Below are 72,089 nucleotides of genomic sequence, written 5' to 3'. Positions count from 1 at the left end.
GACATCGTGCATCATCCGACCGCCTGTACACTTGCAGCAGAGGCCACGGGGAGGGGGGCATGACGCGCCCACCGGCCAGATGATGGTTGTTCAGTGTGTATGAACAACCATCATCTGCACATCTGCAGATCACTCGATATATCACTCATTATATATCTGTTAAGTGTGTACCTAGCTTTGGTTTATACTCTGTGAGGTATTATTAAGTTCTTTTAATTTTGAAGTTCAGTGAATTGTGATTACACAAAGTGTGCACAAACATTTATGTGCAACTCTGTGTAAAAGAGAGTGAGGTACTACAGCCATGCATAATTATTTCATTGGTAATTTAACCTGGTGAGTAATTTGAATTATTTTTTAGTTTTGTAATCATTGAATCACTAATTAAATAATATTTAGTATAATATAGTTTTCGGCATGCCATTGATCAGGAAATATTGACCTTAAGATGACAGTTACCTGATAATTAAAAAAAAAAGCAATACAACATTCAAATGAAAAGTATGTTTATTTAACACACATACACACTCTCTCTCAGGGGCGTATTTATAATGAGTGCAGTGTGTGCGGTGCACACGGGCCCCAGAGTCAAAGGGGGGCCCGCACCACACACCTTGCACCCATATTATACTTACCTCTCCTGAGTGCCACATCAGAGCTGTAAAAACGTCTGTAAAATGGCCACGGCGGCCACTTTCCTCTAGTCTTGCGCATGTGCAGTACAGGGAAAATGGCCACCGCTGCCATTTTCCCGGTGACCTGCGCATGCGCTATAGACTCTGGGCACACTCTAGTGCCAAGTCTATCAGTGCGGCGTTGAGAGCGCTGCCGGCCACCGCCCTGAGAGGAGGGAGCCCGTGACGGAGACTGCACACGGGCCCCCTCCTCTCTAGAAACGCCCCTGCTATCTCTCTCTCTCTCCCTCTCTTTCTCTCTCCTCAAGAAAAATATGGGTAAAAACCAGCTAGACCTTTATGGAGAAATTGTAAGCTGGGTGGCTTTCTTATAATAGAAAGTTCTTTATTTAAATTGAAAGATGAACTCTGACTGGTGTGCCTTGAAGACAAGGTGAAATATACAAAGTCATCGCTAATTGCCAGTGGATTGTGCAGATCTTACATGAAGTAGTAACAATCCATTTTGTAGCAGCTTGCCTGCTATTTGATCAGAACACCACACACCTAGAGTATTTTTTATCTGTTAGTTAAATGTTACATTGCAGTTTTGGGGGGATTTAGGACTCAAATGTTTTTCTTCATTTTAAAGCATGGATGCAGAGCATACAGAGCATGGAACAATATTAGCCCCACTGGTTAAAAGATGTAGTGCAGTAACCACATTATAAAACATATAAACACTTTACTGGCTTTGGCAGTTAGCAGTTACATATGGGTAGGTCACTGATTGGTTATGAGCACTACACAGTTTGAATACACGTGTACACCATACAGGATAAAGGCCTAATTACAGCAGAAACAAGTGAGGGGTACTGATAGTAAATAGTTATGGCGGATGGAACATCACATTTCAATTAATGTAATTAAAGTTGGGGCTAAATCAGGTATAAATCATACACAGAGTTCTATAGTTTCAGGACATGAGCGTTAAGTTTGGCTGCCTGGCAACATCTACAATAAATGCATTATCACAAACTTTACATGAGTTTCGCAAGTAGGATCCCCAAACCTCTGCTTTAGAGAACAGTTTGAGACACTTTAGTTTTTAGCATTTTTGTATCCCAGTAAGTGAAGTTATAATACTACAAAACATTATTTTGTATGTTAAAAGCAATTACAATATTTTTCTATCCTAACATCTTAACACAGTGGAGCAATCACTCAAATGCATTGACAGAAAGCACATAGACAAGTTTAATGTATTAGTGAACTTGTTCTTCATTATGTGTCTTCATGTGCATTAAAAGGCCCCAGCCATCATTTAATATTTCTGGGCAGTCTGTGCAGACAAAAGACTTATCTTCCATGTGAACCTTACTGTGCCTTACAACAGTAGATTTGTGTTTAAATGTTTTCCCACACTCAGCACAGGAATAAGGTCTCTCCCCTGAGTGAACACGTTGATGTCTAACCAGTGCTGAGTTTCCACTGAAACTTTTTCCACACTCCGAACATGTAAATAATTTCTCATCTGTGTGGATTTTCTGGTGTCTCCCGAGGCTGACTTCATCTGTGTAACATTTACCACACTCGGGGCATACACAAGGTCTTTCTTTGGCATGCGTTTTAAGATGCTGTATAAGTGCAGAGCTTTGGGTAAACCGTTTGCTGCACTCTGTGCAGGCATACGGCCTCTCTCCTGTATGAACTCTTTGATGAGTAACCAAGTTTGAGCTGCTGCTAAAGCTTTTTCCACACATACTGCACATATATGGCTTCTCTTTTGTATGTACTCTAAAATGCGCTCGAAGCTGGGTGCTGCACGAAAAACTCCTCCAGCACACAGTGCAATGCCACGATTTTTCACCTGTGTGAACTTTCTGGTGCTTTACCAGGTTTGAACTGCTGCTAAAACACTTGCCACATTCTCTACAGAGGTAGGGCTTTTCACTTGTGTGAATCCTCATATGAGTGATTAGATGTGCATTCTGTGTAAATGTTTTTTCACATTCTGAGCAAGTGTAGGGTTTTACTTCTGCGTGAACTCTCAGGTGCCTAAAAAGACTGGAGCTCTGTGTAAAGCATTTTCCGCATTCACTACATATGTAAGGCCTTTCCCCAGTGTGGGTTCTCTGATGCACTATGTAATTTGGCTTTCTGTGAAATTGTTTCCCGCAATGCTCACAAGAAAACTTTGCCTGATCCTTAGTACAGGTATTTGTGGTGTCGGAATTCTCATTCACAGCCTTTTCTATGTGAGAGGGCTTCTTGTGCAGTAACTCATTAGGTGAATAGTCTTCGGTCTTTCTGCATTGTCTCCTTGGTTTGGACATTACTGTATTGACTACTTGATCATTCTCATTTTCTTCACTGCTGGAATTTTCCATGGTTAAATTGGGAAGCTAGACATGTGAGAGGTTGTGTACCATTCATTGGGTGATCTGTTGAAAATGTAATGACAGGTTAGCTTAGGAGAAATTGTATATATTATTCATATCTGGATTAATATTGTCTTACTAGTTTGCACTCTATACAGGCTCATATAAGATAGAACAGTTCTAATGCAGTAGTAGTAGTAAAATATACCAATGGGACTCTCCTACCTTTTTACCAGGCTAAAATAATAGTATTCCTCAGAAGACATGTAAGAGTTTAATACTTTATTTGTTTTAATTCTAGATGTCATACTCACAGTGCTGCTTACCCTCAGACAGCTCCCCTCAAGTATAGAGGTAGAACATGCCACTGCCCCTAACCTATTGTAACACCTCCTGTGACAGTAGGCAGAGCAATACAGTGCTCAGTGTGTGATCTGTTAGTGAAGAGAGGAGCAAAGTGAAACAGCTCTGTGTGATTTGTCGTGTCAGAGAACCAGGGGCGGAGTGAGATACAGCGCTGTGGCAGGGATGGCCATCAATGGTTACAGTCAATGATGCCATCAGTGCTTAAACCATCAACCAGGGGGAACATCACTGACTAAAAGTCAAACCATTGATTGCAAATTCTAAGCTGTTGATTTCTGTGAGAACAGATGGGGCTGCCTCAGCCTGGTCCCCAAAGAGGAGTCCTTGTGAGCCCTTGTGCCCTAAGTTGTAAGAGAGGGAAAGTCACCTTCAATGATTTTGTGAGGGGAAATACCACACAAAGCAGGGGCAAAGAGTACATAAATGAAAAGGGGAGAAACGCACATAAAAATGGGGCATAGAACCAGTTATGGAGAGGATTAATAGTCCCACATTATGACTAAAGAGGGGTTAGAGTCCCCACATATAAAAGCCCTTAGCAGCCAGTAAAGGGAGGAGCCACTGTACAGGCAGAGTGGCTAACCTAATGGAAAGTTGGAAGCCCCAGAATAGAGGAAAAGAGGGTGTAAGGAGTCTGACCTAAGTGAGGGAGGACTGAGGCAGCAAAAGAGCTCCAAAATCTGAGTGGAAGTGCTGCAGATGTTTGATGGCTGAGTGAGAGGAGTGATAAGATCTGCAAAGTTGTGATAGAGATGCAGAGCCGCTATAAAGAGAAACAGAGCTGTGTTAAAGAGATGCAGAGTTGTTATAAAGAGATACAGAACTTTGATAAAGAACTCACTAATTACCCACACCAATAAGCTAGCCATGATAGAGGAATGTAGAGGCAAGTAGAGGTGAGCTGTCTGCTCATGGAGCTCATGCCAGCTATCTAATGATTAGCGGTTACACTATTATTAGCAATTATTAGACACTACAAAGGGTCCACAATGGGCCAGATTCAGAGTTGTATGCTATGCTGATGTTTACGCAAATGGAGTGATTTTTTGCCACTGCGACTATATTCATGTCTACATGCACAATGCCCACTGTTGTTCTGTCCAGTCTCAGCTGCCATCATTAGTATCAGCACTTACATCTTCCACATGATGGGGACAAGAGATCTGTGTGAAATAGACGTACCCTTACGACAGAATAAAAAGGAACTCTAGCTACATGCCCAAGACACTCACCTGAGACTATACTTATGGCCTATAATTCGTCCGACTGCAAAGACAGCTGTGTGCGACTCAGAATTCGCCCCATAGTGAAGATGAAGATGTCAGCAATATATGCTGTAGCTTGTTTGAGAGACAATACACTTGCAATACGATTTTTCTTTGTGCAGAGACAAACTTCTACGCATGTGAAGGATACGAGAAGGCCTTTGGTGAGCATTACATATGGAACATGCTATGAAAATATAGAATAGTAAGATGGAATTGGCAGCACACCAACAAGTGGCCATTCAATAGCATAATTAATAGGTCTAATTTATGAGAGCAGCCTGGGTTTTAGTTCAACTTATACACTTAGAGAAAAATTATTTGTGCCTATATTATGCATGAATGCACCCAATGTTAGGCAGCATGCTTCAAAGTTACACATCAAAGTAATGGTGTTAGCAGGGGTGCAAAGTTTTGAACTTTGCAATGAAAAAAAGTTGGATTGTGGCATTCATGAGTAAATGTGGGTTACAGTAGCCACAATTGTTCACCTCCATAATTACATGTAGTTTAGAGAAATAAGGTTCAATTGGTAGAGAAGACATATTTATTGCTTTTATTAATTTGGTTTTCTTTTATAAGTTACATTCCTTCTTTTCAAATTTTGATTATGGGGCAAATTATTTTCTTTAAAAAAATACTGTTTTATCATGGTAACAGCTGTTAGGCCTAGGGGGTTATTTAAATAGTTTCCAAGATTATGGAAACAGTGGATTTCATTGATTTTGCTATTACATTTAAAGCAGCAATTAGACAAAAGGCTGATTTAGCAGCGTACTCGCTGAAATCCATCCGGTTCCATAATCTCAGAATCTATTACATAATTCCCCCAGTTTTGGATATAAACCGTATAAGGAATGTTTGTATTGTTTTTGTTGGAAAACACAATTTTATTGTTTGTTTACATTTTTTGGAGGGAGTAACTATTTACTGTTGAATTTTTCAAGAACATCTCTCATTTTATGGAGCTTATATTTTTTATATATTTTAGTTTTACAAGATATATTAGATATAGTAAAATAGTTGATGTCCTATTTGCATGTAGTCCACAATGTTACTAGCAACAGAACCTGCTAAGGAATAGTTTCAAAAATGTGGATGCGTTTATTGTTTATTAAGCCAATTTAAAGTAGTGATATTATATGTTATATAACATACCTTCCATTCAGCGGGACAGTCCTGTTTTTCTGGGACTGTCCCGTTGTCCCACCCGTGGGCCGCAGTGTCCAGCAGTTGGGGTAGTAGTTGGGGGGAGCACACACTGATGCTCTGTTGTAAGGCCACGCCCCTTTACTAACAGGCCACTCCCCATTTCCGGACGTGCTCGCGCCTCCGGTGAACGGAAGTCCCAAATCAGCAGGGAGAAATGTTGGGAGGTATAATATAATAGTGCTAGTTTTCACGGATGGTTACATATTTTGATGAAAGAGCTATTTTGAATCTCTTATGTCAGCAGTTCTCAATATGGTGAACACCATGACGTTCAAGGGTATGTGAAAAAATTTCAGTAATGGTGGGATGGGCTTTGGCAGTCATTCAATGGATGTGCTTTATGCTTCATGAGCAAAAGTTGACTTTACCCACAAACCTAGCTTGTATAAGCTGAGATGGTCACTTCTTCCTCCAAATTCTGTAGGCTCAGCCCTTTGCCACTTTGGAGTTGCAGACTGTCAACGTGACCCGGCCAGCCTGCATGGCTGTGCTGTTAATCAAAAAAGTAATAATTACCGATCTAATGGTAATGCCTTTTCCATTTCATGCAGGGGTTGCCACTATCATATACTGATTCAGATCAGCACGCAATGCCGAAATTCACGTAGTTGAGTGTTTTTTTTGCCACTGCGTCTGCATAAAAAAACATAAAAACTCCTACAACGCATGCGTTAGATTGTACGCACAAAGTTGAGGTTGCGATTAAGATGCACGTTACCAGAATGGTTTTGAAAAAGTGAAGGGCATTCCTGTGCGGTGACTGGGAGGTGGTTAAACAGATACACGGAGATGTTCTGTCATATGGGTGTGTTAAAGTAGTGTTGTGGTTATGTTTTGAAATGCGCACACAGACGCTCAATCGTTCACTTTGGAGGCCATACTCAGATGGAAAATCTGCACCTGCCATATGCCTTTTGCAAGTTTCAATTGTGCGTCCGATTGTTGTGGCACCAGGCAGAATTACAGTGTCTACAGATGCTCAAAGTGGATGTCTCAGTCCTTGTCCATTCGTACACCAGGGACGGGCTTTTTAGCAGCATTTGCATAAAGTCAAAGATGAGCGACCGCCAATAGATCCACCTTTGAATCAATGTGTACACCACAGGAAGAAACACTGTCCTGGCAGCAGTTCTAATTTGCCCATGCACACAATTGTACTATTGATGATTCAAACCATCAAATGCTTCAGGAACGATGCTCACATACAATTGAAAGTCATTATCTGATGGCAGAAACACTTTGATTATTCGATTATCCCCTTCCGAAGACTATCCCTAACTTGTCGCTCGTCATGTGATTGGATTGGACTTCTTTAGTTACTCCCAGCCATCTAGATCTATTTACATTTAGCTGCACACAGCTCTCACTGAAACCCAAAAGCTTTGATTTCTTCATTATAAATTTTATAACTTGACAATTATAGCCTTTATGTTAACTTACTTGAAGCTACTGTACACAAAAAGGAGAAGAAATTCTGCACAGAACCTATTGGATTCATCAGTTTAGACCAACCATCGATTATTAGTATACAAATTATATAATCAAAAATTGTTGGTGGTGCTCCCAAAGCCCAGTGAACTGTATACCAAAAGGATAAAAGTAGGGCTAGTTGCTGGGGCACTCTTTATTAACATATGTAGTTAAAATTTAACTTTTAATGTGCATCAATAAAATTATGCGTTACCATATGCCTACACGGGGTTACTCGAAATTATATAACCATTGTCTGTTGAAAATAAGGCCTTGAGGAAATCCTCCGGCAAAATATTTATAAAATCTCCATTTCAATGGGTATGAATGGGTTTTAGTTGGAAGTGATTTAACAGTGAACAAATATAATGAACAAGGACATGATTATGGTGCTCTGCCAGTGCATGCTAAATCCCAATTATCCTCTTTTCACCTACAACACCTGGTATTCCCTAGAGGTCTCCCATCCAGGTACTGACCAGGCCTATCACCGTTTAGCTTCCAAGATCAAACGAGATTGGGCAATCTAGTGATGTATGGCTGTAGGGGTAATTAAGTAGGGAAAGGTTAATCACAATGGCACAGGTCAGAGCAAGGACATAACTATAAATGTAGGACTATCACCATGAATAGTCCATTTTATTATTAAAATAAGGTGTTCCAAAAAAGTGGCGCATGAGCACACCTTGATTGTGACACGTAATTGTTTTAGTGCTTAATTAGTGTACAAATATGTGCATATGATACAAACTCATGAAGCGTGTAACAAAAGATGGAGGAATATTAAATAGCAGGATATCATCCAATTATTCATAGAATTGGTATTATATACCCAAGTATAAATCCTCACCAAAAGATTAAATCACAGTATGCTCATATAAGCTGTTTGCATCACAGAATGTTCATAGTATTTTACATGGCTTATTAATTGCAAATAATGTTCAATATCGAACAAACACGATTCAAATGGTAATGTATCCACTATTTCCCAAAAATTCTGTATTCAGTGGTTAGATATCATTAATGGTATAACATGCACAGAGAACATAGCATGTTTTCCATTGTTAGAGTGCATGAGATAATGGCATAATCACATTCACAGTTTTCAATTAATCACATCCACGTGGCTAGTTATTGTCACAGTTGTGTGATTTTGAGGCTGTGTTCCCGGGCTGGGCCTTGAACCTGTATTACTCAACTCAGATGCTCTCTGGAGGAGACTTGGTTTTATGAAGTTTCTCCGCATGAGAGGGTGCAGAAGACTGGTGCAGTTTGGTTCAACACGGAAGCTACTTGATGCGGCTGGGCAGCCGTTAGGTGAAAAGTGGCAGTACGGACTGCTTGGAGCGGCTGAGAAGCTGTGAGGTGAATGGTGGTAGCGTGGAAGCTACTTGGTGCGGCTAGGGAGCCGTAGGAGAACGGTGGTAGCGGAAGCTACTTGGACTGGCTGAGAAGCCGTATGGAGATGGTGGTAGCGTGAAAGCTACTTGGAGCGGCTGAGAAGCCGTATAGTGATGGTGGTAGCGTGGAAGCTACTTGGAATGGCTGAGAAGCCATATGGAGATGGTGGTAGCGTGGAAGCTACTTGGAGCGGCTGAGAAGCCGAATGGAGATGCTGGTAGCGTGGAAGCTACTTTGAGCGCTGAGAAGCCATATGGAGATGGTGGTGGCACGGAAGCTACTTGGGAGCGGCTGAGAAGCCGTATGGAGATGGTGGTAGCGTGGAAGCTACTTGGAGTGGCTGAGAAGCCGAATGGAGATGGTGGTAGGGTGGAAGCTACTTGGAGCGCTGAGAAGTCGTATGGAGATGGTGGTAGCACGGAAGCTACTTGGAGCGGCTGAGAAGCCATATGGAGATGGTGGTAACACCTATGGAACGCAGTGGGGAGGCTCAATTAGTTAGACTAAGGGACTTGTTGCACTGGCAACTTGTGTCAGAAGTAGGGATCCTTTTATAGGGAACGCAGGGTGCTGGTAGGCTGAGAGAGAAGGAGAAGCATCCTCATTGGTGGTAGTGGAGTCACATGGGCAAATCCAAGCTGGCCGCGCCCATGGACCGGAGGACAGCACTTCCTGGATGTGAGCACCGGGGACAAGGCAGTCAGCAGGAGCCGGCGTGGAGGCGAGAGCAGTGGGACCCATCAGAGAGGACAGCAGCGGGACCCACACCTGAGGGAGAAGGCACCAGCACGGGAGCCGGAAGACACGCGCGTTTCGCCCGGCTGAGGGCTTGCTCACCTCATGCATGAGGTGAACAAGCCCTCAGCCGGGCGAACGCGCGTCCTCAAGAACTTTACATCCTGTTGGAAGAATCAGTCAGTGCACGACTGGACTCCCAGCCCCTACAACAATGGGAATGGTATTGTATGTACACTCCAAAAGTGCAGGACCTCCGTCTCCAGATAGTGAATGAGCTTTACATAGAGCAGGTTTTCATGCCACTATGCCTAGAGGTTACTAGGCTCATTTGATGTCACCAGTGATTTAAAATATTAATGTTATGCCAGTCTGAGGATTTCCTCAAGACCTTATTTTCAACAGACAATGATTATATAATTTCGAGTAACCCCGCTTGGGCATATGGTACCGCATAATTTTACTGATGCACATTAAAAGTTAAATTTTAACTACATATGTTAATAAAGAGTGCCCCAGCAACTAGCCCTACTTTTTTCCGTTTTGTATTGAAGCTACTGTACTCAACAAACTTTTCTTATATGTACAAATGCTAGGAGTACAAATAATGTTAATAGTTTCTGAGTGTACCTATGAGAACCACTGACTTGTGTAAATATATTTTGCAGTTTGTTTGTCTTAAATATACATGCACAAATGGTGTGGATTGGATTGATACTAACTTGATAAAGGCCTAAAGCAATGGTTCCCAAACTTTCATGAATCACGCACACTAGAGCAGCAGCATTTTTTTCACAGCACCCATAGGCCTAGTTTCTTATTGAGAAATTCAGAAAAAAATTATTAAATTAAGTTTGCTTAACTGTCATCCTTAGGATTCACTTACAGTATGTGGTTGTGGACAGGGATGCAATTCTGTTTGTCTACGTATTTCATGATTGGCAGCCACCAGAAATGACTTTGCCTATCACATTGACCATAAATGATTATATTTGGTCTTGTACCACCAACCCTACAAGCACGGCCGTAACTAGGGGTGTGCAAGAGATGGTGCTGCACAGAGCGCAGAACCCTGTGGGCGTCACCACGCTCACTCACAACCTCTCCATCTGGCTAGCAGGGTGCCAGGAACGGCACCCTCCAGCCAGAATCACTGCTGCAGTGCAGCCCGGAGCATCCTGGGGAAGCACCAGACATGCACACTGCAGGTTTTACAGCCCCCTGGAGCATCATGACGATATTCAAGTTAATGCTGTAAATCCAGCGCTACTGGCCATAGTTACCAAGTCTGCTTATAACAAGCGGAATTGGGCTTCTTTTTTTCCCTGAGTTGCTTGTTTTTTTATTTTTATGGCTGCTTGTTTTTGGGCTTGTTTTTTTAAGGTAGCTTGTTTTTGGGCTTGTTTTTTTAAGGTAGCTTGTTTTTGGGCTTGTTTTTTGTGTGTGCATTGCTGAGGCACCCCTGGGAGGTAAATGTGTGTGGTTTTTATTTTTACACCAGTAGTGACTGAGGGAGGGCGGGTGGTTGTGTCTGGGGAATTGAGAGCAGTAGCCAGTGAACAGGGTGAAGTTGGAAGGGGCAGGCAAGAGGGAGAGGTAAAATAGATGACAGAAATGAGGCAGGTACATCTGGGTGAGTTAAAACTACTGAGGCTGTTAAAGAGAGGGGATAATGGCATTAAAAGGTGACAGGAATGGCGATAACGAAGAGGGGTGAGAGGAATGGAGAGTCAGGTAAAGGAAAGTTGGGTACACACTAGATGATAGGTCCCCTGATCCTGCTGATCGGGCTGACATATCGACCTCATCGGCCAGTGTGTACCCACTATGCACGACCCTGCGCACTCCCACGGGTCGTCCATTGGGGTCGTTCAGTCGGCCTGCATGTAGGGCCGATGGAACGACCCAGATGCAGACGCTGGCATAGTGGATAGAGCCGGTGCCCGACTTATTGGGTGTTCGGTCACCATATTGTGCAGTATGTTTCGACCGCACGATATATATTGCGTGGTCGGGTGTCGCTTCGCTGGGTACACACATCGGCAAGTTTGTACCCAGCTGAAGACTGGCAAGGGAATGAGGTATGAAAAGAGGGAGGAGGTAAAAACATGGAGGCTGGTGTAGAGGGAGAAAAGCAATATAGGCAGATAATAAGGTTGTGCACACACTAAAATATTTAGGTTAGTGAAGGGGGGAATAAAGGAGGGTTAGGCAGGCAGATAGTGAGGACAAAGAGACACCCCCATAAATTGGGCTTTTTATGATTGTTTTGGGCTAGTTCTTTACTTATTGGTTGCTTATTTTTCTTTGTAGAGTTGGCAACACTGCTGCTGGCCCTGCCCCCTCTGCATAACATCATGTGCTGTTTGGAAACAGTTTTGGGGGGGACCAATGGATTAAAGGATAAAATGATGCTGAGCTTGTAAGGAAATAATAATAACAAAGTCATCTTTCATATTGGTAGATCTTGCCGTTCTGCTTTCTTTGTGAATTGTGAGTGATAGACCTTAAATTGCAGCAAGCATCCTTGAATTTGCTAAGTGGCCATGACACGAACTGCTGGTAGGTGGCACCAGAACTGCATACGAGCATGCAGCAGAGGTTGCCCACATAAGGAGTGATGAGAGAGGACTTCCACAATAAAACCAGACTCTTTTATAATATAGGGAGAGATGTTAGTACTTTCTGGCTGATTCACATCGATCATCACAATATCTATCCAACAAAGTTTCTAACTACGTCACGTTTAATTTTCCACAGCAAAACCTGCGTCAAGGTATAAAGCTGCTAGCATAGTGCAGTGTCTATATGATGCTATAGTGATATATATATATAATCTGTAGTGTACTATCGTTTCTCGTAGAGCACGCACGATGGATGGAGTCTCCCCGACAGATGTTTTACTACAAGATCCAGCATACCCTGCGACCAAGAGTCTTGCGGAGCATGCTGGGACTAGTTTCACTTCCACAACAGCAGCTTAGCCACCAGGTATCTCCCCGAACCCGGCAGCGCAGTATAAGCAGCCGCCAACCACAGATTACAGCACACAGCGGCAGCACAGAATCCGCTCCTACCTGGCTGGGCGGAAATCCGTCCGGTGAGCGTCTGTGATTTGGCGAATTCATCAGCCTATGAGAGTAATGGGCGCACAGCATTATGGTCTTGGTAGTCAGTTCCTTTTTTTTTTTTTTTTTACTATTTGAGAAGCAGAATGACTACAGCTCCCACAAATCCCAGTGGCTATAAAAGAAAAAGAAAACGTGATAGGTATCATAGCTGTGATTTGTCCATTGAGCTGAGAGCTCTATTAATCATGCAGCATTCATGATAGGTTCGAGACCGGCCCAGGGACAGCAGTCAGATGTAATGGTTGCGGCTAGATCCCTTTCAGCTGCAGGACCCTGACCTAGCTGTAATGCTGACCAGCCACTACTGTAGGCAGATGGTGTCTACTGGGTCTGACTGGGGTTAATGATGTACATTTGTTAATTATCATGTATCAGAAAACTAAATTATGGTTTATTAAAGAACTTAAGACAATTTTATATTTTTATATGATGAACCGTATTTGCCAACATTTATTAGCATCTTGCCATGAAACTTAACGACTTGGGCCCGTGTTCAATTTGAGGCAAAAAGTCAGTATCCGCGTTACTTTTTCGCCGATGACGTCATGCGGAGAAAAGTGCAGAATTGGGGTTTTGGGGTGCAACACTGCGGGAACCCCCGTGCAGCCTTCAGACAGTCCCCCAAAGGTGAAGTGCGTCAACATTTAAAAAAAAAAACACTTATGGACACCCCAAAAAATGACTTTGAATTTGGGGCTGTAAAAAAAAAATGTTGGGGGACAAAGTTAAAAACTAGCGAACTTGACTCTGGGGGGGTCCCCAAGTATGCTCCAAGTGTTTTTTTGATTGCAGGTGCTTGCGGCAAGTGGAGTTTTCATGATTTTTTCAACTTAACTTTAGCAACTTTTAAATATGCTGACCCCCATTGTCAAGTACCCCAAATTTGCTGGGATAACATTTTCAGGAAAAAATCCTCATAAATACTATTCTGCACCAAGTATAGAAAAACGCTATTTAGCAGCTATTGAGCCCATTTAAAAACAACAAATACCTTCAGCAAGCCAAATCGGGGGGTACCATAGCTACCCCCATGTCAGAGCATCTTTTGGGGGGTGTCAGGCTGATTTCCTCAAATCTGACAGTACTTTCCGCCTGTTCAAGTTTCGCCGGGTCCCGTTTTCGCGTACTTTCATATTGAATACGGGGTAAAGCAGGCACACGCGCAATACTTTTCTGCCTACAAAACACGCGATGTAGGCGAAAAGTCTGGGAGGCGGAAAAGTATCGCGGGGTTCGCGCTAATTGAATACGGCTCTGAGTCTCATGATTTTTAAAAAATTTTCTTTATAAAGGTTTTATTATTTTTTTTGCATGTTAGATGCTCATAATTAAGAAATATTAATGTAAAAGTCAGAGAAGACTAAAGGTGCGTACACACTTGCCGATATTCTGGAAGGCTGAATGATAACGATATCGTTCAGTCATTCACTATATCGCCTAATTTGTTTGCAAAAACGATGAATGCTAACGACCAATGACACGCGCTCCCGCAGGTCATTGCTCTTTGTCGTTAATCGCCCGAACATGCAGGCCAACCTGACGATATTGCAAGCAAAAAATATGGTAGTTGCTCAATCAGCTTAATGATATGCTACAGGTGCTTGTAAAGGGCGGGGTTTACACTGAACACAGAAAAAAGAAAATTGCTCTCCAGCACACTGCAGATAAATCAAAAATACTTGAATCCTACATGATAATAGAAATTCAGAGGTATTGGTTTACATACATTTGCAAATATATGAATAAGCGCTGGGCCAACGTCAAGGCTCCTCTATACCAGCGTCCCTAATATTAAGAGGTTCACGTCCGAGAAGCAAGGCACCCCAAAAAATTCCAGCCAAGGACCATCCCCAGGGCATCACACGAAAAAGGTGATAGTGAAGTGTAAAAGGACAGGATGTGTAAAGATAAATCAATAAGTGTTAATGAAAAGTAAAAGAATTAAAATGACATAAATAATATACGATTAAAAAACGAATAGAGAAGTGAAAAAATATTCTATCTGAATTAAGTGGTGATGCCATGAGATAGGTCCAGCCAGAACAACCCCGGGGCCCCACTCCCAAATGCTCACCCCAAAATAATTATTGCTACATTTATGTCATTTTAATTCTTTTACATTTCATTAACACTTATTGATTTATCTTTACACATCCTATCCTTTTACACTTCACTATCACCTTTTTTCCCCATTTCGTGTGATGCCCTGGGGATGGTCCTTGGCTGGAATTTTTTGGGGTGCCTTGCTTCTCGGACGTGAACTCCTTAATGTTAGGGACACTGGTATAGAGGAGCCTTGACGTTGGCCCAGTGCTTATTCATATATTTGCAAATGTATGTAAACCAATACCTCTGAATTTCTATTATCATGTAGGATTCAAGTATTTTTGATTTATCTGCAGTGTGCTGGAGGGCAATTTTCTTTTTTCTGTGTTCAGTGTAAACCCCGCCCTTTGCAAGCACCTGTAGCATATCATTAAGCTGATTGAGCAACTACCATAATTTTTGCTTGCAGTTTGGAGGCATGAAGGGAGTCAGCATTAGGAGGAGGTGCTGATCCTTATAGTGCCATGTGGAGGTTTTTTGGGGTACCTCCAAGGTAAGTTAGCTCTCAGTTCATACATGTACTGTTATCATGCAGTACATCAATTTGTAATTATATGACCCTGAGTGGGTGCTACTATTATGTAGCAATAATTATTTTGGGGTGAGCATTTGAGAGTGGGGCACCCGGGGTTGTTCTGGCTGGACCTTTCTCATGGCATCACCACTTAATTCACATTGAATATTTTTTCACTTCTCTATTCGTTTGTATATTATTTATGTCATTTTAATTCTTTTACATTTCATTAACACTTATTGATTTATCTTTACACATCCTATCCTTTTACACTTCACTATCACCTTTTTTCCCCTTTTCGTGTGATGCCCTGGGGATGGTCCTTGGCTGGAATTTTTTGGGGTGCCTTGCTTCTTGGATGTGAACCCCTTAATGTTAGGTACGCTGGTATAGAGGAGCCTTGTCATTGGCCCAGCGCTTATTCATATATTTGCAAATGTATGTAAACCAATACCTCTGCATTTCTATTATCATGTAGGATTCAAGTAATTTTGATTTATCTGCAGTGTGCTGGAAGGCAATTTTCTTTTTTCTGTGTTCAACCTGACGATATTGTCAGGTTGTTGCATGTTCGGGAATGAGGGAGGGAGCCCAGCACTGAACGATATCGTTCATGATATTGTAACGACACTGAGCACACCCCTGCCGGGGACACACTAGACGATGTCGCTCATGAAGCGAATCGTCTAGTGTGTATTCCCCTTAAGAGTTTTATTCATAGAGCAGTGAAAATCTCTGTTTAGCTGAAAACAGGGCTTTTCACTGCTTTCATCAACTCATACAATGGGGTTACCATGAAGGAGGTTTTTCCTTCTTCGACGGCCCCCCTGCTTTGTGTATGCATTGCAATACCATGCTTTTGTATGGTGAGTGCGATTCATAGAACGGAAAGCTCAGCTTTCCGTTCCTCTGCTGTGTACAAATTCGTCATCTCAGGATGGCGTAATCTGTACTGAGAGACGAAAAGAGCAAGGAAGTTACATACTGCCGGGTGCTGGCCCCACTCCCTGTACACCAACGTCCTTTGCAGCAGGTTTGACGTGATCTGTTGCTCCCAGATGCTGGCGCGTGCGCAGTGGTAAAAATACATATCAGATTTCTTATATGTATGTCTTTGCACTGCTTCCAGGGATCGTGGAGGGGCAGTTTACCAAAGGATGACGTCGGACAGATAAGTGTACACGAATGGCTACAAAACATTACTATATATCGCATCGATGTGATGCGTTATATAGTGATATTTTTTGTTAGACAGTTCATGTTTTACATGAATAGAGCCCTAAGCCTTAAAGAGAAATAAAGTGGGTGGAGAGAAAGTACCAACCAATCAACTCCTAACTGTTAAGAGCTGATTGTTTGGTGCTTTATCTCCATCCATTTTATCTCTCTCCAAGGCTTAGTTTATAGGGGGTGATTCAGCTTAGCTTTGCTATTCCGTCCATGCTAATATGCAAATGTAGCAGGAGGTGTATGACACCCCCAGCTGCAGTTGTGATCCAATCACTGCGATGGGCATCACAGGCTGGGAATACCATCGCGATGGTGGACCGCGCTGGACCACCAACTAGCTGAGTAAGCCTCAGCTTACTCAGGCTGGCCAGCTTGCCAGGAAACGCCCCTTAAATGCCTCTGCCTATCAATCAAGCAGAGGCATAGAAGGGGCTAGGACCGGTTCTGCACATTCTCACAATGGGTTCTGCGCATGCGCAGACTCCCGATAATTGGGAATCTGTGATCAGCATTGCATATACGTGCAATGCTAAATCAGACCCATTGACTCCACTTACACTACCTTCCCACACTATACAACTAACTACACTGCATAACAGAGGGGAAGCTGTTAGTGAACATGATTTTCCACAGACCCAGTAGACACCCACACACACAAAGCTGATCCTGTGGGCCTATTTTCATGGGGGCCTAAAGCTAAAGCTCCACGCACACCATTGTTAATCCGGCCCTACAGAGGTGGAATCTGTAAAGGGGACTAATTCCCTAGATGGGTCACCTAGAATTATGTTGTCCCTTTTTCTGGTTTCCAGTAAAAATAGTAAGATTATGGGCCTGATTCAGAGCCGCTCGTAAGCGGCCGCTCGTTCGCTCCGAGCGATGTTTGCCCAACTGCGCATACGTACGGATCGTAATATGCATGCGCGAACCAGTCAGTGCGGCCGAAAATCGTTTGTTCGCTAAATAGCGAATGCCTGCTATTTTGAGTGACAGAATGAGGCGTATGTGGGTGGTAACAGGGGAAGGTGCTTGAAAACGGGGAGTGGAGATCCGAACGCAGGCGTGCTTAAAGGTCAAAACGGGCGTTTTAAGGGTGTGCATAATTAATACAGCAGTGTCATTGACCACGTCACTGGGTTATTTTATAGTCAGAACTGCTCGCAAGATTGTGGTAGCAAAAACCAACCACAAGAATAGCGAGCAGTTCATACGCTGGTCGATGTACTCGATTAATCTAATAAATAGCGGACATGACGTAGCATGCGAACGGCCAGGGGGCGTATTTTTTCAAAAAACGACCGCAAGTTTTGTTCGCTCGTTCAGACATAGAGGCGTGAACATACCGCAAAGAGCGAACGGTTCATTTGAATAGCCACCCCTATTTTCTGGGCGAACAACCGCAAATAGCGTCCGGCTCTGAATCAAGCCCAATGTCTTCCTCTTCTGAAGAAGTAATTTAAAGGAAAAGGGAGAGTCTAACTGGGAGTGGTAGGGCATTCCATGTGGGTAGCTGCAGGGCTGTCAAGAGCTGAGACGGGTCCTGGTAATGGGGAGGCGTGGACAAGTCTGGGAGGCGTAGCCACGCCCCCACCAAAAAAAGTTCATGTACTAAGCGTGGTGCTACAAAGCTGTGAGGCTCAGCACAAGGCCGGCTCCAGGAGTGGCGTTCAGTGTGATCGCCCCCACTTGTAACACATCTCCTCTGCCCACTATCGCTGTATAACTGTGCAGCGGCACATCTGACGGTGAGAGAGGGGAAACTGCTGCTGCTCAGCGGCAGTCCCCTCTCTCTCCCCGATGTGCTGCTGTGGCAGCAGCTTATCCGGGCCCCTCCAACCGGGCAGCTTTCTTTTGGTTGTCGGGGCCAAATTCAAATGGCTGTCGCTTTTCAATGGCCCTCGGTCTGCGAGCTGGATGCCAAATGTCACCTGCCACTGGGAACATTCTGGTGAGATGTGTCTCGCAGGGTACTCATCTAACCGGACTACAGGACGTCCGGGGCTGGGATCAACACTTGATCTCAGCGCCGTACCTTACCCATGCCAGTGGCGCCTCACTCTGCCTGGTCTGTCAGATGGCACCCAGGGCAAGATGCCCCACACGCAGCCCCCTTGGTATGCCACTGACCAAAGTTCATGATAGCTTTAGCTACATTGATAGACGGTGAAGTGACTGCTTTTTTCTTTTTTACACATGGTTTTACACAGGTAAAATACTATTTTTTACCAGACATTTGTTATTTTACCAGAAGTGCTTCTGGGGTATTATTTTAGGTAAAGTGTCATTAACTACTATCTGCAGACTCTCCTCTTATTTAAGACATGACTTTATTATAATTCCTGGGTACATGGTATGCTGCTCTGTATGTTTGTTTTAGACTTTTATTGCCTGTCTTTGTAGTGGGAGGCCATGTGTGGCATTATTATTATTAGTCTTTATTTATATGTCACCACAAGGGTTTATGCAGCGCCTTACAAAGTACATAACCAAATGAGCGAACAAGAAAAAAAGGAGATATGGTAAGAACTTACCTTTGTTTTCTCTGTTTCTACGAAGTCCTTAGGGTCCACAGGGATACCTTTGGGTATAGGGCTTGGCTCCAGCCATGGGCACCACAGAGTTAAAGATGTCCCTCCCAGGATGCACCAGTCCCCTCCTATACCCCGCCCCCAGGCCAAGGCACCTCAGTTTTAGTATCAATCCATAGGCCGGGAGAGAGGAAAAAGGAAGAAGAAAGTCTGGAACACACAAGATTCACATTCTCATAGAAAAGGGAGACAGAAACTGGTGACCAGAACAAAACCCTACGGAAGCACAGGGCGTCAGGGCGGGCGCCCTGTGGACCCTAAGGACTTCGTAGAAATGGAGATAACAAAGGTAAGTTCTTACCATATCTCCTGTTTTCTACCTCAGGGTCATTAGGGATCCACAGGGATACCTTGGGGATGTCCCAAAGCAGTATCCTTCAAGGGAGGGGATGCTCCTGTGCTGAGAGGAGAATCCGCCGCCTGAAGGAAGCATCCTGAGAAGCAAATGTGTCAAAGGCGTAATGCTTCACGAAAGTATGGACAGAGGACCACGTGTCCGCCTTACAAAGCTGAACAGCTGAGGCGAGCTGCCCACGAAGGTCCCACAGATCTTGTAGAATGAGCTTTCACAGAGGGTGGCACTGGAAGTCCCTCATGAGTGTATGCCTCAGAGATCGCCATGCAGATCCAGCGTGCCAAAGTCTGTTTATTGGCAGGCCACCCTCTCTTATGAAATCCATATAGGACAAACAAAGAGTCCGATTTTCTCAAAGAACTGGTACGGTCCACGTAAATCCGCAGAGCCCGTATCACATGCAAAGAAGCCTCACCACATGAGAGATCGGATGAATTAAAGGCTGGGACCACAATTTCCTCGTCAATGTGGCAACTAGACACCACTTTAGGAAGGAATTCGGGATGGGTACGAAGTACCGTCCTATCCGAATGAAAAATTAGAAATGGGCGACGACACGAAAGAGCCCCCAAATCTGACACCCTTCTGGCTGAAGCAATAGCCAAAAGGAACACTGTTTTTGCCATAAGCCATTTCAGATCCACAGAACCCAAAGGTTCAAATGGAGGATCCTGTAGCGCCTTCAGGACCACAGCCAGATCCCATGGAGCTACTGGATGGACATAGGGAGGCTGGATGCAAAGGACACCCTGCATAAAGGTACAGATAGGCCGCGTAGCAATCCTTCGTTGAAACAAAACCAACAGGGCAGAAACATGCACCTTCAGTGAAGCAAGGCATAGATCTAAATCCAAGCCTGCCTGAAGGAAAGCCAACACTGTCGATATTCTAAACTCGCGAGGATCGTACGCTTTAGGGCGACACCACTCAAAATAGGTATGCCACACCCTGTGGTAAATTCTAGCTGAAGCCGGCTTACGAGCATATAACATGGTATTGACCACTGTTCTAGAGAAACCCTTGGACCTCAAGAGGGAAGTCTCAAGAGCCACGCCGTCAAAGATAGCTGACTCAGGTCTGGGTAGAGACAAGGACCCTGAGACAATAGGTCCGGCCTCTGAGGGAACAGCCAAGGAGTGTCGATGGATAGACACTGGAGATCCGAGTACGAACTCCTTCTGGGCCACGCAGGGGCCACCAGCAGGATCTTGCCTCCTTCCTGCCTGAATTTTTGAATTACTCAAGGCAGCAGGGAGAACAGAGGAAACAGGGACGCGAATTGGAAGTTCCATCATGCCCACAGAGCGTCCTCCAGGAGAGCTCCTGCGTCTCTTGTTCGGGATCCATATGCCCACAGCTTGCGGTTGTGTCTGGAGGCCATGAGGTCTATTTCGGGAAGACCCCACTTGTCCACCAGGAGTTGGAACACCTCCTGGTGAAGAGACCATTCCCCCAGGTGTACATCGTGGCGACTGAGGAAGTCCGCCTCCCAGTTGAGCACACCCGGAATGAAGACGGCCGAAATGGCCGGAAGATTGCCTTCTGCCCAAGTCAGAATGCGGGACACCTCCCTTAGAGCTGCTTGGCTTCGAGTTCCTCCCTGACAATTTAGGTAAGTCACCGTGGTGGCGTTGTCTGACTGAACCTGCACAGGTTTCCCCAGCAGGAACAGTCTTGCATGCTGCAGTGCCCTGAACACTGCTCGAATTTCCAATATATTGATTGGCAGGTCCGATTCCTCTGGCGTCCACCGGCCCTGGAAGACGTGTGGGCCTGTCACAGTGCCCCAGCCCCGAAGGCAGGCATCCGTTGTTAGAAGGACCCATTCCGAAATCCAAAACGGACGTCCCCTGCTGAGATGTGACTTTTGTAACCACCACGTCAAAGACAGGCGCACTTCCGGAGTGAGCCTGATCATCTGCGTCTTTATTCGACAGGGATTTCTGTCCCATCTGGACAGGATCAACATTTGTAGAGGCCTGGAATGGAACTGGGCACACTCCACCATGTCGAACGTTGACACATGGAACCCAGTAACTTCATCGCTGAGAGACACTCGGCGACCGCTTAGAACATTGCGTATCTTGGACTACAACAGGGCTATCTTTTCCTCCGTCAAGAAGATCCTCTGTTGCTGAGAGTCCAACAATGCCCCGAGATGGACCATTCTCTGAGAAGGAATTAGAGAGGACTTCTTCCAGTTCACTATCCAGCCGTGAGCCTGCAATACTGATATTGTCAGTTGTAGATGGCTGCAAAGGACTTGTGGCGACCCTGCCAACAACAGAAGGTTGTCCAAGTAAGGTAACAGGCGAACTCCCTGCAACCGCAGGTGTGCCGCCATGACCGCCATTACTTTTGTGAACACCCGAGGAGCCGTGGAAAGGCCAAACGGTAGAGCCTGAAACTGGTAATGGAGGTCTGACACTGTAAATCTGAGGTAACGCTGATGAACCCTGGCAATGGGGATATGCAGGTAAGCATCCTGAATATCCAGGGACACCATAAAATCCCCAGGCTGCATAGCTAAAACAATAGAACGCAGAGTCTCCATTCGGAACCGAGGGACCCTTAAAAACTTGTTCAGGGACTTGAGGTTGAGTGTAGGTCGGTATGATCCATTTGGCTTTTGAACCAGAAAAAGGTTGGAGAAATATCCGGTCCCTCTCAGGGATAACGGAACAGGTTCTATTACTCCCATCTGAAGCATAGAACGCACCGACTCTTGGATCGCTAGAGCCTTCGTTGGATCTGAAGGACGTGCTGTTACAAAGAACTGATGAGGAGGCCTTCTGCGGAAGGAGAGGGCATATCCCTGAGATACCACCTCCCTTACCCAAGTGTCTGTGGTGGTTTTGAACCAACACTGGGCGTATTGCAGAAGTCGGCCTCCCACCTTGGGATCCCCCAAGGGGAGGCCCAACCCATCAGGCTGAGGGTTTGTCGTCCGGCTTGGCAGCTGGACGTCTGGTACTCCAAGCTTGCTTCTTGGTCTTAGCGGTCTTTTTGGGACCTGATGGTCTCAGAAAAGACTGAACCCTAGGTTTTCCCGGAGGGCGATAGGGCCGAAAGGATGGATTTTTAGACCCAGACAGAGTCGGGGCTGAAGGTAGACATGCAGATTTGGCAGCCACCAACGTGTCCACTATTTTGTCCAAAGCTGGTCCAAACAGGACCTGCCCATTGTAGGGTAAGCATTCCAAGCCTTTCTTGGATTCAGCGTCCGCCCTCCAAGAACATAACCACAAGGAGCATCGAGCGGCCACAGCCGCCGCAGAAATCCTAGAAGTAAGCAGGCTCAAATCCAAAGCTGCTTCGTTAAAGTACGTAGCGGAATCCCGAAGGTTACCCACTAACACAACCTGTTTGCTTGTACCCTCAGAAGCAAATGATGCTTCCAAAGCGTCCGCCCACCTTTCCATAGCCTGAGCCACCCAGCAGACAGCCATAGCTGGTCTAGATGCTCCTCCAGCAAGGGAATAGATAGACTTTAGGCACACCTCCACTTTACGGTCTGTAGTATCCGTCAGAGAAGACATCGACGGTATAGGCAAAGTTGCGCTCTTTACTAAGCATGTCACATGAGAATCCACCTGAGGAGGAGACTCCCATTTAGTGAAGTAATCTTCCGCAAAGGGATATGTACGAGCCAGACGCTTGTGAGGTTGAAATCTTTTTCCTGGAGATTTCCAGGCCTCCTCCATGTGATCAACTAGCTGACCAGATAGAGGGAATACTGCTGCAGCTCCTTTAACCTCTTTAAAATAAGCATGAGTAGGCACTGCAGGTAAGTTGTCGTCAGTAATTACCATGGCCGCACGGACTGCCCGTATGAGGCCTGGAATGTAAATACTAGACTTAACCTCTGTCCCTACTTGAGGAGTGTCAGTGTCTGACAAATCTAGAATTTCGCCCTCATCAGATGAGCCGTCATCCTCATCATCCTGAGCGGATGGATATGACAATAACGGTCTTTTAGCAGGTCTAGATTGATCCTGCTGAGAGCCCCGCACCCCAGAATCAGACAAACCTGGGTCAGCCTGATTAAGTACATGTTGCGGGGGCACTGCATTACTATCAGCCCCGGAACTTCCAGAACAGGAGACGGGATTACCGCCTGCTGTGCAAACCCCAATTGTGGAAACGTAGGAGGGGCTGCAAGCCTATTTACAAGAACAGTCAGGGCTTGTGCAAAACAAGCCCAAGGTGGTTCCTGAGAGGTGCTGGGTACAGCAGAGGTACCAGGGATAGCCAAACATGCAGCACATAACCCATCCTGAAGTACCGCCCCCTCCCCCACACCTGCTTTACATCTGGAGCAGGAAAATAGGAGAGGTGCTCCTCTAACAGAGTCCTCACTGGACATAGTGGTATGTGACACTCCTCTCACAGAAATAAATCTTAAACTGTGAGGTAAATTCCTACCCTGACAGTACTGGCACTGAGAGGGCTGGTCAAGAGGAAGAATTAGGGATAGCTAAAATGGCCGACAGGAGAAAAGATCAGGCACACAGCGCTAGCATAAAGTCACATACAATGCAGAAAACCCTGCACTAAGAGCACTATCACATACACAGACTTACAGTCTGGCAGCGATAGTGCTACATACGCTGACCTTGTACTGGGAGGAGAGGTATGTAAGGGGCACCCAGGCTCCGCACCCTGCACCACAGCGTCTTGCTCATAAAATGGCCGCCGGAGGATGAAGGGAGGCGGGCCTGGGGTAGGATCACTGCCTCAGCCCGCCAAACCCTCAACGTAAGGCGGCGGAGAGCAGTGATGGGGAGGAGCCTCCTGTGCGCTACAGGGAAGGCATCCTCCCCTGGCAGGCCATTAACCCCCCGGGATGCTGGAGCATGTTCCTCAATGCTCCAGCCCCGTATCCCTGGTGGTCTAGTGGAGAGCGCAGGCATCCACCTGGCTCCACTATAGTGCCGTCCCCAGGGAGCCCCCAGCCCTGGGGACGCCAGACTGTGAGTCAGCGGGCGCCTACCGCAGACGCCTGCTGTCTTACCTTATGTAGCCCCCCGTAGATCCGGCCACAGTCCAAGGCCCCCGGGGGTTCCGCTAGCTGGAACCCCCAAGAGCCCGCCGAGCTGGACAGTCCTTGATCCTAACACTATAAAGTGTTAGGATCAAGGATAGTTTTTTTAAGAATGTGGGAGACAATGGCATGCTGAAATGCAGAAGAGATAGTACTTGGGGGAGAGGGAGAGATTAAAGAGGTGGGCAAGATAAGAACAGGAAGGAGAGACATAGCAAAGGAGGTGGGAAGGGATAGGGTCAAGGGGGAGGTGGAAGGCAGGGGAGGACCAGATGAGGGCCATGACTTCCTCTACAGATACAGGGGAGAAAGATGATAGAGTTGGTAAGATGGATGGGGAGGAATGGTCAGGGAAAGAAGGGGGTTAATGCTGAGGGTCTGGTTGGATATGATGTCCTGAAGTATGGATTCAATTTTAGATGTAAAGTAGGTGACAAAGTCAAGGGCATAGAGTGTGGAGGGGAGGTGAGGAAGGGATGGGCAGAGGAGAGAGTTGAAAGTGGTGAAGAAACGCCGGGGTTTGGGTGGAGGTAAGGTTCTTGAAATATGACTGTTTAGAGAGGGAAAGGCCAGCACTGTAGGATGAGAGCATACATTTGAAATGGGGAAGTCTGCTTTAGAGCATGTTTTCCTCCACTGTCGTTCGGTGGTTCGTGAACACTTTTGCATGTATCTGGTGCATTTGGAATGCCAGGGTTGAAGTGTGGATCTGCAAGGGTAATGATCGCAGGTGCAACAGAGTCCAGAGCAGAAGTAAGGGAGGCATTGTATAGGAGAGTGGCTTGTTCAAGAGCGAGAGAGAATAGGGGAGAGAAGTGAGTCAAGCAGGGTAGATAAGGAAATGGTGTCGATAATGTCAATGTTACGCTTAGTGATGGTAGCCTTTGGAGGCAAAGGTGGAGAAGGAGAGAGTAATAATTTGAAAGAGAGAAGATTATGGTCAGGGAGGGAATGGGGAAGGACTGGGGTGTTGGAGTATGAGTGAAGACCCGATCAAGTGAATGCCCACTCACATGGGAGGGTGAGGAGGCCCATTGGGAGAGATCAAACGAAGATCTAAAGGTAAAGAGTTTAGAGGCAGAGGATTCTGTGTGGACATCGATTGGGATATTGAAGCCACCTAAGATAATAGAGGGAAGATCTGAAGAGAGAAAGTGAGGGAGCCAGAAAGCAAAGTTGTCAAGGAATTTGAAAGGAGGGCAAGGGGGACGGTAAATTACAGCTACTCAGAGATGCACTGGTTGGAAGAAGCATATGGCATAAACCTAAAATGTAGAGAATTTAAGGGACAGGTCTGAGGGTATGAGTGGGAAGGGGTAACTGGGGATAGAAGGACCCCAACACCACCAACATGGCGAACCCGAGGGTGTGTGAGAGAATGTGACGCCCCCAGAGTATAGCGCTGCAGGAGAGGTTGTGGCAGAGGGGGAAATACAAGTTGAGTAATGGCTAGGAGATTCAGGGAGTTGGAAATGCAAAGGTAATGGTTTGTGGCCAGTATATTACAGACAGATCTGGCATTCCAGAGGGCACAGGAGAGAGGGACTGAGTTAGTGGGAGAGATGTGAATATTATTAGGGTTGTTGTAGCATTGAGGTGAGATTAATTAGGAAGGCTAAAGAGAGGGATGAAGAGAGTGTTGAGATGAGGCGGGCACCTGAACTAGTAAGGTGGGTAGCAAGGGAGTGTAGTCAGTGGCGCTGAGAGGGGGGGCAGCGGATATTAATTACCCGGGCCCCTCCCCCTCTTACAACATCAGTCCAACACACCCTGCTGTGTGGTGGGCTGCACTGGGAGACTGCTCAAGGCAGCCGCAGCAGTCTCCTATGCCTGTGGGGGGAGAGGTCACACTGATCGCAAGCCCCACTGGCTATGCATCGAGCTGGGGGGCTCACAGCACCCCCTTCCCCAACACGCAGGAAAAAATATTTTTTTTGTCCACCTAAGGGGGCGTGGCCACGCCTCCCGTGAATAGGCCACGACCCCTTCACCCGGGTCCAGCACGGCTGTCAATGCGCCTGAGTGTAATGTGATGTGGATGGAGGTGGGGTGTGGTGACTGGGATATGAGGGTGGGTGTAGGGCTTAGTGGTTGAGTAGTAGGACCATTGTGGGGGAGAAGAGAATGAAAGTGAAGTAATGGGAGAGGAGGGGAGGAGGAGAAGGAGGAGACTAGGGTGGAAGGATAGAGGTGAGAACAGGGCGCAAAATAAAGGCTTAGGTAGACAATGAGTGAAGGGTGAAATTGAAGAAAACATGGTCATGGTGTGGATGAGGTAAATAAGGGGAGGAAAACTGTAAGCAGAAATGGCATCTGTATGAGAGGGGATGCGGTCAAAATCCCGACCGCGGTGATTCTGGCGGTCAGAATGCCGATGTCGGAATCCCGACACTTATCGAAATCCCCGCACGGGCATCCCCACCACTGGAATCCCAAAGGTAAGTAATGAGGGGAGGGTTAGGGTTTAGGCACTAGGGGGAGGTTTAGGGTTAGGCACTAAGGAGGGATGGTTAGGTTTAGGCAGAGGGGAGGGAGGGTAAGTTTTAGGCACTAGGGGGGAGGTTAGGTTTAGGGGAGGGAAGGTTATGGGTAGGGTTAAGGGGTAGGTTAGGTATGCTTACCTGGAAGCGTCGGCATTCTAACCTAGTCGAGATGCTGGCGTCGGGATTCTGATCGTCGGGATCCTAAGCGCTGGCATCCAACCCGTATGAGAGAGACAGTGCTGTAGATTTGCAAAGATGCAGGTGAATGTATAGTGTTGGTAAATGTGTATGCACAATGACAAAAGTTTATTATTGAGCAGAATAAATGTGGAGATTTTATGGGTGCAGAAATTGAATAATAGTAGACTTTATTTATACCGCCGTAGCTAAGCCCGGGCGTCGTGATTTTGGCGTGGGGCTAATGATAGGCGTCGGTATTTTCACTGCCGGGAAGCCACTTATTCATTTTCCAGCTTCTTATAAAGAACATATTATATTAAAACAATGACAAAAAAATCACAAAAAAGGTGTCTATTACACAAATTCAAATGTATTTTGCTTGGCCTCAAAGCTCTTGGGCATGAAACAGGGTGGTAAAGTGGGCACATGGACCAGATTTTCTACATTTGAATGAGTAGCTGTAGTTGTGCAAGGGTAAATAGCCTCAGGCAAAAAAATTGACACTTGGAATCCACAAAAGAGGGTCACTTACATATGACCCACTTGCAATTGGACTTGCCCAACAAGGTTTTGGGCATGAAATGGGGTGGTATAGTGGGCACAGGCACCAATTTATACATTTGAATAACTAGTTGTGCAAGGGTTAAATAGCCTTGGGTAACAAATTTGAGATTGTGAACCCACTCAGGTGGGGCACATACATATTACCCACTTGAAATTGGCCTTGATAAACAATGACCTTTTGTGTGGTGCACATTTTCAGTCACATATATTTTCTAATATATCAGCACTCAATTCTCTATCATATTTTTTTTATTCTCATACAAGCTGTAGACAAATATTAAATATTTGCTCATTGCCAGTTTTGATTAATTCTCTGCAATTTTAAGAATGAACTATGTGAATTTTTTTCCTGTATTATTTAACTGTGTATGTATGTAGTAGTTTTGGAGTAGCATCTTCCAGTGCATATTTCTACTATATCATGATATGTGACTGTGAGCAATATAGGAATGGTTGTGAGTCCACGTGTGGAAATGCATTGGCATCCCGGCGATCAGGATGCTGACGCTTACATTACCGGCGCCGGAATCCCGACCGCCGGGATGCCGAAGGTAAGTAGCGGGGTTGGAAGGAGGGTTAGAGTTAGACACTAGGGGGAGGGTTAGGGCTAGGCACTAGAGTGGGAGGAAAATACGAAAAAGAATTCTAGTTGAATAACAGCAAATAGTCCTTGCGCTAATCTCACAAGTAGACAATACACTTTTGAGCTGCTAGTCCAATTAGCCAGTACCACTTGGCTTAAATATACAACCACACAAAAAACTAAAGAGTGGGACTGCACTATAGTTATCTGGTAATAAACACCGGTATATCATTTGTTTGAATAAAATACTTCAAGGCTTCTCAAAAACTAATAATTATACAGATTTATTCACAACTCATGATACACATAATAAAACACATATAAAAACCACATATTCAATATGTTTAAAAATGGCGCTGGCAGCTTGTTCTTTTAAATTGTTTAAGTCTCCATAGACACCCCTGTAACCACATATAATATCCAAATGATAAAAGGAAATATGGGCCCCTAGTGTAAGAAAAAGACTTTGGCTGTATAAGTTTTCAATCATCCACAGATGGCAAAGTGGAGATATACATTTGCATATGCTGATAATAGCAACAATATTGGGATCTCACCATACAAATCCAGAGTACAGTATACTGATGTAAACGCACTGCTGTCTGCTTGTAATTGCAGTCCGTCTTAGGTGACCTCAGCGTGATTGAATTAGGCGGCCGCTCTCCCGCTAGGTGCTCCTTTGATGTGCGATTAGTCTCTGTAAATGGTGATGAAGATTTCTTTCAGCCAAATGTAATGGTTGCATATGCTGGTCCTGGCGTGTATATGATCGGTGAAAATGCAGGCACAAGCGAATCTGCCCCCTCTATTTCGACATGTTTTGCTCCTCCAGGGAGCTTTTTCAAGAAAGGGGTAATGTGTAAAAATGCCAATACCATTACATTACAATTAAGTATACTTTTTCATCCCTTGCCTTTTGTTTATTAGTTTCATTCTAAATATCATACATAACATATATAGCTAAATAAATAAAATAACAACAACTAATATATATAATTTCTATACATATAACACAATTTCTATACATCTCGAATAACGTATCAGAAATAAAATAAAAATAATGTTGTTAAAATAAAAATAATAATAAACATGCTAATATAAATAATTAATTGATCTTTATAAATATACATATGTATGCTTACACATATATCTCCACTAGACTCTTGGTTAAATCTTTTACACTTTCAACTTCGGTCTCCCATACTCTTTTTGTTCCAAGCATATCCTGCTTAGCTTCATTTGCAAACGCTTATATCACCATTATTGCGAATACTATGAGGGGTATTCAATATGAAACGTTAACTTCACTGTCGAAGTTAACGTTTCATATTGGAGTTTTTTTCTGCGTTAAGGTATGGTGCGCGCTCCCGCTTATCCCCGTATTCAATATTAAATTAACGAAAACGGGAAACTCCGAAGTTGGATTTGCGTAAAGTTACGAATTTTTCCTTAAAATAATTGTAAGACCCCCCTAAAGTTGTAAAAACATGGGGGAACACTATGGGTACCCCCGTTTTAGCCTTTAATTGAAAGTCGGGGATTTAAATAGCCACAGCAGGTGTTTTTTCCCGACATTGAATAAGTGATGCAGAAGAGCACTTAGGTTATTTTTTTTCGTTTTTTTAAGTGGTCCCATCAAATTTGGGGTACATGGAAAATAGGTACTAGCATATTTTGATGTCCCTAAAGTAAGTTTTTAAAAATTCTGCATTTGTGCACCTGCCGCTATAATTCTATTCTAGAAAACATCTGCCGCATACTTGCAGAATAGCCCTGAACCTATTTCCCTATTGTTAAACAATTTTTTCCCATTTTTTTTTTTCACCCCAATTTTTTTAATAATTTTTTGGGGTGTCCCTATTTTTTTTTTTTTTTACTTTTTTTGACACTGTTCTTTTTTAAATGTCATTCCCAGGGGTGCAGGCTATTTTCTTTAGACCTGCACCCCTAAACCCCAATTCTGCACTTTTTTTCGACACCTATTCAATGGTGAAAAGTTATCCCCATTTTTTATCAAAGACTTGTCAAAACTGCGATAAGTCTTTGAAATTGAATACGGTCTAAAAGTAAAACCTGCGATAATGACGTCATACCTCCGATATTAACACAAAAACTATGTTATCGCACCCATATTGAATACCCCTGTTAGTGGATACCACAGTATCAATTTCTTAACTTTGTCTAGAAGAATGTTACCAGTATATTTTATATAAATTAATATATCCTTTTCACAGTAAATTATAAATATACTGATAAACTAGGTGACCCTCTGTGACTAAATTAGTCCCCTAGTATACAGACATATGTGGGAAAGTGTATCCACTCTACTAAATAGCTCTTAACCCTTCAATACTCTCGGTTCATAACCATATCGACAAAAATCTTAAATTCAAAACACATGCTAATTGTCAAACCCCACATTAAAGTGGGTCTTATAATTCTTCCTAGTGAGAAAAACAGAAGATAGGTTGTCAAAGTTGCAGAGACCGACGGATGGATGTAATTAACTGTGAAGCAAGGAATTTATAATTTATCTAAAAGAGAACTGACAATTCTGCAAGTAGGGGTATTAAGAAAGGGACTTGATTATGCACCGAGTACTGAACCAAACATTTTTGAGCTGTTTATGGACTTGAATAAATATATTAGGACAGTATGCAGTAAACGTTATTTTGCAGATAAACAATTGAAATCAGAACATGGGGATCCCTGTCCAATTATATTAGATGGTGAGGATTCAGCTACTTTAGCTATTTTGGAGGATTTAAAATTAGAGTAATAAATCAATCAAATCCAGATTTGTCAGGAAATCTCAGTTTTTTCCATTGGAACAAAAAAGTGCTGCAATAACCATATTCTATAACAAAACAGTGGAGGAATTTAGACAATTGTGCAACCCAGAAAAAAGAGTGAAGGGTTTTGGAAAAAGCAATCTTACCAAATGGGAAGAGAAAGCCTTAAAGTACCTGAAAGATGACACATCGGTGGTGATAAAGCCGGCTGACAAGAGGGGTGGTGTCATCCAGGACAGAGGGGATTATATTCAAGAGGCTTATAGACAACTAAATGATGTTGGTTATTACTCTGTCTTGGATGGCGACCCCACCCCCAGTTTCCAGTTACAACTTAAACACTTGTTGGATGATGCACTTCATGAAGGGATTTTGAATAAAGAAGAAGTGCACTTTTTATTTTTATCACACCCTGTCACTCCCATTTTTTATCACCTCCCAAAAATTCACAAGACACTTTATTCACCTCCTGGGAGACCAATAGTTTCGGGGATTGGGTCACTTACTTCTAATTTATCCTTTTTGGTTGATACACATTTGCAGAGTCACGTCGTCAATTTGAAATCACATGTAAGAGATGCTACTGATATCCTTCAAAAGATGCTTGGATTTAAGTGGACACCAGGGTGGGGGTTCCTCACCCTGGATGTCCAAGCTTTATATACACATATACCCCATCTTTTAGGTGTAGAAGCAACTAAATATTATTTGGATCAAGATTCAACAATTTCAAAGGGACGAAGTGACACTAATCTCTATATGGCCCCCTTCGAAGAAGAATTCATCTGGAGCAGTACATATAGAGAGAACCTGGTCCTTTATGGCCGGTTAATTGATGATTTGTTTATTATTTGGAATGGGGGTTTAGAATTAGCACAGGAATTTGTTGATAACGTAAATAATAACACTTTTGATTTAAAATTCACCTACAAATTTAATTTAGGGCGCATAGATTTCCTCGATGTGTCCATTTATATAGGTAAGGAGAATATTGTTATGTTCTCAAATTATAAGAAACCAGTGAAAGTAGGTAACTATTTACACTATCAAAGTGGACATTATCATCCTTGGATCCAAAATATTCCTAAAAATCAAATCCTTCACCTTAGATGTAATTGTGAAGACGATGGAGATTTTTTTGTTCAAATGGGAGATATGTTTAATAACTTTAGAAAATGGGGATATCCAGAATCTCTATTGGAATAGAGACGTTGGCTCGATGTTGCATAGATCAGAATTGTTGAAGGTGAGTGGTCCATATTTCGAACCAGAGAATGTAGAGCTAGCTGTTAATAACAGAGAGAGACAGTGAAAGAGGGTGATTTCATCCCTTACATTTCAAAATATAACACTAAATCTGGAGATATCAAGAGAATCTTAAGATCTAATTTTGAAATTCTTAAACAAGATCCCATCTTATCCAAGTGCATCCAAAAGAACCCAAATATAATTTTTAAGAGAAATATGAATCTTAAAAATATCCTGGCAACTAGTGAGTTAAGAGAAATAAAAAGAACTACAACAGGGAATACTTGGTTATCTGGGAAATCATTGGGATGTTATAAGTGCAATAAGTCTATTTGTTTGACCTGCAGTTATATTCAAAATAAAATATTAAATATTACATCGACATCTAATAAACACATTTACTATTACGCAATTCCTCACTTGTGAATCAAGTTTTTGTATATATGTTTTGGAATGCCCTTGTTCTCTCCAGTATGTGGGGAGGACAATCAGGGCAGTTAAAGCAAGATTTAGGAAACATAGACGTAATATAATAAAAACACTGCAGAGCCAGAGCGTCTCTAAACATTTTGCACAAGTCCATGGAGGGGACCCAAAAGGTTTGAAACTAACCAATGTAGAGAGAATTAAAGGTACAAAAAGATGGGGCGATAGATTCAAACGGTTATGTCTAGGGGAATCATCTTGGATCTTTAAACTTGATACCATACAACTCAAAGGTTTAAATATAGCCTTGGATTTTACTTGCCTTGATTGATCCATTCTGCAAGAACGAGGCACCTTGTTCGTCAGTAGACGGTCACGGCGATACAAGTGCCATAGGTCTTGAGGATCAATAATAGTTCATTAATTTGGGTACTTAGGCCGCCAAGTATGCAAGAAACGTCGGTCTCTGCGACTTTGACGACCTATCTTCTGGTTTTCTCACTAGGGAGAATTATAAGACCCACTTTAATGTGGGGTTTGACAATTAGCATGTGTTTTGAATTTAAGATTTTTGTCGATATGGTTATGAACCGAGAGTATTGAAGGGTTAAGAGCTATTTAGTAGAGTGGATACACTTTCCCACATATGTCTGTATACTAGGGAACTAGTTTAGTCACAGAGGGTCACTTAGTTTATCAGTATATTTATAATTTACTGTGAAAAGGATATATTAATTTATATAAAATATACTGGTAACATTCTTCTAGACAAAGTTAAGAAATTGATACTGTGGTATCCATATAGTATTTGTAATAATGGTGATATGTGCATCTGTAAATGAAGCTAAGCAGGATATGTTTGGGACAAAAAGAGTATGGGAGACCGAGGTTGAATGCGTAAAGATCTAACCAGGGCCAATTCAGACCTGTTCGCTGCCAAAAGTGGCTGGGTATGCAAATTCTGTGATCGCACTGTGTGGCTTAAGGACGCCCTCTATGTCTTAGAGAGCGACGGCAGTGAGCGTACGCAGGTGTATAAAGCCGCTCACCTTTCTCTTTTAGCACACGTCATCTCCAGGAAGTGTATGAATAATCAGTAACATTGAGAGCCAGCAGAGCCCCTACCCCACCGCAAGCACTGCGATCAGTTCAGGCTAAAAACCAACTAAGTGACGAGTTCAATGACGCTACTTTGCTAATTATGCACACCTATTAAACTCTATTTTGACGTTCGCACATCCACTCCACCGTTCACAAGCACCTTCCCATCACCACCCACAAACAGCGCTATCTGTTACTCAATGTAGCGTCCAGTCTGTGTACTACGAGTGCACGATTCCTGGCCGCAGTGACTGGTTCACACATGCGTACTTTGAAGCATATGCATGCGCAGATGTGCGATGATCGCCCCTAGTGGGCGAGCGCAGCTTAGCGACTGGGTCTGAATCAGGCCCCAATAGTCTAGTGGAGATATATGTGTAAGCATACATATGTATATTTATAAAAATCAATTAATTATTTATTGTATGTTTATATTTATTTATATTAGTGTTTATTATTTTTATTTTAACATTATTTTTATTTTACTATTTCTGATACGTTATTTGAGTTGTATAGAAATTGTGTTATATGTATAGAAAATATGGGAAGCAATCGGGAAGCCGACTGCCTATATACCGGCAGTCGGCTTTCCGACTGTCTTATCCCGGCAAGGGTGAAATGCCGGGCGTCTAGATGTAGACGCCCGCATTTCACCGACGCCGGGCGCCGCGAGCGGACAGCCGCGGGGGGGAGGGTTAGGTTTAGGGCACCCGGGGGGGACTTAGGGTTAGGCACCCCCCCGGGAGGGTTAGGCTAGGGGGAGGGAGGGTTAGGCACCCCCGGGGGGGACTTAGGGTTAGGCACCCCCCCGGGAGACTTAGGTTTAGGTAGCGGGGAAGGGGGTGGTTAGGGTTAGGCACTTAGAGGGGAGATTAGGCTTAGGCACTTGGGGGGGAAGTTAGGGTTAGGCACCCCTAAGGAGGGTTAGGTTAGTGGATACTTACCTATCCACGATAGGGATTTCCAGCGCTGTCGGGCTTCCGCTGCATCGCACTCTGCTCCTGTCGGGCTGCCGCCGACGGGTATCGAACCGCCGGCCATGCGGCTGGCGGTATATCATACCCATTCCGAAATTATATATATTAGTTGTTATTTTATTTATTTAGCTATATATGTTATGTATGATATTTAGAATGAAACTAATAAACAAAAGGCAAGGGATGAAAAAGTATACTTAATAGCCCCTGTGCCTCACAACCCCCAGCCTGTGTCTCACAACCCCCAGCCTGTGTCTCACAACCCCCAGCCTCTGTGCCTCACACAACCCCAAACCCAGCTCCTGTGTCTCTCCAAAACCTGCCCTTGTGTTCAGCCCATGTCTCCCAGCCCTTGCCTCACAACCCCCAGCTGCTGTGCCTCACAGCCCGTGTCTCACAGCCCCCAGCCCGTGTCTCACAGCCACCATAGCATCTTCATCTCCAGCCCCCCCCCCCCTCAGTATCTTCATCTCCAGGTCCACCCCCCCAGCATCTTCATATCCCAGCTGTCCTCCCCCACTGTCTTCATCTCGAGCTCTCCTCCCTCCCCATCCACCGCCCATACCGTGGCTCTACTTCCCAGCCAACACTTACCTGCTGCCGTGTTCCTCTTCTACAGCAGGTCGAGCCTGGCTCCTCTATGTCCCAGTAGCATGATGTCATGACCTCACGCTCAGCGCCGGCACCCAAAAAACACCAAAACTTTATTGCTCCAGGCCTTACTCCGACTGCATCTGACTGCCCGTGTCATGTTTCTGTGACCTGCAGAGGCAAGGGGGACACATGAACTGGGCTCTCGATATTCCTAAGGAACTGGGGCCCCTCAGAATCTCAGGGCCTGGTACAAGTGTCCCCTTTGTACCTCCCTGTTGCCAGGCCTGACTCTGCCTCCTAAACACCTCAGCCTATCAATCAGGCTGCGGCTGGGAGGCTCTACGAGCGAAGTCGTAGTTGGAGGGCTGCAAATGCGCAATACTCCTCCTGCACATGCGCAGTCCTCCCACCATCGGAGATGTGCGCTAACCATCAGGTTAGCGTACATCTCTGAATCAGGCCCATTAATAGTGTGCGAGTTAAATACTCTATTACATTGCCCGACTTGTACCCTCACAATGGCTAAACATCTAGATGGGTGTTTTGCCACTGTGAGTTGTGGGAGGGGGGGGTAAGAAACATGTGAGTTTGCATGTTGTGGCACCTATTACTGTTTACACAGGGTTTCTAAAAATGTGCGAGTATAGCTCCATACGCGCACATGCTTACTCGGACCCAATTACATTTTACCCCGTCTCTACTTTAATCGATGGAGTGAAGCAGAAGATTGCGTTAAAGAATACTTAAATGATCTGAATATGGAAAATGAGGGGAAAGACAGTTGCAGGCAATTTGTGTTCACAGGGACAAACAAAAACTACATGTACATACCACATGGATGGGCCGGATGCAGCAAGGTGAGAAATGCGGGTTTGACCGCATTTCACATATACACCAGGCCCCGGAAAGCGATGCAATCCAAGGCTTGGTTGCAGTGGGTAACGCCATCTTCCAGATGTGTGTATAGCTTACAAATCGGTCTCTCGGATGGCGGATCAGTCTAATGTAGTGGTTCCCAAACTGTGCGCCGTGGCACCCTGGAGTGTCCCAGGACACTTGCAGGGGTGCCTCAGGTTGGTTGTCCAGCACCAAATCAAATTATTTTTGGTCAGTGTAATGTAAATATGTGGACAAAATGAAGCACAAACCTGTCCATCACTATATAACTGAACATAGGGATGACAGGTAAGCACAATTTACTTCACTTTACTTCATTTTTTTTTCAATTTCTCAATAACAAACTTTTGGCTTAGGGGTGCCATGAAAACCATGCTGATATTCTAGGGCTCCGTGATTCAAAAAAGTTTGGAAACCACTGGTCTAATGTATAAAATGGTCCCTGTGTCCACTTTATCACCAGATTTCATCCCCAAAACCTATCTGGGCAAGGCTAATTGCAAGTGGGCATTGTGTAAATGACCCCCCTGTGTGGGTTCACAGTGTAACATTTGTTGCCCAAGGCTATTTAACCCTTGCACAACTACAGCTGCTTATTCAAATATAAAACCTGGTGCCTGTGCTCATTTTACCACCGTATTTCATGCTCAAAACCTTGTTGGGCAAGGCCAATTGCAAGTAGGTCATATGTAAATTATGTCACTGTGTGAGTTCCAAGTGTCAAATGTGTTGCCCAAGGCTATTTAACCCTTGCAAAACTACAGCTACTTATTCAAATGTAGAAAATCTGGTGCCTGTGCCCACTTTACCACGCTATTTCATACCCAAAACCTTGTTGGACAAGTCCAATTTGACATTGGTTATATGTATGTGACTCCCCTGTGTGGATACAGGCCCTGATTCAGAGCCGGACGCTCTTATAGAGCGCTCGCTCTGAATCAGGCCCGTCCTTATCTTTTTTAAGAGCGGCCTCCTGGCCGCTCGCTTAGCTGTGGGTGACCACCAACAGCTATAGCAAGCGGCCAAAAAGATGGTCGCTATGGTCAAGACCATCGCGACCATCGGGATTGCGACGAGACCCTTGTGGTAGGGTCTCGTTGCCGCAAGCCCTGGAGTGCTTTCGGCTCTATCAGAGCCGAAAGCACTCCCACTGACATCACTTGTGATGTCAGTGGGGCCGGCTGCTGACGGTAGGCGTTCCCATGGAAACGCCTGCGTCTGGACAGCCACGCCCCCGGCAAGCACACCAAAGGGGGCGTGCTGTCACTCACCATCGACAGCACGCCCCTTTTGTAGCGAGACCCAGAGCGACGGCTTGGCCGTCGCTATCCGGGTCTCGCGCATGCACACGACGGAGCCGGCTCCCTTGTGCGCATGCGCACTGGGCTAACATTGACACGCTTGCGAGCGCTTTGCGCTCGCGAGTGGGTCTGAATCAGGCCCTCAGTGTCAAAAGTGTTGACCAAGGCTTTAACCCTTGCACAGCTACTTATTCAAATGTAGAAAATCTGGTGCCTGTGCCCAATTTACCATGCTATTTCATGCCCAAAACCTTGTTTGGCAAGGCCAATTGCAAGTGAGCCTTATGTAAGTGACCCCTGTCTGTGGATTTCAAGTGTCAAATTGTTTGACCAAGGCTATTTAACACTTGCACAACTACAGCTACTTATTCAAATTAGAAAATCTGGTGCCTGTGCCCACTTTACCACCCTATTTCATGCCCAAAAGATTTGTGGGCCAAGCAGAATACAATTGAAATTTGTGTAGTATACACCCTTTTTTGTTTATACAATGTAAACATAGTGATTACTTCTGATTTAAATGGTTTAATATAAGGGGCCAAATGTAATAGGGTGAGAGTTTAGAAAAGTGAGAGTTTCTGACACTTTTTAAACTTTGCCAATGTAATAGAGTCCAAAAACAAAGTAACAGAGCGAACTTGCATGTTTTTTTAGACTTAAAAAACTCTCACGATTTAAAATCTCATTCAGATGTTTTCCCATTTTGAAGATAAAACTCAACCAATGTGAGAGTTTACTGCTAAACTCTCACATTTTCTAAACTCTCACCCTATTACATTGGCCCAACATGTTCTAATAAGCTGGAAAATGAATAACGAGTGAATAAGAAGCTGGAAAATGAATAAGAAGTGAATAAGAAGCTGGAAAATGAATAAGAAGTGAATAAGTAGCTGGAAAATGAATAAGAAGTGAATAAGAAGCTAACTTCAGCCTCATAATATCCCCTTTGTTTGCTGTATCTATTGACTATTTCTGTTACACACATATGTCTCTATAACATTGCTGTACATTGGGCTTGATTCAAAGTACTATATAAACCCAATGGTTTACACATAACTCTGATGTTTTGCAACGCATGCTTAAGATTAGTACTGTGCATATGCCAATCGCTGTCTGGGACCATGGTCACAGTGACCCACTGAGCTGCAGCATAATTGCGTTTTACAAAACTGGGTACTGTTAGAACCGTCTTCCAACACAGAATTTCTGGCCTCTGCATATGAGTTCCAGCAGCCATTCTGAGTAAGCTTAGGCTTGCTTAGATTACTCATGGCTGCCAGATGGTGATCCCATGATGTGTCCTGCTGCGTCTTTGGATACAGCACTCGGATCTGCAATACCAGCAGTGGGTGTGTTTTGCCTTCAGATGCATGTGGCATTGCCATAATTTTGCATCACTGCTACAACCAAAGATGCAGCATTGATGCAAACATCGTACAACTCTGAATCAGGCCCATTCCCCCTCACCTATAAGTCTGGAGCTCCTTTCTTCTTCCACCCACTCCCACCTCGTTCTTCTCTCCCTCTTTCTCCTCGACTTCCCTCATCCTCTCTGGTATTCTCACACCCCTTCACATTCAATCACTTCTCACCCTTCCTGGTTTTGCTCCTTCTCCACTACAACCTGCACCCTCCCCTCTCTCCCAGTGACAATGCACCACCTCCTCCCATGCATGCAGTACCAGGATGGCAATCTTATATGCAGCCTGAGTATCTACTTCATTGATATCTTGGATGAGCTGCTGCAGGTAGTCCCTCACAACATTAACCCAGCGCAATGGTTTTGCCAAAAGAGGTTATTGAGCTGCCCCCATCTTGCTGCTTCTAGCTGAGACAGAATGAAGCACTAGTTCAGGCACTCAAAGACACTTAACTTGGCCCCAGGAGAAGGGTCCACATCTGATATATGCTGAAGGCAGTTCCCCATGATGCACTGAACGATATTCCTATGGAGCGTATTTATTATTATTTGCAGTCTGCCCCGAAAATAATGGTTCCTTATCGCCACAATTTGTAGCAATAAGGAAAATTTATTCTCCAGGATGTACTATTGGTGAGTCGCCAGGACAGGGGCTCCGATAGGAGTCCCTCCCGGCGATCAGTAAGAAGTAATGTGATTACATTACTCACTGCTTTATCACCTCATCTGCTCTACTGCGCATGCGCCGACAGATGTCGGACATGTGCAAACCGGAGCGAAAGGTAGTCCATAGGCTAATGCCATCTGAAGATGGCATTAGTGGCCTGGGCCAAGCTCTAACATGTGAAGCATTCCAGAGCTTGGTAAATCCAGCAGCACATATAGAAACCTATGTGGGAGCTATAGCTGTTAGAAATTGAGGGACCACAGCAGATATCAGCAATCAGTAAGAAGTAATGTGATCAGATTACTTACTGCTTTGTCCTCTCAGCTGCTCTACTGTGCATGCGTCGACAGATGTTGGCACGTGCACAAGCTGGACCAAGTTGTGGAATGGGAAGCATTCTGGAACTTGGTAAACCCGGCAGGGACCAGAGATATCAGAGATTGCATCTTGGGGCTATTTTTACAGATAACTCCCAAAAATGGATATGCTGCAAATATACTAATAGGCCCCTATGAGTCAAGTTGTGGCCGTAGACATCTTGGAGTGGATCTTCATGATACATCAGCTATTCCTCATCTCTCATCTATAATTCAGCAGTGGGCACCTCGATTGTGTGACCAGGTTGTTTTGGAAGGGTTAGGGTACGCTCGAGGTATCTGCACTTATCTGGTTAGTCCACCCACCTCTGTACCACTTTATGCTCTTTCCCTTCTTAAGATAGGAGAATCAAGGGCTAATTTCAGTGACTACTTATTCACTAACCCAGAAACTCTAGTATATGGGGGGCTTATTTCTATTTTTATATATATTATTATTTATATATTATATACCATTTTGAGAGTTTAACACTCATGCTTTTTTTTACGATGCTGCTGGAAGGTATATACATCCAATATGATGTTGTTTTTTAAGTGCCGATTTATGTAGGTAAACTATTTTGCTTATTTCCTTCCTATCATGTACATCGTTATGTATATTTCTTAATACATTTTTCCACCATATTCATCATATATCATGCATATCCAGGATCATGATTATATGAGGTCCTAAAAAAATTGGTTATATTGTACTTCTTAACTATGTGGAATGTAACAATCAGGATAGGATGTTTATTTATTGTTACATTTTTTGTTATAGTGTATAGAAGGACTGACTGCCTGTTTCAAATTATTTAACCATCAGTGTCTTTTCCTCTTCCCATGGATTTTACTGAATTTTGGGCCTGATTCAGGCCCGCTCGCTAGGCTGCGTTTGCACACAGCACGCCAATGTTTGCAATCTACGCATGCGTATGCATCGCAGTGCGAATTCGCAACTAGTCCATGCGATCGGGAAGAGTTCGCTCGCTGTACAGACAGCTCGCTAGAATGACATGCCGTTTGTGGGTGGTGACAGCGGTTGGTTGTTGGAAACGGGAATGGTGGTGCGAACGCAGGCGTGCCTGAGCATCTTAACGCTGTTTAAGAGGCGTGCATAATTAAGACACAGCGTCATTGTACACGTCATATGGTTGAAACTCGGAGTGCTTGCGGTAGGGTATGGTCAGCCACAAGTGCTGTGATCGCTTCCATTAGTACTCGATGCTACCGATGGTTGCATACACATGCTGGAGATGATGTGCATAAGTGGGCATCTTAAGACAGGCTGGTAGACGTCTGTATACACACCTCGATTGCACGCCAAGACATAGTGGGCGTGCTAATGCCTTGCCGCGCGATCGCGGATTTGCATACTTTTGCTGCGTGCGAACGCATCTAGCGAGTGGGTTTGAATCGAGCCCTTTGTTCTGAACTATTTTAATCTATGTTATGACTAATTGAATAATTGGCATCTCACTACAGACCTTTTTCCTATAAAGAAAACCCATACCCTAATGGATGTGGCCAGCTCCTGACGAAAGTACTGAGGTACAGAAACGCGTTGAGCCTATGAGAACTAGAGGGAAACACTTTACTTGTGGTGTGTTCAATGGAGATGCTGGAGCATTGACCGTCCAACGCCATGATTATACTGGACAAAAAGCCACTGACTGCTGTCTAAACTACAGAGAGAAATAATACATTTCACAACAGCTGTATTCAACTGCCCTGACAGCAGGACTGCGGACAGCAAATATGTACCCTCATTGAATGCCACACTGACTGAGGTTCCGGTCCAGACACAAGATCACGACTGTCAAGTGACTGCAGATCGGAAGTGGCTCTCTTATTTGGACAAGCGCAGCCACTTCCAACTGCTCTCACAGCAGGATTACGGTTGCCGGTTCATACCCCCGCTAGTTGGCGTGCAGCCTGGAGTCCCGTGTTGAACAGCAAATTACCGGACGGAAATGTTTGACCTGGTAATTTGGTTTTATGTCTAAAAGGGGTATAATACACCTCGGATGAGAGAAAGGTGGTGGCACTAAGGAAGGCATTGGGTGCAAATATTTATCCTCAAATTACCACCTCTCATTTGTGACGTCTCAAAAGTGGTATAGTCACTAAATCGATGTTCACAATGTTGACACCAGAATGTCTACTGTTATGATGCCAACATAAAATATTAAGGAGCCCCCAGATCTACAGTAGGTGCATGTGCAGCTGGCTAAAACAGAAAGTAAAGTGATTACGAATGTGATCACTTACTTCTACTGATCGCCAGGGAAGGGCAGGGCCCTGTCTATGCAACTCAGTAATAATATATTTGGGTGAATAAGGATTCCTGAGTGCAGCTAATTGTGATGATAAGGAATCATTACTAGGTCAGTGACTGGCAGCATAGATTAATAAATATGCCCTAAATACTGTTGATCTAGTGACTGACCATGTCAGCAAATGCCACCAATTAAATTCAACCCGATAAACCATGCAAATAGAAACCGTAACATCAACTACATTATAAAACGCAAAATGCTTCTTGCAATCACTAAAACCGCCCAAAGCTTAACGGTGGGCGTGCACCGGACTGTAGCAGCGCAGAATGACACGCAGCCCTGGCTGCGTTTATAGCAACATATAGACATCTGTCCCGTGGGCAGTGAGTTTGGAGCGCATCCATATTCAAGTCTGCCGCTGCCCTCCTGCTCAACAAGGTGCTGTCACGTGGTGCAGTGACGTAACGCCTCGGCCCGGTCACATGATCACGATGTCATCCAACGTCCTTTAATGATCCCTTGGAAACTGGCATGTACCTTTCTAGACAGGTAATATTCTATGTATAATGTGCTACTGCAGCACCTGATACGGAATCGGTAGATGGTATAAGGATGCATACTGTACAGTCATTGGATGTAGGTTACGGTGTGTTTTTTTTTTTGCTATATAAACAAATCAGTCTGTATAGTCAGTGTTTTATTCTGTAATGTGTACTGTACTGCTTCTCCCCATAACGATGTATGTGATACATTTGTGCTGAAAGACAGCAACCTGCACAGTATACACAGGGGCTGTTTATTTATGTTATAAAGTGCTGAAATTCCAGTTTTGTGCTGAATGTAAAGAAATTATTATTGCAGGGTAGTTTGGGTGCAGCCATGTCACACAGAGCTAAAAACACAATGCACTTTGCAATGTCACTATTCTAACCAGGCGTGCAGTGCATGTGTTCTTGATGGTGAAAAATAAGAGTGATAGCCTGTAAAGGAAATAACAAGCAAAATAACATGTGTATCTAATGTTGTGGAGATGCTCAATACAATTATGCAGATTTTACACTACGCCCAGCTCCATTTCAGGCTGTGTAGGTAGATGATGATGACCGACTCTTCATATGAAAGAGAAAAAAAAATAACCAGTAGTCAATTTGTAAAGTGACCAGAATGATTCTTTTATTCATTAAAACATAATATAGAAATATAACAAAAAATATATATTTATAGCTATCTAACACTGTCATTATATCATTAAGATGGCTTCCCTCGTTATCAGTAAGCAGCAGTTTATACACCTTGAAACAATTTGATCACAACATACATATAACACACATTCAAGGTACACCTGCAACTTCAGGTTCCCATTCTCATAACAAAATATTTGTTATACATTAGAAAGTACATACAGTGTTCAAGCACAAGAACAGAAAGAGTGTAGGCAGCTGTAGTATAGTGATCCACTGTCTTCTTTACGGTACATGATGTAAACCAGGCTATATTCATATTTAAAGCTTCAGTAAAGCAAGATATATGTGGGAAAGGCTCTGGGCAAAACTAGATAGAAAACAGGGTGTTTACAATAAGCGTTATCGCAGATAATGGATTCGTTACATACAGTGTGTCCAACATTCACAATGAAAATGTAAACATTGTCATAATGTTGACATGTTAATGATGTCGACACTGCTGTTATGTCGACAGAATATCTACATATTGTTTTTTTGTCATCCTAACCCTCATGGAAATGTGAATATTATGATAGTGTTGATATTTCCGATGTCGACATTCTGTGTATGTCTATATTTTGAAATTATCAATATTAATGAGGTCGACATTTTGTCCATGTCAACATCATCAATGTCGACCTTCTGTTTTCGACATGTTAAACAGTGACATAGTGCAGTGGTTCCCCAACTTTTTTTTAACCCCCGCGCCCTAGAGTATTAGCATTGTTCTCACGGCAACCCAAAGTCAAATGTTTGTAATTGAGAAATTCTGAAAAAATGGAGTAAAGTGAAGTAAATGGTGCTTACCTGTCATCCTTAGGTCCAGTCATGTGGTGGTGGACAGGTTTGTGCTTCTGTTTGTCCACATATTTAAGGGATGCGGGCGCTATCCCGCCCGCCGATATCCCGACAGTTACATCTGGATATGGGACTAAAGATAGGTGAAATCTCGACGCCTGTCATTAGCCCCACTACGGAATCCCGACACCTGGCATACCGAATGAAGGTATGCCGGGTGTCTTGGCCTTTATCTATCTAGCCGCAGGGGGGAGAGTTAGGTTTAGGGATCCCTGGGGGGACTTAGGCGTAGGCACCACTAGGGGGGGTTAGGGTTAGGCACCCCCTGGAAGGGTTAGGTTTAGGGTTCAGGGAGGGAGGTAAGGTTTAGGCACTAACGGTGGGAGGTTAGGGTCAGGCATTACATACCGATTCCCAAATTGACATCACATTGACCATAATTAATTTGATTTGGTTCTGGATCACCAACCTGAGCCACCCCTGCAAGTATCCCAAGGCACCCCAGGGTGGCACGGCACACAGTTTGGGAACCACTGACATAGTGACTGCATACCCAGGTAACTATGAATATACAAATGAGTAACATTCTTATACAAAACTGGATAGCACTGCATCAGTTAGTTTTCTTGTACTGAATTTTATTGAAAAGTCACAGGGCAGTTTTTTTATATTGAAGTAGAAATGTGAAGAGTTGACCTGCTTTCCTGTACTGTCCCCGGCAGTGCCTGGAAGGCTTCGCTGAAGCCGGAAAGGCAGCGCTGGGTCCCCATTGCAGGCCGCATTGCTCTTACAATCTAAAGATGGCGAGAGCAATGCTGTGACAAACAGCGGTAATCTTAGATTACTGCTGTTTGTTAAACCTAGAAAGGAAGTCATAACCCCTTTAGCGAGCGCTAAAAGGGTTATGCTTCGTTGATAAATGGAGCCCTAAGTACCCTAAAGTTTCCTAATCCGTTGCTTTATGGCAGAAACCAAAGCTAGTATTGGTACATAAATCATTACTTTAGCTTTTACTTATTTATTTTCAGATACCTACAAACCCTGAATATTGTTCTGAAAAAAAAACAACTCATTCCAATGAGAGAAAATGGATTGTACAGATGAGATTAAAGAACGTAAAATAAGCCTCCAATTACTGGGTAAATACTGTATATGTTGAGAATGTTAAGGACTTAACATCCATTTTTATTCTCTTGTACTGTACACCATACTTGAGAAGTAATTTACCAATCCATTCTCTTCCCTGTTTGTTTAGGGTTTCAATGAGAACTGTTCCCAAAACAGAAATAATTCACTGTTTCCTGCTGGTCAGCTGAGCTCAGGCTGACCAGTCTAAAATGTCTGCTACACTTCTAGTTTTATAACACAGAATAGAGCAACTGGGAGTTCCGCTGTTGTGTTGCAGGCCTAACCTGGGAAACAAAATCACAATTAATTAAACCCAGTGATCACTAATACTTATTTTGGTAGGATTAGAATTATACTAGAATTTGCTTGTTTTCTGTGACTTCATTGACTTGTACATTTTGTTTGTTTGACATAGCTCCTGTCACAAGGCCACCTTTCTTACTACCGCGGAGTGTGGATACAGTTACATCATGCTAGCCCCACAGGAGATGGGTGACCATGCACTCAAACTCCATGGTGGAACATGATGACCACAATGGAAAGAAACCAGGGCTGCGCTAACTTTAAAAAATGTACAGGACAGTGACATCATGCAAGGTAAAACAACAGGATTGTTTATACTTAATGAAGATGTGTGGGCATAATTATTATTATTATCCTTTATATGGCGCCACAAGTGTTCCGCAGCGCCTTACATAGTGCATAAAACTAATAAGTGAACAAGAAACAAGTAACTTACAGTACATTACAGTGCAGGACAAGGACACGACTTATATACATTGCTGCAATATCGATTAAAGCACTCACAATAAGCAGCAGGGAGTTGGCAGTCACGTGTTAGGTGCCCTTATGGGGAGTAAGGAGTAGAAGAAAATGTAAAGAGAAACACATTCCATGTTAACGGAATAGATTCAGTGATAATGTGTTCGCATTGTACAAATAACATACTAAAACCTATGTGTATACAATACAAGTTGAGTCTCCCATATCCAAATATTCCGATATATGGAATATTTCAAAATACGGAATTTTTGGAGCATGACTGAGATAGTGACAACTTTTCTTTCTGATGGTTCAATGTACACAAACTTTGTTTAACACACAAAATTATTAAAAATATTGTAGAAAATTACCTTCAGGCTGTGTATACAAAGTATATATGAAACATAAATGCATTCTGTGTTTAGACTTGGGTCTCATTGCCAAGATATTATTATGGGGATGGGTACGGGATGCCGGCGTTCGGGATCCTGGTGTTCAGAATGCCGACAGGGTTAGGATACACTTTGTCTAACCCTAACCTTCCCTCCCCGTTACCTTACCCTAACCTCCTCCCAGTGCCTAAACCTTACCTCCCCCTCCCCGCACCCTAACCTAACCCTCCCCCTTAGTGCTTAACCCTCACCCTAGTGCCTAACCCCTAACGTTAACCCTCCCCCAACCCTGCTACTTACCATTGGGATTCCGACTTCGGGATTCTGACAGGTGTCGGGATTCTGGCACCGTCATTCTGACCGCCGGAATCCCCTCCATCTGCAATTCAACCGCATTCCCTTATTATGATATGCAAATATTCCAAAATACGGAAAAATCTGATATCCAAAATACATCTGGTCCCAAGCATTTTGGATATGGGAGACTCAACCTGTATATTGTGCTCATTACTTTTTTGAAAGTGATTTTTTTTTTTAATGTATTCTTGCTTGAATATAAAGGGTTTATGTATCTGAAATATCAAATAAAATGAATGAAAAAGGGCAGCCCTTATTCTTCTAATTACTTGTGCTTACAACTACTTGTACTTAATTAACTACATTGAATGAGTTATACATTAGTTTGATATCTCTTTACAAAGAGGTATAGCAGAGATGAATCAATCCAAGTATACAGTACAACACTGGTTAAACTTTTAAAATATAGGATTTGCTTTAATATAAAAAATGTACATAGCTTTTGGAATTAATGTGATGGTCCGCGTTATAGATTCAAATTTGTAGGAATGTATTTGACTTCTGTATGGGTTAAATAATTGAGATCTATAGCAAATATGCAATCTCATAAAAATATCCATGTTGATGATAGGTTTTATTTATATTTTATATAAACAATATTGAACTACATTTCACTACACCAGTGATTCGCAAACTGGTTGCCATGGCACACTGAGGTACTGCAGGGCACTTGCAGGGGTTCCACGGGTTGGTGGTCCAGTACATATAAAAATATTTTTGGTCAATGTGACCGGCAAAACCAGTGCAGGTGGCTACCAATCATGAGGTATGTGGACAAAGAGAAGCGCAACCCTGTCCTCTACCACATAACTGAAAGGATGACAGGTATGCAAAATGTACTTCATTTAATAATTTTTGCTGAGTTTCTCAATAAGAAAATTTTGGCTTAGTGATGCCGTAGTAAAAATGCTGATACTCTAGGGTGTCGTGATTCAAAAAAGTTTGGGAACTAGTGCACTTTACAATTTCTTACACAATAATTCAAATACTCTCAATTCATAGATGCACAAACATGCAGTAATAAAGGGGTCTATTTATCAAGTCCTTAGGCACCAGTAAAATGCAGAAAAAGCAGTTTCTGCATGATTATTACTAACTTAACATCAGTCACTATTAATGCAGGAGATATAGCAGATATCTTCTGCGTTAATGGCAGTTAAACAATATGAGGACAATATACTTTTGCTATTTATCAAGTATTTGTGGAGCTTGACTCTGATAGCTAACACCATGTTCAGAATGCATTATAGATTTTCTATGGATTTCTAGCTTTCACAGTGCACATGCGTGACCTAAAGTCACAATATGTAGTTAGCACTGCTGGCATAGAACCCATCAGTATAAGGGGTCTATTTACTAAGCCTTGGATGGAGGTAAAGTGAACATATATAAAGTACCAGCCAATCAGCTCCTAACTGCCATGTCACAGGCTGTGTCTAAAAAATGACAGGAGCTGGTTGGCTGGTATTTTATCTCCGCCCACTTTATCTCCATCGAAGGCTTAGTAAATAGACCACTAAATGTTTACCACTGTTAGTCTTTAGGATTCGCTAGGATAGCTGCTTCTCAGAGCAGCTATCATAGCTCGGGGGCAATGATAAATATCCCCAAAGTGTGTTCATAAATTGCCACGAAGTGTGGAAAAAAGGAACATTAGGTTTTGGGGCACTTTTTTAATAACTAGGCCACTAAGTGATTATGGGCACTTGTAGAAAAAAAAATTAGTTTTACAATAGTTGTAACAATAGTAAAGTACTACAATTAACTGCTACTTAAATGATAGCTTGGCTCACAAAGAAAAAAGCTGCAAGTTTTTTTTAATAGAGATTAGATGTACCAACTACAGTAGGTAATGTGTACATAAATTCAATGCTATGAATCAATTGACGTGTTGACCTGTTGATGAAATGATGTTACTCTTTTTAAAATTCTAAAAGCCACATATGTACCATGGTGGTCTAGTTGAGCCAGTGTTCACCCTCAGCACCTCCGGTCTGTCAACCTCAAATCCCTGAACACGTTCATCAGGTTCAGGATGGAAACCCTACGCTCTATTATCCTAGCTATGGAGCCTGGGAACTTTATGGTATCTCTGGATATTCAGGACGCTTACTTACATGTACCTATAGCGCCCTCTCAACAATATCTCCAGTTTGCTATATTACAGCAACACATTCAATTTCAGGTAACCATTGCCTTCCTACCAAAGCACGGCTGGTTAATCAACTGGAAGAAATCCTCCCTGAATCCATCACAAAGGATGATTTATCTTGGAGCTCTTTTGGATTCTCAGGATCAGAGAATCTTCCTGACTGCAGACAAGATCTCCACACTGCAAATACTGTACGTGTGTGCAGATTCCTACACAGTCGCCGAGTGTCAGTCCACTCAGCAATGCAAGTTCTAGGATCCATGGTATCCACCTTTGTCATGGTGGAGTACACTCAGTTCCACTCCAGGCCCCTGCAACAGCTAATCCTGTCCAGGTAGAACTGGTTACCCCATCAGACGTTCGTCTGTTCCTCTCCTGGTGGCTATAGACGTTCCATTTAACCAAAGGTTGCCCCTTTTGGATCCCGGATTGGGTACTCCATTACAGAGGACGGCAGTCTCCGGGGCTGAGGCGCAGTGACCAGTCTACACTCCTTCCAGGGGCGTTGGACATCAGCCGAGTCGACCTAGCCAATCAATGTATTGGAACTCCGAGCCCTCTACAAAGCACTCACTCTGGCTCAGGACATTCTTCAGGGCAAGCCTGTACTAGTGCAGTCCGACAACGCCACAGCAGTGGCCTACATCAATCGCCAGGAGGCACTCGAAGTCTGTCAGCAATGATAGAAGTGTCACGCATTCTCACATGGGCCGAAGGTCACCTCCCGGCCATCTCCGCAGTGTTCATTCCGGGAGTTCTAAACTGGAAAGCGGACTTCCTCAGCTGTCATGATGTGCATGCCGGGGAATGGTCTCTCCACCCAGAAGTCTTTCAACTCCTAGTGGACAAATGGGGCCTACCAGAGGTGGACCTCATGGCCTCCAGATACATCACAAACTGCCAGTGTATGAGTCCAGAATAAGGAACACCGAGGCAGCCTTCTTAGATGCCTTGTTAATGAAGTGGACCTTCAACCTGGTGTACTTATTCCCTCCAGTTTCCCTTCTTCCTCTTTCTTTGGAAGTTCGAACAAGACGGAGGCACTGTCCTGCTGGTGGCCCCAGCATGGCCCAGACGGCATTGTACTCAGATCTCCATAGACGGATCATTCCTGCTACCTCAGCGGCCGAACTGGTTGTCTCAGGGTCCCTGTCTTCACCCGGACCTGGGTCATCTGTCTTTGACGGCGTGGCTCTTGTGCAATCCTTCCTGAGGTCTAAAGGGTTTTCTCGCTCTGTGGTTCAGACTATGCTTAGAGCGCGTAAGCCGGCCTCTGCCAGGATTTACCATAGAGTGTGGCATACCTACTTCCAATGGTGTGATGCCAGAAGCTATGACCCTCATGTGTTTCGGGTCTCTAGAGTCCTGGCCTTCCTCCAAGCTGGATTGGATCTTGGTTTCCGCCTTACTTCGCTGAAGGTACACGTCTCTGCTCTGTCCATTTGGTTCCAGCGTAGAATTGCTTCACTGCCGGATGTCAACACCTTCCTGCAAGGTGTCCTCCGCATACAACCTACCTTTGTCCCTCCTGTGGCTCCGTGGGATTTGTCAGTGGTTCTTCAGGCCTTACAGGGCTCTCCATTTGAACCTTTGTAATCTGTGGATCTCAAGTGACTCAAAACGAAGACTCTTTTCTTCTGGCTATGGCATCCGCCCGAAGGGTATTGGATTTAGGGGCGCTCTCTTGTCGCTCCCCATTTCTAATCTTGCATCAGGACAGGGCTGTTCTTCGGACTCGTCCTGGTTTCTTTCCCAAAGTAGTTACTTCTGGAAATGAGGAAATTGTAGTCCCGGCCTTCCAATAACCAGGCCTTTCGGTAGGTGAGGCCTCCTTGGATGTGGTCCGTGTTCTCAGGAGCTATGTGGATCGTTCCAGTTCTCTGAGGAAAACACTCCCTATTTGTGCTCTATGGATTTCACAAGAAGGGTTGGCCAGCCAATAAACAGGCATTGGCTAGATGGCTTCGCATGACTTTCTCACAGCTTACTGTCACTGCTCATTCCACTCGCTCTGTGGGTCCCTCATGGCCAGCTCACCATAGCGCCTCAGCTGAACAGCTTTGTTAGGCGGCCACATGGTTTTCTGTTCACACCTTTCTTAGGTTATATACCTTCGATAAATTTGTCTCTCAGGATGCTTCATTTGGATGCCGGATTCTCCTCTCAGCTCAGGAGTGGCCCCACTCTTGAATAACTACTTTGGGACATCCCCAAGATCTACCTGTGGAGCCCTATGGACCCTGAAGAAGAAAATGAGAGTTATGGTGAGACTTACCTTCATTAACTCTCTTTTTTTCTCCATAGGGTCCACAGGACACCCACCCTGATGCAAGTGGCTTCTATGGGCTATGTTTCCTAGTCACCTGTTTCCCGTCTCCTGTGTGAAAATGTGATTCTTGTGTATACCAGTCTTCCTTCTCTCCTCTCCTCCTCCGGCCATAGGCTTGTCATGAACTGAAGTGCCTCTGGCTCAGGGGTGGAGTATAGGGGGAAGGACCATCGCATCCTGGGAGCAAAGCCTTAACTGCGCGGTGCCCGGTCATCAACCACCACCTACACCCCAAGGTCTCCCTGTGGACCCTATGAACTTTGAAGACAGAGAGTTAACAAAGGTAAGTTTTACCATTACTCTCATTATTTGCATTTTTATTCATGGTCCAAAGAACTATAGCAACCCTATTGTTATGTGTCAAATCGTCTACTCTAATGCTTACTATTTCTACCTAGCATTGGATTTGAGGCATTATAGCTATCTTATGAATTATACGGTTTGCCATTAATCATTGCTATAGGGATCATTACATGATTGTTGCGATTCCAGGGTGGAATCAACTAAGATAGCGTAGAGCGGAGGTTTGAGTAGGGAGTAGGCGGGGGTACCCCTTTGACTGGTCTTTCGTTGCTGCAGTGTTAATGAGTAAAAGTGGGACGGCAGGTTAAAGTCTGGTGTCAGCCTTGAGGGCTGGAATGCAGTGACTAGTCGTGTCCAAGGATGTTAAGGATGTGATGCAGCCTTGAGGCTGTTGAGGCAGCCTTGAGGGCTGATTAGTCTTTGCTAGTCGTGGCCTGTGGCCAAGGGTGAGATGCAGCCTTTTGGCTGTGGATGCAGCCTTGAGGGCTGGTCTGTGGTCTGTCTTGGTTAGTTGTAGCCTGAAGGCTAATGTTGAGATGCATCCTTTGGGCTGTGGATGCAGCCTTGAGGACTGGTCTGTCTTGGCTAGTTGTAGCCTGAGGGCTAAGGTTGAGATGCAGCCTTTGGGCTGTGGATGCAGCCTTGAGGGCTGGTCTGTCTTGGCTAGTTGTAGCCTGATGGCTAAGGTTGAGATGCAGCCTTTGGGCTGTGGATGCAGCCTTGATGGCTGGTCTGTCTTGGCTGTTGTAGCCTGAGGGCCAAGGCTGGGATGCAGCCTTTGGGCTGATAAGTCTTTGATGTAATGTGAACAAGGCAGGAAGATGTTACCAATGTTGCCAGGTTGACACTAGGGGTGATGCGCCAGATGGCGCACTTAGGATGCTAAATAGTGACCACTGCCGCCGGGATGACACTGGCAACTGCGTGCACTGGGTTGCGCACTCGGGACGCTGAGATGCGACCAGTGCCGCTGGGATGACACTGGCGACGGTGCTCTGGGTTGCGCACTTGGGACACAGGGTGGGGTATAGGTGGAAGGACCGTTGCATCCTGGGAGCAAAGCTTTAACTGTGCGGTGCCCGGTCATCAACCACCACCTACACCCTAAGGTCTGCCTGTGGACCCTATGGATTCCGAAGAAACAAAGTTAACAAAAGGTAAGTTTTACCATTACTCTCATTATTTGCATTTTTATTCATGGTCCAAAGTATTATAGCAACCCTATTGTTATGTGACAAATCTTCTACTCTAATCCTTACTATTTCTACCTAACATTGGATTTGAGGCATTATAGCTATCTTATGAATTATACGGTTTGCCATTAATCATTGCAATAGGGATCATTACATGATTGTTGCGATGCCAGGGTGGAATCAACTAAGATAGCGTAGAGCGGAGGTTTGAGTAGGGAGTAGGCGGGGGTACCCCTTTGACTGGTCTTTCGTTGCTGCAGTGTTAATGGATAAAAGTGGGATGGCAGGTTATAGTCTGGTGTCAGCCTTGAGGGCTGGAATGCAGTGACTAGTCGTGTCCAAGGATGTTAAGGATGTGATGCAGCCTTGGGGCTGTTGAGGCAGCCTTGAGGGCTGATTAGTCTTTGCTAGTCATGGCCTGTGGCCAAGGGTGAGATGCAGCCTTTTGGCTGTGGATGCAGCCTTGAGGGCTGGTCTGTGGTCTGTCTTGGTTAGTTGTAGCCTGAGGGCTAAGGTTGAGATGCAGCCTTTGGGCTGTGGATGCAGCCTTGAGGACTGGTCTGTCTTGGCTAGTTGTAGCCTGAGGGTTAAGGTTTAGATGCAGCCTTTGGGCTGTGGATGCAGCCTTGGGGGCTGGTCTGTCTTGGCTGTTGTAGCCTGAGAGCCAAGGTTGGGATGCAGCCTTTGGGCCAATGTCGCCGGGTTGACACTAGTGGTGATGCGCCGGATTGCGCACTTAGTACGCTAAGTTGTGACCAGTGTCGCCGGGATGACACTGGCAACTGCGTGAACTGGGTTGCAAACTTGGGACGCTGAGATGCGACCAGTGCCGCCGGGATGACACAAGCCACTTGACGCTGACCTGCGTCCTGGATGGAGTGCGCTCCGCACCGCTGAGATGACACACACGGCTACGGCAGAGATGCACACTGTGCTGCCTCGATGACTCAAGCAGCACGCGGCAGATGGTTTGCAGACTGTGCCGCTTGGATGAAAAAAAATGGCAGGGAAATAACTCGACACACAGGACTCTGGAACTCGACTGACAAACAGGAGACTGGAATAACCAGAAGCACGAGAAACTCTTATCACCGGCATGGAGTGAAGGGCTGGCTGTAATTTAACAGAAACAGGGCCCAACCAGAGCAAGCCTCCCTTAATGATAGACCAGTGTGCACCCGGGCTGTGCACAGACAGGAGAATCAATTAGCGCACACATGACACTGAACACAGACAGGCAGTGATTAATGCAGTGCCTCAGGCTGGAAACTGCAACCAATATGATCTGCTTAACAGCAGTTCCTCACAATGATACAATCAATACTAAGATTACTAATAATGGCAGACCCTCTCTAAGTTTTTCTAACAAATTTTTTTTTCTATACTTGTTTTAATATTTTGCATATTATATTTTCTATGTTATATTAGTTGGGATTTTCAATTTTAATAAAAATTTTATTTTATTACATTTGTTATAAGAAATATAGTGCCTCCCACTGGACACTTTTTTTTTTCCTCTCTTGTACTTAAATCCTCTACTCTCACTTATACCCCTTTTACACTGACCGAAAAATCCTGGGTTGATGCATGTGAATGCGCATCAACCTGGAATATTTGTTAGTGTAAACGGATCAACCCAGTTCCAGTGACCCGGGGATCTAACCTGGCTAGCTTGCAGGGTTGAGCACGGGTCGTCCCCGTGTCATGCTGCAGTGTAAACGGCGTGACCAGGGTCACGATGACCCGTGTCGTGACGCATGCTAGCTGATTGGCTGGCTTCAGCGGCGTTTGGAGGTGACATAATCTCCAAGCGTCCACTGCAACTAGTGCCGGCCCGACCAGAACGAAGCTGCGCACCCCACCCGCCCTCCCTGCCTCCGGACCGATGCGGAGTAAAGTAAGAGGGTCGCGGAGGGGGAGGGAGGGGAAGACGCTAACCCGGCTCCGGTATCAACGGGTTGGTGCCGCGGTGTAAAAGGGGGTCTGTCCCGGGTTGGAAACGTGTTCCAAATCCCGGGTCAGACCCAAGACTTTGGTGTAAAAGGGGTATTAATGGAAGAAAAAAACTTACATAAACCTCTTACTTAAAAAGATGGATTACACTTACTGGGCTTTATGTATTGAGATGTTGTTTTGTGATATTTACTGACTGATTGCTATAGATTAAATCACATTTGTGCAGTAAGTCCTTTAGAGGTTCCCTGACAAATTACACAATTATTGATAGCTTTGATTGCACTGTCAACATCTGTCTCCCCATAATATATTTATATTTACTGAAGTTGAACAGGTTTTTGACAGTCCATCCAAACATGGTTGTTCCCATTTTTTGCTTTTAAATGTTCAGTTAATATAGTATACATTGTGCTGATAATGCTAGAGTAATTCTTGATTTTAAAATGTTATATTGTATTTATGTTTAGTTTATTTTCTGGTACTATTGTTAAAATTCAAATTATATAAAATTAAAAATGATATTCTTCTTAGCTGTTAGTTTTCTATAAGTAGTATTATTTATACCTCTTTAATATATTATAAATGATAATGGGCCTGATTCAGAGCCACTCGTAAGCGGCAGCTCGTTCGCTCCGAGCGATGTTTGGCCAACTGCGCATGCGTACGGATCGTTATACGCATGCGCGAACCAGTCAGTGCGGTCGAAATTCATGTGCTCGCAAAACAGCGAATGCCTGCTAATTTGAGTGACAGAAAGAGGCGTATGTGGGTGGTAACAGGGGAAGGTGCTTGAAAACGGGGAGTGGAGATCAGAACGCAGGTGTGCTTAAAGGTCAAAACGGGCGTTTTATGGGTGTGCATAATTAAAACAGCAGCGTCATTAACCACGTCACTGGGTTATTTTATAGCCAGAACTGCTCGCAAAATTGTGGTAGCAAAAACCGACCACAAGAATAGCGAGCAGTTCATACCCTGTTCGATGTACTCGATTAATCTAATAAATAGCGGACATGACGTAGGATGCGAGCGGCCAGGGGGCGTAGTTTCCCAAAAAACGACCGCAAGTTTTGTTCGCTCGTTCAGACCTAGAGGCGTGAACACACTGCAAACAGCGAACGGTTCATTTGAATAGCCACCCCTATTTTCAGGACGAGCGAGCGCTAATTGCGTCCGGCTCTGAATGAGGGCCAATGTTTGATAGTCTTCCTGTGGCACTGGCTGCTGACATAATGTAAAATATTGCCTTTGTGTGTCCTGTACTGGTCCAGCCCTTGTGATTCTAGTAGTGAGGTCAAATGATTGAAACAAAATACATTCATTCTGACTTTAGCAACTGAAATGACTAAAGTACATTAATATCTGTTACTAATAACACTTTCCATTTTCTGATAGACTGGGCAATGGAAGATATTGTTACCCACAGCAACCTTGAAGATGAACATTGCAATTTCACTTCTGATATAGGTCCAGCCATTACTGAGGAGTCCAACATTTCAAGGAGATTCTCAAACTGCTGTATTTCAGAAGAACAGATGGAGAAATTATCTACTCCTAATGAAAAGCACAAGATGAATGAAGTCACTCCTATGCCCTATACATGCACAGAGTCTCCAGAAAGTTTTGCATACAGTTCAAGTCTTGTGATACGAAAGAGAGCTAATCAAGGAGACAAACAGTACAGTTGTAGCACTTGTGGAAAAACATTTGCTCGCAGCTCTAACCTTGTAATGCATCAGATTATACACACTGGTGAGAAACCATATGTATGTAGCATATGTGAAAAAAGTTTTACTCATAGCTCACATCTTGTGAGACATAAAAGGGTTCATACGGGAGCAAAACCATATATCTGCACAGATTGTGGGAAAAGCTTTAACCAAAGCTCTAATCTGGTAACACACCAAAGAACGCATACTGGGGAGCGGCCATTTTCATGCACTGAATGTGGCAAAAGTTTTACTGACTATTCTGCTCTAGTTAGGCATGTGAGAGTTCACACAGGTGAAAAACCATATTCCTGTACAACATGTGGGAAAGGATTTTCTGACCGCTCCAATCTTATTGTTCATCAGAGGACACACACAGGAGAAAGACCATATGTGTGTATTGAATGCGGAAAAGGCTTTACCGATAGCTCGTCTCTTGCTAAGCACAGGAAAACCCACGATACAAAGAAGCTTTATATTTGCTCTGAATGTGGCAGGAGCTTTCTTGATTATCCCTCTCTCGTTAAACATCAGAAAACTGAAAAAGCAACAGACCCTCCAAAATCGTAGTCTACGCAACAGTTTTAAACTTTGATTCAGTCTGGGAACAGAACAGAACAGAACATTATACTACCTGATATTTGTTGCTGCGGTTTCCAGCTTAATCTTATACAGTGCATCCATAAAGTATTCACAATGCTTCACTTTTTGCATATTTTGTTATGTTACAGCCTTATTCCAAAATACTCTATAATGACAACGTGTAAAAAGTTTTTTGAGATTTTTGCAGTTAATAAAAAAAAAAAGCACTAAGAAATCACATGTACATAAGTATTCAAGGCCTTTGTCATGAAGCTCAATATTGAGCTCAGGTGCATCCTGTTTCCACTGATCATCCTTGAGATGTTCCTACAGCTTAATTGGAGTCCACCTGTGGTAAATTCAGTTGATTGGACATGATTTTGAAAGGCATACACCTGTCTATATAAGATCCCACACTTGACAGTGCATGTCAGAGCACAAACCAAGCATAAAGTCCAAGGAATAGTCTGTAGATCTCCGAGACAGGATTGTCTCGAGACACAAATCTGGTGAAGGGTACAGAAAAATATCTGCTGCTTTGAAGGTCCCAATGAGCACAGTGACCTCCATCATCTGTAAATGGAAGAAATTCGGAACCACCAGGACTCTTCCTAGAGTTAGCCAGCCGTCTAAACTGAGCGATTGGAGTAGAAGTGCCCTAGTTAGGGAGGTGACCAAGAACCCGGTGGTTACTCTGTCAGAGCTACAGCAATCCTCTGTGGAGAGAGGAGAACCTTCCAGAAGGATAACCATCTCTGCAGCAATCCACCAAGCAGGCCTGTATATTAGAGTGGCCAGACGGAAGCCACTCTTTAGTAAAAAGCTCATGGCAGCCCACCTGGGGTTTGCCAGAATGCACCTGATGGACTCTTTGGTCTGATGAGACAAAAATTTAACTCTTTGGCGTGAATGCTAGGCATTATGTTTGGAGCAAACCAGGCACCGCACGTCACCAGGCCAATACCATCCCTCCAGTGAAGCATGGTGGTGGCAGCATCATGCTGTGGGGATGTTTTTCAGCAGCAGGAACTGTGAGACTAGTCAGGTTAAAGGGAAAGATGAATGCAGCAATGTACAGAGACATCCTGGATGAAAACCTGCTCAAGAGCGCTCTTGACCTCAGAGTGGGGCGACAGTTCACCTTTCAGCAGGAAAAAGACCCTAAGCACACAGCCAAGATATCAAAGGAGTGGCTTCAGGACAACTCTGTGAATGTTCTTGAGTGGCCCAGCCAGAGCCCAGACTTGAATCCAATTGAACATCTCTGGAGAGATCTGAAAATGGCTGTGCACCGACGCTTCCTATCCAACCTGCTGGAGCTTGAGAGGTGCTGCAAAGAGGAATGGTCAAAACTGCCCAAAGATAGGTGTGCCAAGCCTGTGGCGGCATATTTAAGAATGCTTGAGGCTGTAATTGCTGCCAAAGGTGCATCAACAAAGTATTGAGTAAAGGTTGTGAACACTTATGTACGTGTGATTTCTTAGTTTTTTAATTTTTTTTATTAAATTTGCAAAAATCGCAAAAAAAAACTTTTTACATGTTGTCATTATGGGGAACTTTGAGGACAAAAATTAATTTATTCCATTTTGGAATAAGGCTGTAACAATAACAAAATGGAATAAGTGAAGCGTTGTGAATACTTTCCAGGTGCACTGTAAATAAGATGTATTTTGTTTCTATTTATTTGCTGTCAAAAGTTTTACAAAAAGCATAAAAAAAACAATCTTGCATCCTATGCTTTTTTAAATCTGTTACTTAAGAAGATGTTTGGATGACCTATTGAATAATTTGATTAAATACATTTTATAGAAATGATCAACCAGCCCATACCTGGAACTATTGGCTAATCGTGGGCTGGATGTTTGGGAAAGCAAATTGTTTCCCTCTTGGTGGTGGTCAGAAGAGGTGCATTAAAATATTCCATAGTCTATGGATTTTATTGGTGACGAGCCCATCTAATGCATGAAGAGAAAGATACAATCTGCTAGCCCTCAATCGGTTGCCAATTCTCAAGATCCCTAATCTGGTGCTAGTGCGAGAATGGAAGATTCTAATAGCCCTTATGTGCAACCTATTGAGTTGATGAGGTGCAGTCTCCCAGCCCAAGGCTCAGTGCCCTAGCATGTCTCTGTGGTCTGTGATGGGAGACATGGCAGCCTACCAATCCCATGCAAAGTACTAATGAAATGTGGTGCCATGTTTAGTACAATAGCCCCTTGCCTTGAAGAATTGTCAGTCTGGGGTAATATTGCCCACACACCCACCCTATGAATAATAGTAGTCATAACATAGCAGCACTAAGGGCTCTGCCTGATTCTCCGAGTGCTTGGAGAGGACTGGTGCCATTTACTAACCGTCAATATATTACTTGGGTGATAGATAGCTAGACAGATGAGAGTGTCTACTGACATGTCCGCATTTGAGCTAGTAGGGGACAGCTTTCCAGTCCCCTTCTTAATGCTTGACCTAGCTTGCCCCCTGGTTCCTGAATGGAGTCCACCAGTGCCCATCATATGATTTCTCTGGCCACTGCTACTGTTGTGTGATGTTATGTTATGGTTTTTATTTTAACTATAATTATTGGATTTTCACAAGATATAAGCGAACAAACAATCTTGTAATATAACTACTGTAATCAAAAATATGATTACAACATACTGTACAGTCATACAATAAGGGTTATGTCAGTAAATATCCAAACAATAATGTGTCATCATTTGAAAACCACACAGTACAATAAGGGCCCGATTCAGACCCTCCTGCTAGGCTGCATTCGCATGTAGCTTGCCAATGTTTGCAATCTGCGCATGTATAAGACGCAGTGCGCGTGCGCGAACTAGTCCATGTGACCGGGAAACGTTCGCACCCTGCACATAGACTTCTCGCTAGAATGAGTGACAGGACGAGCCATTTGTGAGTGGTGACGGGTTGGTCGATGAACACGGGGGGGAGTGATGGTGCGAACGCAGGCGTGTCTGAGCGTCTTAACGCCGTTTCAGAGGCATGCATAATTAAGACACAGCGTCATAATACAAGTCACATGGCTGAATTACACACTGAAGCACTCTCAGTGCTTGCGGTAGGGTATGGTCAGCCACAAGTGCTGCGTATGGGTCCGATGTTACTCGAAGTTTCTGATTGTTGCATACACTTCCTGGAGATGATGTGTATCACTAAGGGAAAGTGGGCGTCTAAAGACAGGCTGGTGGGCGGCTAATAACACCACGATCGCACGCCAAGACATAGTGGGCGTGCTAATGCTTTGCCGTGCAATTGCGGGATTTGCATACTTTGGCTGCGTGTGAACGCATCCAGTGAGCAGGTCTGAGTCGGGACCTAAGTTTGAAACAATAGATAAAAACAACATATGTTATGTTTAGTTATAGCCTCTTTATCCCCCATTTACCCTGGAGTGTTGTGTGGCTGGGGCAATATTGGCAGCCCAGATATCCTGAGGCATGAAACAAATTCTAGCTTTATGCTTTGAGCTCAGGCGCACTCTGCTGCTGGATGTGGGCAGTGTGAATATAATAGCCACCTCAATTGTTGGTATACATCATAGCTTCCATTCTTATAAGTGACATGCACATACACACACACAATCAGCTTTCTCATTTATAATTTTTTTTTCACCTATAGCCCTTCTTTTACCAATTTCTTCCTACTCATATTTAATACTAGCTAAAGTGCCCGATGTTGCCTGGGATTATATCTTGAACTTATTAAGTTAGGCATCCCAGACCAATTGCCACCCCTCTGTGAAGTTTTCATCCAAATCCATCCAGTAGAAGATCCAGAACAGGCTACCCGGTTCAAAGTTCTACCCAGAGTACACCAACGGGAGGTCTGATTGGGACCTCAACCCCCTAGTGGATGCAAACCTATCGCACGCGTGCCAGAGGAGACACTCAGCCCTCTCTGTGGGCACGCGCCGTTGCCACAGTGTGGGGCCGTGCTGCTCCCCTCCGCGTGCCTAAAATCATCCAGCCAGCACTCTACACAGCACAGACTGAGAGAGCAGCACAGGAGGTGACATCTGTCTCTGGATCAGGTTGGTCGTCTTGGGTTGTGGGGCCTGTGGCCACGTCATTTTTTTTTTCTTCAATTCACTTTGGTGAGATGGTGTGGGGGCTGTGGCGCAATGAGAGGGTGTGTGTGTGTGTTAACTAAGGATGGGGCTGTATAGATGTCTATGGGGCATAATATATTATAACTTGCAGAACATGAACTGGGGGCACAACTATGAGGCATTATATGATTTGGGGCATAATATGATTTGGGGCACAACTATATTGCAGAACATGAACTGGAGGCACAACTATGGGGCATTATATGATTTGGGGCATAACTATGGGACATAATATGGTTTGGGGCATAACTATATTGTAGGACATAAACTGGGGCATAACTATGGGGAAAACCTCAGTGTGCAGGTTATATTGCCGTGTTAGCACTTTGCGATAAATAAGTGGGTTTTGGGTTGCAGTTTGGGCACTCGGGCCCTCATTCAGAGGCGGTCGGAGGATGCAAGCGGTCGCTCAGAAACTGGGCGGCCGCTTGCATCCTGACCGGCTGCCTCTGTTTCGGTCGTTAGGCTGTGGGTTAACACCCACAGCTCTAACTACCGCTAGGGTGATGGTCGCGATGGTCATTGACCATCGGGGCTTACGACGAGACCCTAGGGTAGGGTCTCACTTGTCGTAAGCCCCGGAGAGCTTCTGGCTCTGTCAGAGCCAGAAGCTCTCCACTGACATCACTAGTGATGTCAGTGGGGCCTCCCCCAAACGGCAGGCGTTCCCATGGGAACGCCTCCGTTTGGGCTGCCACCCCCCCGGCCCGCCTTCCGAACGGGGCGAGCTGTCAATCAACATCGACAGCTCGCCCCCTTTGGAAAGACCCGCTACGACCGGCACTGTCGGTCGTAGCGGGTCTCACGCATGCGCACTAGACAAACATCGAGGCGGTCGTAGACCGTACGGCCGCCTCTGAATAAAGCCCTTGGTCTCTAAAAGGCGCGCCATCACTGCCCTAGTATGTCTTCTGAGATCCAGTGTTACCACTCTGTGAAGTTTTCGTCCAAATTCATGTGGAATGCTCAGTACAGGCTCCCCGGGTCAAAGTTCTGCCCAGAGTACACCAACGGGAGCTCCGTCCAGGACCCTAACCCATCTGAAACCTGGCCAAGATCGAACTGGAACAGCCTTGCATTGGTTTCATCCCAGTTGGTGCAGGGGTGTCCGAGTGCATAACAAACAGACCAATTAATTTTATATATAAGATTTGATGCATCTTAATTGGAGTCCTTCACAATCTTTTAATATAATGAAAAAGAAAATAAAGTACTGAAATGACACGCATGGAGCGATGTTAGAATAGAGTATTTTATCAGAATAAATCATCATTGTATAGACTCTGTTCTGGGGTCTGATGGTTGCAAGTGAGTGAGTGTGGGAAATATTCAAAGATTTCGTCCCACCGGTTACCCTTTGTATCTTAAACTTAAAAGTGAGGCCCTTTTATCTCTTTGTTAATTCCCAGTCTGTGTTTGTACCAAATTGTGGAGCACTGCAGAGCGTACTAGTTTTACAATTTTTTTGTAATAATATATAGCATGAAAAAATCTTTGGATTTTTCTGACCTTCCTATTGGTGCATACACACGGTCAGATAAAAAGGATGATATAAAATAACGATATCATTGATCGTTTATATCGTCCTTTTTTTTTTAGCCCTCTCCAATGACCATCAACGCGCGGGCACGGATGGTCGATATCGACCAGGTTAACCTGTTTACTATAGGGACCCGTGATCATTGATTGCAGGTCGTTATAGTAGTTTGGTGGTTGGTGCATGTGCTGGATGTTCGATATCGATCATCCAGCACATGCAGGATGATCAGACAATGATATCTGATCGCTGTCTGATCGTCCCGTGTGTACGGGCCATATGTTTCAAAATGTCAACAAACATAATTGAAAAGATCCCAACTGTAGGTTTGGGAGTTATTTTGTTTTGTGCTGCACTGCTACAGCAATCTTTGGGGAAGACTAAAATATTTATATAAGGGAAAAAACAGATGTGGGAGCACTAATGATTTGTTGATAGAACAATCGTGCAAATGGTGAAATACACTCACATTTATTATCATAAATATCAGTGGATAAATACTAATTATTCCAGTTAAAAGGATTACCTGTTAAAAAAAAACAAGTAAAATGTAAACATTGGAGGACATATACGGAAAGAACAATAAATGACAATTATGAGTAGAATTAACTGTGATATAATATGATGAGAATGTCTCAGAGTTACCCCTTGTGAAATCTGGGATATGATGTAGATAATACAGTCTTGTGCTTTAATGTATCATTTGATCCTTGGCGGTAGGAAAACTGGAAACTGTGTAAGATGAGAATGTTCTCAAAAGAAGTTTCAAATGGCTATTAGCAAAGGTGAATATATGCCATAAATTGTTTGTAGGAAATTTCAATGGCTTACCCACTGGAAAGAAGATGTAATGCGGATGCACAACAGCAGATGGACCGTGAGCTGTGTATTCACTCGTGGATATCGGCCGGGGTGGAAGTAACGGAGCAGAGCGGCTCGTGGCGGTGATAGCGGTGAGGCTCTGAATGTGGCCAGTCAGGAAATGGAATTTATAGGGGAGGATCCCAAGGGATTGGATGCTGCGATCAGCTGGTCTGGGAACAGCATTCTGAGTGGTGGAGGAGAGTCAGGTGACAGAGTCCATCATGGCTGCGCCCATACTGTTTTTCTGGGGGGGAACTCTGGCATGCAGTTTGTATACAATCATGCTGAGAAGACACACTGTGAGCAAGTGACTGCAGAGAGCCATCTCCATGTTCAGTGACAGGACACTAAGCAGACGTGGCATGAGTAGATCTCAGCACCAGCGATGTGTAGCGTGAGTGGACCTCTGTGCTATCCGAGAGTGATGACAGCGTGAGTGGATCCACTGACCAGGTCAAAAAGCTCTGTGATCAGAGGGAGAGGATAACGGTTTTTAATGGTGATGTCATTCAGTCTCCTGATGCAGAGGTGCAGACCTCCTTTTTTTGTCGAAAAAGAAGCCCGCACTAGCGGGAGAGGTAGAAGGTAGAAGGGTGGATGAAACCTTTTTCCAAATCCTCTTGGCTATAGTCAGTCATAGCCTTTGTTTCTGGGAGCTATAATGGATAAGTTTGCCCTCTGAGAGGATATTTACCAGGGATTAATTCATTTGGAGAATCCCATACATGGTAAGACGGAAGTACATCAACACCAGCTTTACTGCAGTGAATTCTTGATAAGGAGGAGGAGTATCCGGATGAGATGGTACTGCAGAGCATACTGGAAGAACCTTTTGAAGACAAGAACTGAAGAAGGAAGATCCCCAGGCAGTAATTTGTGAGATTCCCCAGTCAATTTGAGGATTATGCAGATGAAGTCAGGGCAAGCTCAGATTTATAGAATGCGAGGCCCTGGGTATGACAAGAAAACTTAAAAGTTCAGAGTGCAGAGCACCAATCTTGACTCACAGAGATCGAGTCTGAAGGGTAACTGTACCCCCTAAGATATTGCTGTCATCAACTGCTGTGAGGTAGATAGGATGAAGCAGACTCTCGGCAGGTAATGCCCATCGCTGGACTAATTCAGATGTGATGAAGTTGCCAGCTGCTCCTGAATCCAACAGTGCAGAGACGTGCTTGAAGTGCTTGGCTACTTGAAGAGAAACTGAGAGGGTGCAATTGGTTTTCTTTGGAGAGGAATGAGCTACTCCTAGCCTCTCCTTGCAGAATTAGGAGCGAGAGTTTCCCAGATGCTTGAGACAGATGATGAGAAGGAGCAGCACAGTATAGACAGAGACTCTCAGACTGTCGTCTTTGGCTTTCTTCCTGAGATAGGTGAGAATGGTTGATTAGCATCAGTTCCTCTTTGGGAGGAGAAACTGACTGAGGCAGGACTGTCGCCCAAGGTTTAGGATGAAAGAATGTCCCTCTCTCAATAGCTAATTCTTTAAAACGTAAATTCACCTTAGTGCACAGAGAGATCAAGGCCCTCATTCAGAGCCACTCGCAAACAGCAGTACGCTCGTTGCATTCCGATGTTGACTAACCGCGCATGCGTCGGTGTAACACTGCGCATGTGCGTACGGCAGATTGCGAGTTTTTTTGGTCTCGTTCGTCAAATAGCGTACAGGAAGTGACATGTCAAATGTGATTGACAGAACAGGGCGTTTTTGGGTGTTGACGGGGGTGGAGATGGAAAAACGCAGGCGTGGCGAGGCGTTTTTGGGGCGTACATACATTAGCAGATGCGAGCGTAAAATGTGTACGGACCGACTCATACGTCACTGGATGATCCTCTTTCCCTTCAAAATGCTCGCACAGCTTAGGGTCTGGATTACTCGACCACATTGGCGATGGCCTTCACCTCCATCCCGGCACTCCTCGATGTTGCTGCGATTAATCGCGGGTGGTCTGAACAGCAATTAGTGGTGGATTGAAAACCGGCTTGGTATGTGTTTTGAAAGTAGTTTTTTGTGTTAGCACAAAAGCGTACGCAGGTGGAAATCATAGCTGCTAATGTGATGATTACACAATCAATTTACGTACATTTGTGGTAGTTTCTTTGGGGCTCAATTTGTTGGTTAGGGCCTATTGTAACAATAATGTCATCATGTTTTTTTGGTTTTTCCCTTTTTCTTTTGGCCTGTTGAATTTGCCTCGTTATGTTAAATTTGAAACGTTCCTTAAAGAGCCCTTTTTTTGGGGGGCATGTAAAATGTGGTTCTTGCCAGTTTGTGCCTTTTGGCCCAGGATTAAATGTAATCCATTGTGACAATAATGTGAGAATACAATGTCAGTTTTTTATTATTTTTTTATTGCTCAAACAAAAAATCACAATAAAAAAATTTTTGGGCAAAGTTTTTTTGCAGGGTTCATTTCCAAAGTTACAATAATTGGGCCAAAATAAAAGATTTATGAAATGTAGAACACAAAATTAAAAACAATTCACAAGAAAGGAGAGGGAAGTTTTGACCAGAAAGGAATATGAGCCAAGCACAGAAGGAGTGTGGGAAAAGTCGCCATTGCTTTCACCGTTTTTTCACCCGTTTGGCTGGGGGAGGGAGGGCGCCAGACCGGGTCCGGGATGTCATCGGGCTTGCCTGTCCAGAGGCAGATGTTGTGGCCTCTGGACTAGGCACAGGGCTAGGCACATTTGGAGGATTGGCTGATGTTGTGCCAGAGGTGGAGGATTCTGATGTTCCGGCAGGAAGGGAGGTCGGCTCCACCATGTGCTGGTGAACGAGCTGCTCCAGGGCATTGGCGATGCGGATGTTGGCCCTGGTATTTTCCGCCAGGGCCTGACCAATGGTCACATTGGCCGCAGCATTTTGCTCCAGGGCCTCAGCCACCCGTAGCAGACTGGCGTCCATCCTCTGCAGAATCTCCGTATGGAAATCCGATTTGAAATTGAGTTCTGTGAGGAGGGCCACTGCCTGCGAGGGGGATTGCCCTGGACTGGCTTCTGCAGGGTCCTCAGCCGGATGTACTGGTTCCTCCCCTGCAGAGCCAGCAGAAATTCGGCGGCCAAGGCTCCCCTCTGGAGCAGACTCATCCGCCTGTGTCTCTGTTAGGAAAAATGAGAAAAGACTCACATTAGAATCTACATATTGGCCCACTAACATTTCAGAGTTGGTGACATCACAAGATTTACCTGGGACAACATGAGGAGCCGCAAAGTCTGGCATGTCCGTATCCATGTTGGACACGCCAAACACCTCCACAGGCTGCACACACCCCTGTGCCAGCTCTTCTAAATCCGTCAACTCCAATGACACTGGGGTGGGACCCCCACCTGTCCCCCTTGCATGCCTAGCCCTGTCCGCGAGTTTTTGCTTTAGGCGATATTTGAAGTCGTCCCATCTGTGGGATAAAAATGAAACCATTATCCTTTTGTTTAAAATGGTGTTTGTTTTTAGGGGGGGGCAAGTGTTTACTTACTGCCGTTTGACATCCCGGGCTAGACGGACATAATCACCCACCCTATTGACAGCAACGGCTACCTCTTCCCACATTCTCCACTTCTGGCTTGTACTCATATTCCTGTCTGCCTGTGGCAGGATGTCCACACACTTCTGAATCAAAACCTCCATCTCCTTTCTTGTGAAATGTGGCTGCCTTTTTTTTTTTTGCAGCTTTGGCCGGAATACTGGGCCCAGCAGCCTCTTCCATGTCATCCTCCTCACCTATTTGTGTAAATATTCAGATTTCTCAAATTCACAACTTGCCCAATCTTATGTTTCAAATTAATCATTGAGACAAAATGCATGAAAGACTTACCGCCTGACTCTTGTCCATTGTTTCCCTGGTCTGTAGCCATGTCTGAGGTCCAAACAAGAAATACACCAGAATTTAAATGTGTTTTCGTGACGTATTTATACATGCGTCCTTATTTTGCGGCCGCATCATTGATTGTGCGTTCCTATGATCCCTCCTTAATTTGTGCGGGAAACGAAACACTATTTATGGCTTGGTGTGTCTCGAGTCGAGGTGGCGTTTTTGGATTGTTGGAGGTTACCTTGGTTGGAGTTTCTTGTTTGCGGATAAAGGAGTTGGCGTTTGGAGTTTATTTTGTTTGCTAGATTTGCGTTTTTATTTTCCGTTCGCTTTTTTTGTTTTTTTGGCCTCGTTTCTTGATTTGGTAAGTTTTGTGAAGTCTAACTTTGGTTCAATTGGTGTCTCATTGTGTTTCTTCTTGTTTTTAATTTTTGGATCCATAATTTCATCTCTTTTAGCTTTTTTTTTATTTCGGACCCAAAGACCTTTTGATTTGGAATCTTATATATTTGCTCTTGGTAAGTCCATTTTTTATCTTGTATTTGCGAACTAATTAGCGCATTTTTCTCTGTTTGTATAGTGACTTGTATTTGCGAACTAATTAGCGCATTTTTCTCTGTTTGTTTATTAACTTGTATTGGCGAATTAATTAGCGCATTTTTCTCTGTTTGTTTATTAACTTGTATTGGCGAATTAATTAGCGCATTTTTCTCTGTTTGTTTATTAACTTGTATTGGCAAATTAATTAGCGCATGTTTCTCTGTTTGTTTATTAACTTGTATTGGCGAATTAATTAGCGCATTTTTCGCTGTTTGTTTATTAACTTGTTTTGGCGAACTAATTAGCGCATTTTTCGCTGTTTGTTTATTAACTTGTTTTGGCAAACTAATTAGCGCATTTTTAAATGCTTATTAATCCTGTAAAATTGATTGTGGTTGCCCTTTCGCTTTTTTGGCTTACATTTCAACCCATTTTGATGTACTGTGTGCAATGTCGTTTTGCTCTTTGGCCAAATGTGTGTTTCGCATATTTTAAGTTTTGTCTAGCACAAAATTTAGAAACATAAATGCACAGACTAAAATTTTTCTAATTATTTTTGGGATTAATTTCAGTTTGGACGTATCATGACAATACCCCGGCATGTAAGCAGCAATGGATGGTATCATCAAGCTAAGTTGTTCTTAATTTTCTTTTGGGGTGGGTCCAAAGCCTTACATTCAAATCTTGCCATTTCAGGTTGATCTTGGGCGGATTGTTCTGGCCATGCTCCCGGAAGCCGACCAACCTCAATCTCGTCCCAGGCATAGGCATCGTAGGCATGCAAGGCCCCAGATATTTTGAACACGTGTCACCCTTTTTGGAATGCCTGATGATGAGGTCTTAAGACGCTACCGTCTTCCTCCCAAAATCATCATAGACACTCTCTCATTAATAGAGAGTGATCTTGAGCTGCAAATTGACAGTCCAACAGCAATACCACCACTTACGCAATTTATGGCGGTGTTACATTTCTGTGCCTCAGGATCGTTTCAAACAACGGTGGGAATAGTGGCGGGCATCTCACAATCCTCCTTTTCCAGGATCCTGAGGGCAGTGATGGAGGCACTTTTCAAGCACCTCCATCATTTTATTAAAATGCCTTTGGATATGGGTGCCCTTAGTGTGACCAAGGCCAATTTTTACCAAATAGCTGGCTTCCCACACATCATAGGGGTTGTGGATGGTACTCACATACCACTTCAGCCTCCAGTACGGCTGGAGGCAATATTTCGCAACCGTAAACACTATCACTCCCTGAATGTAATGGTGGTATGTGATGCCTCCCTCCAGATCCTGCGTGGCTTCTGGGTAAGTGGAGATCTTTAGTACATAACAATGTTAAGCTTGATACACAGTGATCCTGATGTTGTCTATTCTTTTTCACAGGAGACAGTGGATACCCTTGCATGCCCTGGCTGCTCACTCCTTATTTGGCTCCCACACCAGGTCCACAAAGTGAGTTTAATACCGCACTTACAGCCACCAGGCAAGTGGTGGAGCGCTGTATCGGCCTTTTAAAAGGCCGATTCAGATGCCTCCACCGCTCTGGTGGCGAGCTCATGTATTTGCCGGATATGGTTTCGAAAATTGTGGTCCTGTGTGGGATCTTTCACAACATCGCCATAAGGAGTGGTGTTCCAATGCAGCCAGAGGATGCCTTACCTGAGGATGGCCCCCCCGAGGTTGGTCGGAGGTCAGTATGTGGGGGGGCCATACGCGATGATGTGGTGGCCCGATATTTTAGGTAATTATTGACCAAACAACAGTGTGTATACCCAATGTGTTACGTTTTTTTACCGTTCATCTTTTTTGATATTAATTCTTGCACCATCTTCTGTTTGTTTGCATAATCTTTACCACTCCCACGATGACTACTTCCTGCTACCCTTCAAAAACCTTTATGTGGAAACTTCTGGAATATATTCTGACACCAATATTGCAACGCCATATTTTTGAAATCATGTGGGCATGGACCTTCGTCAACCAGTTCTTGATTTGTTGTGTGTTTGTTTCGTGTTTTTGGTATGTGGTGTATTTCTGATTATCACTGTGTGTTTTGTTTGTGAGTGACCACTTTGTATTTTGATTTCTGTTGTGAATAAATATTTGGAGAGTGTAATTTGTTTCCTTTTTGGGCACGTTAGAAGCAAGTGTAAACAAACTCCCAAACGTTAATTTTACCTAAGGGGTAACCCAGTAATGAAGCAAGTGGAGCTAAAATGTAATATGTTTTCGGGGTACTAACCAACACACCAAGGAATCCTGTACAATCAGTTGCCTTCGTAAGATTGTCCTAAGCAGTTTGGCCACCAAATAGGAACCTGAAAAATGTTGTAAACTATCATGTTGTCCACCCCAAAAAAGGAAAATGACATTGGTACTGGGAGGTGTTTCTTGTGCCTGTTTGCATTCAAAATACAACACACAATCTGTAGTGAGATTCTGTGGCAATCCTTGCTTGAAGAGTCTACTTATGTCAGTGTAAAGAATCTTGGATTTACTCAAAACGCATGAGACAGAGCTTGAATTAAAACTGATTTATTAGGAAACAATTAGAAAAAAAACAAAAAAAACAACTAATTCCTAAGGAGGACCAACAGATGGTCAAGGCCCTGCAGAAGCCCGGTGACCTGCTCCCGCATACGGGCCACACAATGAAAGATTTCTGCCCGACGCCTCTGTTCCTCTGTGGGTGACAAAAGTTTGGGGATTAATAAATCTATAATGAAGCAACATTCTAAAAAAACACAAAACAAGCAAACCAAAACTTAAAAGCTTGTGGCCAAAAAAAACATTACACGGATAAAACCCAGCACCCCAAAATGTCCTAGGCCAAAAATACAAGGGCCCTAAAAAAATGCACACAGGTGTGATATGTGTATGGTGACATCAGCAGGAACAGGTAAAGACAACCCCCAAAAATACCCTAAGGCGACAGAAAGCCAACAAAAATGGGGACGACACATGATTACATACAAACAGTTTGTGGTGCCCAAAATAAAAATAAAAAACATACCGTTCTCCAAAACGCCAGAGCCAGAAGCCACTCCCTGGACCACCTCGGAGGTGGCTACATTCCCCAAACCTAGGGGCAGGGTGTTTGACGAATCCTGGGAGGGGGTATTTGGAGGAGGGACGGATGGAGGAGAGGGGGAATTGGGCTGGAGGGGAAGTAGACCTGAAATCTCGGCCACAGGGTCTGGGGAGGAGGGGGTAATTGAGGAATTGGGGGTTGGAGAGAGGGGCCGGGACCGGCGTCTTGTCTGTCGATGCCGCCGTAGTCTTTGCTGTGCCCCTAAAAAATGAAAAAAATATTGTGGTTAGTTTCAACAGGAATCCAAAAAAACAAAAAAAAAAAACAAAAAACAATGACTAAATAGGACAGACATGAAAACATGCACATGCAGATATGACTACAATGACTCAATAGGACAGACATGAAAACATGCACATGCAGATATGACTACAATGACTCAATAGGACAGACATGAAAACATGCACATGCAGATATGACGACAATGACTCAATAGGACAGACATGAAAACATGCACATGCAGATATGACTACAATGACTCAATAGGACAGACATGAAAACATGCACATGCAGATATGACTACAATGACTCAATAGGACAGACATGAAAACATGCACATGCAGATATGACTACTATGACTCAATAGGACAGACATGAAAACATGCACACGCAGTTAGGACCCACAAGATAAACTTGAAAACCACAGTCCAGAAAACTTACTTTCCGCAATCTGCATGCGAAAGCATGCCAGCAAGCGGGGCGTACGCCGGTGCAGGTCCGACCACCTGCGCTCCAGCTGGCCAATATGTCGGCGTGAGCCGAAGGCAGCGACGTACCTCCGCATATGCGGAACGCTTTCGCCTATTTTAGATGGGTGGAGGCTGACTGGTGATCCGCCTGTCCATCACCTCCGTCAGCACCAGCAGTTCGCGCCTGGTGAATGCGGCGGATCTCATGATGGCAATGGTGTTTTTTTGGCTAAATATTTTTAATAAAGCACCCCAAACAAATT

At 44.2% G+C, this 72,089-nt stretch overlaps 2 protein-coding genes and 1 pseudogene across 5 annotated transcripts; 1 reads left to right on the top strand and 2 right to left on the bottom strand.

Moving 5' to 3' along the window:
* Positions 1-907: 907 nt before the first annotated feature.
* On the bottom strand, positions 908-12,607 carry LOC148522189 (uncharacterized). Of its 3 annotated transcripts, none has more exons than XM_088474298.1 (2): positions 12,522-12,607; positions 908-3,058 (listed from the first exon to the last, which is right to left on the bottom strand). In XM_088474298.1, the coding sequence occupies exon 2, from the start codon at positions 3,002-3,004 to the stop codon at positions 1,880-1,882; it is 1,125 nt and encodes a 374-aa protein (XP_088330424.1). In that variant the 5' UTR covers positions 3,005-3,058; positions 12,522-12,607; the 3' UTR covers positions 908-1,879. The 3 variants fall into 3 exon arrangements, with proteins under 3 accessions (XP_088330424.1, XP_088330426.1, XP_088330425.1); XM_088474300.1 differs by lacking the exon at positions 12,522-12,607 and adding an exon at positions 5,785-5,840; XM_088474299.1 differs by lacking the exon at positions 12,522-12,607 and adding an exon at positions 4,594-4,653.
* LOC148522190 (5S ribosomal RNA) lies at positions 7,739-7,856 on the bottom strand (annotated as a pseudogene).
* A 30,155-nt stretch (positions 12,608-42,762) lies between the features above and the next one.
* On the top strand, positions 42,763-59,782 carry LOC148522188 (uncharacterized). 2 transcript variants are annotated; one of them, XM_088474296.1, is made up of 4 exons: positions 42,763-42,829; positions 45,330-45,440; positions 45,845-46,026; positions 56,266-59,782. In XM_088474296.1, the coding sequence occupies exons 3-4, from the start codon at positions 46,020-46,022 to the stop codon at positions 57,147-57,149; spliced, it is 891 nt and encodes a 296-aa protein (XP_088330422.1). In that variant the 5' UTR covers positions 42,763-42,829; positions 45,330-45,440; positions 45,845-46,019; the 3' UTR covers positions 57,150-59,782. The 2 variants fall into 2 exon arrangements, with proteins under 2 accessions (XP_088330422.1, XP_088330423.1); XM_088474297.1 differs by lacking the exon at positions 45,330-45,440 and having other exon boundaries at positions 42,766-42,829.
* Positions 59,783-72,089: the final 12,307 nt, after the last annotated feature.

This window comes from Taudactylus pleione, unplaced genomic scaffold, assembly GCF_031769625.1.
Source record: "Taudactylus pleione unplaced genomic scaffold, aTauple2 ptg000152l, whole genome shotgun sequence".
Classification (NCBI taxonomy): domain Eukaryota; kingdom Metazoa; phylum Chordata; class Amphibia; order Anura; family Myobatrachidae; genus Taudactylus; species Taudactylus pleione.
This window is presented reverse-complemented; position numbering and strand designations above follow the sequence as displayed.

Bases quoted from the DNA above. Each gene is read 5' to 3' on its own strand.
- LOC148522189 (XM_088474298.1), bottom strand. From the start codon at position 3,004: ATGGAAAATTCCAGCAGTGAAGAAAATGAGAATGATCAAGTAGTCAAT.